Source organism: Ursus arctos, chromosome X, assembly GCF_023065955.2.
Source record: "Ursus arctos isolate Adak ecotype North America chromosome X, UrsArc2.0, whole genome shotgun sequence".
NCBI classification, from domain to species: Eukaryota; Metazoa; Chordata; class Mammalia; order Carnivora; family Ursidae; genus Ursus; species Ursus arctos.
Genome location: NC_079873.1, coordinates 94,551,421 through 94,622,691, shown reverse-complemented (window position 1 = coordinate 94,622,691; position 71,271 = coordinate 94,551,421). Strand labels below are relative to the sequence as shown.

At 47.2% G+C, this 71,271-nt stretch overlaps 1 protein-coding gene across 2 annotated transcripts; it reads left to right on the top strand.

The window, feature by feature from the left end:
* The first annotated feature begins 21,403 nt into the window (after positions 1–21,403).
* TMEM255A (transmembrane protein 255A) lies at positions 21,404–71,063 on the top strand. 2 transcript variants are annotated; one of them, XM_057314073.1, is made up of 10 exons: positions 21,404–21,667; positions 28,261–28,403; positions 37,326–37,388; positions 39,627–39,716; positions 45,478–45,546; positions 46,763–46,834; positions 47,268–47,356; positions 55,638–55,800; positions 61,348–61,491; positions 68,656–71,063. In XM_057314073.1, exons 1-10 carry the CDS (start codon positions 21,610–21,612, stop codon positions 68,812–68,814), a joined length of 1,050 nt encoding a protein of 349 aa, XP_057170056.1. In that variant the 5' UTR covers positions 21,404–21,609; the 3' UTR covers positions 68,815–71,063. The 2 variants fall into 2 exon arrangements, with proteins under 2 accessions (XP_057170056.1, XP_026376290.1); XM_026520505.4 differs by lacking the exon at positions 46,763–46,834.
* Positions 71,064–71,271: the final 208 nt, after the last annotated feature.

Sequence of the window (71,271 nt, the reverse complement as noted above, 5' to 3'; positions counted from 1 at the left end):
ATTTTTCTGAAACATTAAAAACATAGTTGCAGACTTCATGTTCCTTTACCTCTAAATAGGTATTTCTTATAAATGGAACTTCTCCTATATTCCTGTCATTCCAGAACAATGACCAAAATAAAAAGTTAACACTGATATCATACTCTTATCAAATGTACTTAATCTTAAATTTAAATTCCACCCATTGTCAGACTGGTCGTCTTTAAGGCAAAAGGAAAAACATCTGGTCCCGGATATAATCTAGGATCACACACTGCATTTAATTGTCTTTTTAGACTCCTTTTAATCTTGCTTAGTTCCTCATTCTTTGTCTGGACCTTGACTTTTTAGAGAGTACAGGCCAGTTATCTTATAGACTATCCCCCAGTTTGGATTTTTCTGATGATCCCTCATTATTCGATTTAGGTCACGCATCTGTGGCAGGAGTACGGGAGAGTGGTGCGTGCGTTCTGTAGTGCACCGCATTACAGACACATGATACTGCTTTGTGCTTTTGCTCGTAATGTTTATTAACTGCAACCATTTGGTTAAGGTGGTCCCTGACAGGCTTCTCCATTGTAAAGTTACATTTTACTCTCGATAATTAATACATCTCTTATGGAAAGCTGCGTCAATACTATGTAGATAACCTTTTTCTGATTATATTCTCATCCACTGGTTTAACATCCATTGGTGATTCTTGCCTGAAACCAATATTATTATGGTGGTTGCCGAATGGTGATTTTCTAGTTCCATCATTCCTTCTACATTTATTAATTGGAATTCTACTGTAGGAAAGCACTTCCCCTTTCTGTTTGCTTCTATCAGTATAGACTCATCAATGTTTGTTTTATTCTATGGTGGGTTTTATTGTGGGTTTGTTTTTGTTTGTTTCTGTTTTGTTTTGATTGGTTGGGTTGTTTTTTTGTTTTGTTTTGTTTTTGTTTTTGTTTTTCCAGAACCTAGACAAACTACCATAGTAGCGAATCTGTTTATAGTTGTAGCTTGGGGTGGTTATTGTGGTTTCTTTGGTAAAATCTACATTTCCTTTTTTTTTTTTTACCATCTTATTTAAATCTTGATTATCTGCTCTCTCTATATATATATACCTACACACACACTTATAATGTTTATAGTAGTGTGATAGCAGAATGTATCTTTTTTTAAGGTTTCCCTACTTTCCAATTTATTTTAAAATGGTAGTTTTGAATGTATGCATTTAGAATAAGTGACTAGTAGTTTATATCTCACAGGTAGTTTAAATCTGATTGGGGCAATCTGCAGACATTAGAGGTAGTTTAGTATTCTAGAAAGGGCTGTTGTCACAGATAGTGTCTAGGGGAGGACCGTATGCTCTCTGGGCACACAGTATTGTCTGATGAATTTGAAAGAAGCAAACAAGATATGACTTTATTTTCCCCTTGACACTCCCTTGGACTAATTTTGAGCCTCGATGGGAAATCATTCAGTAGGTTCATAATGTACATGACGGAAGGAAGCTTTACGTGGTGGTTTACCTTCCTTTAGCTTTGGAAATTTACCCTTGCCCAGTTTTGGAAGTAACTTCTAGTCCTTTGGTTCTCATTTGTAACAAACACATTAGAGACTACATTGAAATATTGCCTACAAGACTGTTCTTACTTAAAAAAAGACTTGCTCCTCCAATAAAAAAAATTTAAATGTATTCTGTGGGTTACATTTCACTACTATCATTATTTTGTTCATGAAATTATCCCATATTGGGCTATTAGAAGTCATTTCAAGCTAACTTCATTCTCTGAGTACCTCCTTATTTTCTGGCACAAGATATTTCTGCTGTCCCAGCTTTGGAATCAGCCATTTCTCCAAGTAACCCTGGTTCTTTTTACTAAGGAAGAGTTTTTAGATACCAGGCTCTGGGCATTAGATGTGCTCATTGTCATTAGAGCATTATTACTACTTGGCCTTATCAGTTGACAGAGCCAGAAAATATGCAAGTGAAATATATTATGAACCATGAGTTCATACTGATAGCTCTGATTGAAATCCAACACCACAGAGTTCATTTTAGCTTTCTTCCTTTCCATGTAGTAGCTTGAGAATTTTTAACCCATACAACTGAAAAAAATTCATATTAACTACAGTATACTATTTGTTTACAATTATTTTGTTTGAGTGTATATAGTCAAAAAATTGTGTTCAAAAGTTTCTTGTATTAGTTCTCCCTCCACCCCAACCCCTAAAGTGGTGATGTTATTTATTTGAAATATGTTATATTCATTTGTTTCTGTTTATATTCCATTTGGGGTTTCTGCCCTGCACAGAGACATGAAAAGAAAGATTAACTCATACACAGAGGAAATAAGGCAGTCAATAGGAACTGTCCCTGAGAAAGCCCTGACATTGGAATTACTAGACAAACACTTATTTTTTTTTTAAGTAGGCTCCATGCCCAACGTGGGGCTTGAACTAATGACCTTGAGATTGAGAATTGTGTGCTCCACTGGCTGAGCCAGCCAGACACCCCAGATAAACACTTTATTTTTTTTTTATTAATAATGATTTTTTATTATATTATGTTAGTCACCACAGATAAACACTTTAAACGAGATGTTTTAAATATGCTAAAATAAGGGAACTGAAGTCTACATAACTAAAGCAAAGTATGAAAATGATGTCTCATGAAATAGTGATTATCAATAAAGAGATAGAAATTATAACATGAATGAAATAGAAAGTACAAAGGTAAAAAGTACAGTAAGAAAATGCAAAATTCAACAAAAGGACTTGTCAACAGAGTAGAGCAGGGAGAAGAAAGAATCCATGAATCTGAAAATAGGTCAATTGAGATTTTTGAATCTGAGGGGCAAAAAAGAAAATGAACAGGGTCTCAGAGACCTGTTGGCCACAACCAAGCATGCACAGGGTGGGACACCCAGAGGAGAGGAGAGAGAGAATGGAGCAAAAAGTATATTTGAAAGAATAATGTCAGAAAACTTCCCAAATTTCATTTAAAAAAGAAAACATGAATGTACACAGCCAAGAAACGAAACAAAGTAGATTTTTCCAAGCAGGCAAAACTCAAAAAGATCCACACCTTAGACACATCATATCAAACTGTCAAGAGACAAAGAAAAAGAGATCATCTTGAAAGCAGCGAGAAAGAAGTGACTCATTAGACACAAGGGTTACTCAACAAGATTAACAGCTAATTTCTCATCAGAAACCATGGGTGTCAGAAGGCAATAAGATGACTCATTAAAAGTGCTGAAAGAAAAAGACTGTTAACTAAGAATTCTATATCCAGCAAAAGTTTTCTCGAAAAATAAGGGAGAAACCAAGACATTCCCAGATAAACAAAAACTAATGGAATTTATTGCTGGCAGCCCTGACCCACAAGAAATACTAAAGGGCGATTCTCAGGCTTGAGTGAAAGAACTCTAGATAGTAACTTGAATCCACATTTTAAAAACTGATAAACTTCATTACGTAGGTAAATATAAAAGACAATATAAGTGTTTTTTTTATAACTCCTTGTTTTTATCACCTCTTCTTCACCCCATTGCTGAAGAATGGATTACCCGATGTAGAATTATGGGAATGGCCAAACACATGACACGAAACAGTAGGTAAGACTGACAGTAGTTTATGAGTCACATATACTCACAGTCCAGGGCAAGAGGACACCACCTGCCATGCAGGGACGCACGGGGTTTGGCCTTGAGAACAGTGTGAACAAACAGGATGGGTAGGAGGCAGACTTTCTAATATCAAGAAGGAGAGGTGACCCTTGGTTCCCACAAAAGATGTGATCGGCTTGTTCGAATAATTCCATGGGCCGGCAGGGAACTGAGGCCTGCTACTCAGGGATAAGCAAGAACTGTGCCAGGTCCCCATGATAAGAAGTTGTTTTGTTTTGTTTTGTTTTCTTGGCTAGGAGACCTTGTCCATGGGAGTAGAGTGGGGAGGTGAACTTGTGGTTGGTCTATTGGAGGCTCTCCTGATTTTACCAGCTGCCAGGGCAGCACAGAATACTAATTTTGGGACTGACATCACACCTGACCCCTTGAATGTCTTATCAATTTCAATCTTGGCTATGGCTGAGATTTTTAGGGAGTAGAAGGGCCTCCCTAGGATGTGAAGTAAGTACTTGACCAGGAGGAAGAGGGCCATGTGGTGAAATGATGGTCAAAAAACGTGAACTTTAGAGGTGTCCCCCTTTATGTCCCAAAAAGGCATTTGAGGGACCCGTGCGGCATTGGTGCAGGGAGTGCATGTCCCCCAAGGCCATGAATTTAGACTAATCAATGCCTGTGGCAATAGTGACACCCAGTGGGGGGGGGGGTCCATTTGCCATTCTGTAACTTAAATAAAAGTTATCTGAGGAGCCATTATGCCTTTCAATTAAAGCAACTTCGAGGGTCTCCTATAGGTTAAATTCCAGCGAATGCCTTCTTTAAGAACCAGCATTATATATTCTGAGAAATGAAATGAGTGTCCTTGTCACTAACAGTAATGTAAGTCCAAAGGTGATAAGGTATATCCTGGTAGAGCCTTGTATTGTGTGTGGCTTTAGCATACGTAGAGACATGTGACCTTCATTTATATTTTGGATATCTGTGAGGGAAGAGATTCCCAGAGTTCTTTACTCCAAAAGGGTCAATTCTTAGGCAGTGGCCCAAGGGTTTGAAAAAATGTGCAAATGAGGGGCGCCTGGGTGGCTCAGTCGCTTAAGCTTCTGCCTTTGGCTCAGGTCATGATCCCAGGGTCCTGGGATTCAGCCCCCACAGGGTCCTGGGATCCAACCCACATCAGGCTCCCTGCTCAGCGGGGAGCCTGCTTCTCCCTCTCCCTCTGCCCCCCTCCCCCGCTTATGCTCTCGCTCTCTCTCAAATAAATAAATAAATAAAATCTTCTTTTAAATGTGCAAATGATACTATTTGTTGGCCAGGCATCCAATGTTAAAATGACTACTTGAGGGGCGCCTGGGTGCCTCAGTCATTAAGCATTTGCCTTTGGCTCAGGGCGTGATCCCAGAGTCCTGGGATCGAGTCCCACATCAGGCTCCTCTGCTGGGAGCCTGCTTCTTCCTCTCCCACTCCCCCTGCCTGTGTTCCCTCTCTCACTGGCTGTCTCTCTCTCTGTCAAATAAATAAATACAATCTTAAAAAAAAAATGACTACTTGAAGTGTGGCCAGTTGTGCGGACTCTTGGGTGCCATCCTTTTCAGGGACTCTGGTTAAGGGATGAAAACCGTCAACATTCTATTGAACTCCGTCATGTATGTTGGTGCAATGCCAACCATAAAGTGTATGAATGCCCATTATTGGTCGCTCAGTTGATCCTAAAAGGGTCCCTAGATAGCCAAGGGTCTGGGAGAGGTTTGACCTCCTCTAGCATCATGGCATCTGGCAAGTGACTGAGGACAGAGAAGGCCAGCCTCTTGTAGGTGGAATCTACTGGAGGGTCCACGTTTGGTTCCATCTAGTAGCAAGGAGGTCTCAGTAGCCATGACATGCTTGTGGAGTGCAGCTACCATGACCCAAAGCATAATGGGCAGCTGGGTGTAGAAGGTCACAGGCTGAGGGACTGTGAGAGCTTTGATTTTCAGGAGATCTCTGTATGTGGCCAGCAAATTGCTGCCCTAATAGTATAGTGCAGGGCTAGGAAGGGCAATTTCTTATATTAGAAGCCTATGGACCACTTATGGTCATCATAGGTTGTCTAGAGATCCCAGGAGGCATGAAAGGAGGCATGAAGGAGTGTCTGAGGACACTAACAGGCGTGCTTGTTGATTTCAATTTGGACAGATTCTGGAGCTTTTTGTTGGAGACCCATTCAAGGTGGGCCAATTTGCAAGTAACAACATTAATAAGATTGAGTAAAATTTGTAAATTAAGAATATGGTATCTCCAGAACCAAAAAAAAAAAAAAATCCTAGAAGATATTGGACTTGTATTAACATCATGGGTGCTGAAAGGGTCAACAGGTATTTTCTTAACTGTCAGAGATGGAACAACCCTCAGTTTACCAAAGAATTTTCAGGAATGCAAAAGAGACGGTGGGACCTTGCACTATGTGCAATGGTCTGTCCCCTTTTTGTGAGGTCCTTTATGAGTATTTGCAACGTGTCAAATGAATCTCCCTGGAGGAGGATGTCATCAATGTAACATTGTGTCTGTGTTTCTAGAGAAAGGTGGATGCAGTTAGGATCTTGCTAAAAAAGATTGTGTGTAATGGCAAGGCTGCTGAGGTGCCCCATGGGTAGCCTGGTAAAGGTGTATTGTGTCCTTTCAGTGGTGAAGGCAAACAGCAGTTGAGAGACTGTTGAAATAGACACTGAACAGAATATATTATTCAAATCTACAATAGCAAAATATTTCCCAGTGGATGGAGTCGGTAATTCCAATAGTCAGTACTGGCTATGGGGGTCTTAATGGATGGGGCCAGAGCATTGATGTGCAGTTACTTACTGTGAGGCACCATTCATTCTTTCCAGGTTTAAGAACAGGCCAAACTGAGATGTTAAATGAAGAAGCAGTGGGGGTAATCACCCCTTCACTAATTAGATCTTCTATAATAACTTTTAATCCTTCAGGGCCCTGTTTTAAGTTACATTGCGCCATCTTAACTTTTTAAACTGGCGAATCCATGGCATCTCATTTAACCAAGCCAATTGATAAGGGCCAGAGACTTTATATAATTTTAACTTATTACTCAACTGGGTCAGAATGTCTGTGTCCACCAGAGGATATTTTAGCATAACAGGTGCTATGACCATGGGAATTTAGGTAAAATAATAACTCTGATCGTTAAGGTGAGGCATACCTATTTGTCCTTTCTTTTATACTCAGTAACTCCCTGAAGATTATAGAGAGTATCTTGTTGAAATTTAATGGGTCCCCAGGTATAACTGTAATTTGAGTCCCAGTATTGATTAAGTCCATGTAGGTTTGCCAATTGGTACATTTCAGCAAACGTTGATGTTCATTCAGAGCCTATGCTGTAGAGGTGCAAAAGACAATCAGTGCCCCTTTGTCTTTCTGTTATATAATTCTTCTAGTAAATTTTGGATTTCCAATAGTGTCAAATTATGTACCTTCGTTTCAGTTTCATTTTTTTTTTCTTGCAGCCCTGAGGAATGAGCTCTTGGTTGCCGTCGGGGCATAAGCAGCAGAATGGCATAGCAGAAGAGAACTGGATCCACAGTTCTGCTATGGCCCTACTCTTTTCCCCACGAGGACTTCTCTTTGTTCCCCTATTTTTCTTTCTCTAAAAATTACCCCATAAGAATTTAGATTTCTAGCCAAGTAAAGCCTCAACTTTTAGTTTCTGTTTCTGCCCAACCACCTGTGATGTGGACCTTCCTGGCAGTTATGGGGAAAGGTTCAGGGGCCCTGGGACCTGCCTTAGAGTCAGCTGTCTCTTCCTCCAGGGAATGCCAGCCAATCTTCCCCGGGTTGAGGTCCACATCCAGTAAAATTATTTTGTCTGTGACCTGAATGGGATCCAACAAGTCCTATGATCCCAAGATTAGCCCTTCGGCGTGCCGGTGAGCAGCAGTGCTAGGCAAAGCCCAGGCACACTGGGGGGATTATGCATTGGGGAAGCATTAAGTACAAAATACTCCTTCCCATTTTTAGAAATCAGTACCTGGGCCATGCATTACCATGGATGTGCACCTCATTATCTCTGGGGGGGTCAGGAGATCATACATGGTCCATAGCAAGGGAAGGAGCAGCACATGAGAGAAGCAAAGATGCTACCTTTGTCTGAATAATAATGACGATTAGGCAACTGAGGTGCCGTGCCTCATTCTCCCCAGGATGGTGGTCTCCTTCTTTCCCAGAAACCTCACCAAGAGGTGTCCCCAGGCCCATCCGGGCAGCGCACAATCAAAGACAAGTTTTACATGGCTGCCCAAGCAGCCAGTGACAATAACCAGGCTAGACACAGTAACTTGGTAGTTGGGACTCAAGTGCCAAGTGCTTATGCTGCCTTCACCGTCAGAGGCCTCAGAGACCACCTGCCAAAGCCAGGCCAAACCCAACGACCTGTCATGCTAGGGTAAAGTCAATTAGCAACAACGCTTGTCATGAGGATTAGAGCATTTAGAGTAAGCAGAGACACCGATACCTGGCAAAGAGCACAGAGTGCCCCGCAAGCCAAAGCGCAAGTCCATCAGCAACTGGCAGCTCTGCCCCAGACAGCATTTGCCATATCATGGAAGCAGGTAATTAGCCATGAGCACTTAATTAAAACTAACCAGGTGTCCTTGGTCATGGTTGGTCTAGCCTCTTTATGATGCCAATTGTTTTGATCGCCTCTTCTTCACCTCATTGATGAGGAAGGGATTCTTCCCTAGAATTATGGGGATGACTGAACACACAACACCCAACACTGGCCACATGAGACTGATGGCAGTTTATTAGTCACATATACTTACAGCCTGAGGGAGGAGGGCACTGCATGTCACATAGAGCCACACGGGGTTTGCACGTGGGATCAGAGTGGACAAACCAAGCTTTGTGGGAAGCAGGCTTGGTAGTATCAAGAGGATGAGGTGACTCCTGGTTCCCATGGGAAGATGTGATGGGCTTGTTGAAATAATTCTGTGGGCTGGCAGGGAACGAAAGCCCACTACTCAGGGATAAGTAGGCACCGACCCTGGTCTCCATGATAAGGAGGGTTGTTTGGCCAGAGGACCTTATCTGTGGAAGCAGAGTGGGGAAGGAAATTTGCAGTTAGGCCATTGGAGGCATTCCCAATCTTCCCAGGTGTCAAAGCAACATGTAATATTAATTTTAGACTGTGTACAACATTCTTTTTTTTTCTTTCTCTGATTTAAAAGACAACTACACAAAACAATCATGATAAACCTGTGCTGATGGACGTATAGTGTATAAAGATGTAACTGGTATGACAATCAGCCCAAACGAGGGAGGAGGGAATGGAGCTCTCTTGGAGCAAAGTTCTTGAATAATATTGGTATTAATTTTGACTCAATTTTTATAGGTTAATATGTTCATTGCAGTCCCCAGGGAGGCAACTAAGAAAATAACTGAAAATATACTAAAAGAAACAATAAGGTAATCAAAATGGTAGGCCAGAAAATAATCCATTTAACACAAAATTAGGCAGTAATGGAGGGACTGATGAACACAAAAGACATGAAATAGAAAAAACAAATAGCAAAAGAGCAGACATGAATTTCACCTTTTTGATAATTACATTAAATCCAAATAGATTAAACACTACTATCAAAGGGCAGAGATTGGAAGAATGGATAAAAAAGCATGATCCAATTATGTGCTGTCTACAGGAGACGTGCTTTGGATTCACAGACACAATTAAGTTCAGAATAAAAGGCTGGAAAAGATGTATCGTGAAAACAGCAACCAAAAGAGAATTAGAGTGGAGATCCTAATGTCAGGCAAAATAGACTTGAAGACAAAAGTTGTTAGTAGAGGCAAGGAAGAAGATTTTATAATAATAATAAAGTCAATAATTCACAGAGATACAACAATTATAAATATATACACATCTAAAAACAGCCCACCTCCATATGCGTGAAGCAAACACTATCAGAATTGCAAGGAGAAATAGACAACTCAATAATAATAGCTGGGGACATTACCGCAAACTTACAGAAATTTTTTATAAAAGAAATGCTATAAACAATTGTATGCCAACAAATTAGATAACTAGATGAAATGGAGAAATTTACAGAAAGACACAAGTTACCAAAGCTGACTTACAGAGAAATAGAAAGTCTGAGTAGACCTGTGCAAGTAAAGACATCAAACCAGTGGTCAAAACTCCCACCAAAACAAAGCCCAGGACCAGAAAGCATCATTGGTGAATTCTACCAAAAGTTTAAAGAGGACTTAACACAATCCTTCTGCTCAAGCCAGAAACCTAGAAATCTTCCTTGATTCTCCCCTTTCCATCACCCCTTCTCCAAGTCTCCCAAGCACTTAGCACAGCGCTTGGCACATAGTAGGCATGTATTCATTTATTCAATGAATATTGAGCTCCTACCATATTCCAGGTATGGTTCTAGGCATTAGACTTAAAACAGTGAACAAAACAAATCCCTCACCTCATGGAAAATGAATGAATGAGTCAATCTTTTAAAACTTAAATCAGGCACCACTTCCCCCATCTCTCCTGCCTGGGTTAGAAACACCTTCTCAGTCATTTCTCGGTATCCAGCTTACACTTTTACCACTGCATTTAGTTTTCTGTGCCGAAATTATCTTTTTTTTTTTTTCTATACAAATCTCTCTCCCCTACTTAATTGTGAACTCCTTGAGGGCAGGATCTGAATCTTGTTTATTTCTAGCATCTGGCACATAGCAAGTATTCAACGATGGTTTATTGTGTTCTAGTCAAAGTGTCTTCTAACTTTGGAGACCATCTCTGCCCCTTCCTGTCCAACTTCACCTCTAGACATCCCCAAACACATATACTGGGGAATGTGGCTGGGAACACTCGTCAGTTTTTTCTTTTTCCTGGATTCCAGATCCCTTTCATATATAGGGCCCCAGGGTGGGGCCTCAGGCAAAGCCTAGGAGTTTCTCTTTCTTTTTCTTTTTCTCTTTCTTTCTTTCTGGGGAAATTCTTGTTTTATTCTTTGGTCTCCCCCTATTTTCTTCAAGATAAGTGTTTCTTTGTTCCTCTCTCCTTTAATCACCAGCACAGTGGGAATTTCCACTCTCCACCCTGCACATCGTCCCACCGGGGAAATCCTTCTCCAGGGCCAAGAGAAACAGGAGGCAAGATGGCAGCTGCACCCACCTCCAGAGAGGACAGCTTTTTCTCCCCTACACAATGGCAGGGACGTGGCACTGATGGTGGCTGTATTTTTCCTGCTGCTTCTCCCTTGACCTCTTCCATTTCTTGCTTCTCCATCAAGGCCTGGGAGTCATGAAGTACTCTCAACTACACATGGAGAAGAGACTGCTCAACCTTTCTTCGAGTTTAGAGAGGGTTTTGGGAGATGGTACCCATTTTAATCCTCTTGGTCCTGAAAGAGTACCCTTTCCAATGTGAACTGGGGTCTTAATAATTTCAAACACTACCCCCATCCTGGGTCAGATCCCCATGGTTATTCCCGATTACACTCTGGAGGGGTTGTGTGGACATTTTTCAAACTAGGGAACAAAGATCAGCAAGAAATTGTGTCTAACTCATTCAACCTCTCTCTACTACTGGGGAAACACCTCACACCACAGATCCTGTTGAGGGAGGACCATCAGAGTCAGCTTGGATGTAAAACACACTGTGTCATTTGAATGGTGGGACATGGCAGTCCCGTGGGTCCCTGCTGCATTTCCTACCTGTTAGAGAATGTAATACTGACGACAGAATTTCCGCGAGTCAGTATAATAACCTCTGTGCTTCTGATGGAAAAGTAGGCCAAGAAGGGTTAATTAGACCAGGGGACTCTGGCCATTTTGTGAGGAGAGGCCATTTTTCATTCCACTTAAGCCTTGAGAACACCTCTGGGGAGGAGGGGAGGGAGGGATGCCTGTGCCTATGTGCCAGCGTGTTGGAGGAGGCTGTCAGGGAAGGCCTTGAAGCTGGGGAGACGAATGATGGATCTGAGGGACTCGGGGAATGGGTAATAATGATAGGAAGGGGTTAAAGGGGCAGACAGGAAAGACCCTGGGGGTGAGAGGGAAGCTGACAGCAAAGGTTCTCGGAGTGGGCAGGAACTGACAATCTGACAGTGACGACCCTACACAGGAGCCAGAGAGGGGCTGCTGGTGTTTGCTGCATTTCCTTACTAGTTGATTCAGTGTCCTAGTTGGGGCCCCCTGGGCTGGACTAATAATGTACGTGCCCCACTACAATGCCAACACATCAAACAAGCCCCCATTAGAACAGGATCATTTTCCTCCAGGCAGCTGCTTGCTGCAATCATTCTGCTGATTAAATTTCATTCTGGAAAGTACTGCACAGACATTAATCAGGTGTCACAGCCACTCCATCCTATAGAGCCAAAGCCTCTCTGACCTTTAAAAATACACCAAACAGTTGCTAGAACACATCTCCCTAGGGAGGACAGGTCCTCGGGCCAGCTCTCAGAAATCCACGCTGTCCTCACCCCCCTTCCAACCCATCTTCCTCTCCCCTGGAGACAGAAAAGGGTAACAGAGACCTTTTTGACATTTTCTGCCTGGGGGACTCTGGTCAGTCTTCTGTCTTGGCGGTGCCAGCAACCCCCTGCCTATGTGGATTTGAAGTCTGGAAGGGTTTCCCCATCTCAAAATAGCTTCCTCACTGGCCTGCTCCACGGCCTGACATTTTCACTGTAATAAGCACTCCTCCCAGTTAAAGCACTGTAGTCTCCAGAAATCCCCTGTTTAAACAAAAACAAAATAAAACTGGCTTAGCTGCAGGAAGAATCCATAAATAATAATGGCACCTTATACTACCACGGAGCACTGTTCCTTGCTTTCAGCGTGCTTTGCCATATGCTGTCTCGTATCATCGCACATCAACGCTGTGAAGAAGATACTCGTATTATCCCCATTTTGCAGACGTCAAAATGGAGGCTCTGAGAGATCGATGTGGTCCAAGGCCAAGGGCTAGAAAATGGTCTCCTGACGCTGAGCCTTCGGCGCTGTCACGCTAACACAAACGAATCCTGGCAACTGAGAATTCTAAAAAGAGATGGGCTTTGATGGGGGTGCAGGCCACGACTGAGATCACCCCCAAATAGGGCAGCAAGGAAAGAGCCTTTCACACAGCCAGAGGCCCTGGCGGAGACCATGAGCACCTGGGTAAGAGGAGGCAGATGGGGGGCGGGGGTGAGAGGGGCGCAAGCAGTCTGATCTCTTTCGGTTTGGAGGTTGGTATTTGCGCTCCCCTAGTTCTTTCCCTCAAGCCGGTAGGTGGGAAATAAGGTGCCTCACTCTCTCGTGGGGCCTTCCTGCCAGAAGTGGGGGAGAGAGGCTGGAAGCGTAATGGAGGAGGGAAGGTCACCTAGTTTGGTCCCTGGGTTGGGCTGCCCTGGGTGGTGGTGCGGGTACCGGCAGCCTCTGGCAGCGCACTCACTCCAGGTGGTGCCCATTCCGGGGCAGGGCATCCGTATTAAGATAGAGCCTTATAATGCTGGATCAGTAGTGCAAGACAGTGCCCTGTCCTTAACGCAGAACGTCGTTTAAAATGCAGAGGGTAGCAGACTGCAACTTAATTGGAAAGGATGCCTTGGACCATTCGGGATGCTACAGAACATTTGGCATAGCCATTAAAAACTGTTCTCCAGAGCCCAGGAAACTAATTGCAAATGGTTAGGTAATGCACAGCTGATGGAAAGAAGATTTCCCCGTAAATTGATTCCATGGTAGATGTACAGGGATGTTTACTGCAGCACTGCTTCTAACTAGGAAAAACTGCAACTAAATTAAATGTCCAACCACGGGGGGTTGGTTAAATAAGTCTGAGCCTCACACGATGGAATGTTAGGCAGCTGCTGGGGGGAAAAAATGAGGTAAATCTATATATACTGATGTGGAGATCTGCCCATGAAATAGAATTGGGTTTTTTAAAAAGTAAGTCGCAGAGTAAGAGTTATGGTTTGGCTCCATTTTTGTTCACTACCTATGTGCGTAAATGGGTGTGTGTATAACCACGTGTATACTTCTACAGGCATCGGAAAAATGGAAAAGTCTGGGGAAATACACACCAGACTGTGAGTAGAGGTTACCTCTTCAAAGTGAGATTGGGAAGGGAAAGACTTTCCCTTTGCAGGAAATGGAGGTGCCTGTTGTAACTGCCAGCTGTTTGCTGGAGGAAAGCAGGCTGTCTTGGACAACCCCTCCTGGGTACAGCAGGGTTCTGGGCTCCCGGGCCGAGCTGAGAGGCAGGTCTGGAGTGAGGTGCATTTCATCCTCAACAGAACTTCTTACGACGGCTCCAACCGAACTGCACAGCTGGGTTTCTTCTGAACAGTTGGACACTAAAATGCAACCTTACCAAAGGAGTCCTCGCTAATAAACAAAGGGGCTCATTTTCTCCCTCTCTCTGCTCTGTCTTCCCCTCAAATTCCACCCGCCCACCCCCACCCCGGCGGAGTTCCTTTTATCTTCCCAGACAGGTCAGTCTCTCAGAAAAGCTGTTCCTTTCAGGCAATCCACAGAGTAGACAGCCCCCTACCGGCGTTATTTCAGGGGCATAGAAAGAGCTGGACCGGAAAAAGTACTTGCCCACCTGCCAGCACCGACAAGCTTTAATAATCACACAATGAAAGGGAAGTACAAATTTCCTTGAAAGAGGTGACGCATTGCCTGAAACTTGCACTCAGGCAAGGACGATGGAAAGCAGAGCCGTGTGTGTGTGTGTGTGTGTGTGTGTGTGTGTGTGTGTGTGTGTGTGTGTGTCTGCGTGAGAGACAGAGAGACAGAGAGAGACAGAGAGAGAGGGCACCAAAGCAGACAGGTCCTGAACAGCCTCAAGCCCATATTGCAGGGAGGACGGAGTGCAATTTACGAAACATTCACAGGTTTATTTAATTTGCTCGTAAACCAGAATTCGGAGGGTTTGGGGGGCTCATTTTAATAATGCACGCTCACTGAACATATTTGGAAGACACGGAAAAGTATAAAAAAGAAGGTAGTCATCTGTAATTCCACTCCCCAGAGTTAACTACAGTAAATATCTTTATGGTTTTCCCTCTGGTCATTTTTCTCTACATATATATGTATTTTAAACAAAATTGAGATCAAACGATACAGCCTACTTTTTCACTCATTAGTATGGATATTTCTATGCCCTGAATATTTGAAAACACAATTTTAATAGCTATATAACATATGCACCATATGGTCGTGTTATCATCTAGTTAATCATATCCCTAATTTGGGGCATTTCAGGTTTTTTTCCAATTTTTTTCCTTATTATAAAGAACATTGCCATGGACATCCTTGCACATAAATCTTAGTCCAGATTTCTCTTTCCTTAGTACAGATTCCCAGAAGTGGAATTACTGGGTCACAGAGTGTAAACATTTTTAAAGGCTCTGTGGAGCAGTTTGAACTGGGAGCAGATCTACTGATTCCCAGAAACGACTGAACACAGAAATCCTCTCCAGTTCAAACCTGAACCAAGCGGTTGGACGCAGCCCCCGCCCCCGCCTGTGACAATGCCACATCTAATTAGGTGTTTAATGAATGTTTTTTGATGGGGATACAGGGAAAGGATGCACTCAGCTCTGTAATTAATTAGAGGAAGGAAACAGGGCAGTTACAGCTTAACTGAGTGCTATTCGGCCGTCGCCACCAATCGCCATTTCTGGCAGGTAAACCAGAACATTCGAACTGTGAGACCCACCAAATGATCCTCCAGCCCAGTCCTGGGGCCTCAAGGCCACGCACTCTCATCTCCTGCCCTTTTCCCCCTGATTAAAAAGTAATATGTGTGGCGAATTTTTCTGTATGGATTTTCCTTCAATAAATAGTTTACTGTATAAAATATGTTAATGATGTTTACCCATTGACCAGTCTCACTCTAACCTTAATATTTGGTGACTATTAACCTCTGTTAAATGTATTCTAAAATTCACAAAAGCATTATTTCGCCTTTTTGACTATCAAGATTTCCCTAGAGTATTCATTGATGCATGCATTATTGTTCTCTGTTGCTGGTTTATGCCTTCAAATTAGGAAAGTGTGAAATTCTGTGAAAAAATAGACTTTGATCTTAAAAAGAAACCCTCCCTTATGTAGTAAGAAACAGATGTTTTTCTGAACTTTCCTATCAAGAATTTACTGGAAGCACGTATACCTCTAGCCTTTGGATGTTTTTGTTAATGTTTCCAAGCAATGTGCTTGGAAATCAGAATCATTTCTTTATATTTATCGTCATAGAATTCTCCTGATGCTCTTCATCACACATCAGTGATCAGAAAGGAGTTGTAATTGCCATTTCTTGCCCATAAGAGCTAAGTAGGTATTGTAACATAAGTTGAAGGGAGGTTTACTGTGCAAGAATGAACTACTGTTGGGTTTGATTGAAGACCGACTTCGACGTGGTGTATTTGAAAGCTATTAAATGCAACTGACAACACTTAACAAAAAATATTTTATTATTGAAAAAGTTTACCTTTTTTAAGTATTTTATTTATTTGACAGAGAGAGAGACAGCCAGCGAGAGAGGGAACACAAGCAGGGGGAGTGGGAGAGGAAGAAGCAGGTTCCCAGCGGAGAAGCCTGATGCGAGACTCAATCCCAGGATGCTGGGATCACGCCCTGAGCCAAAGGCAGACGCTTAACAACTGAGCCACCCAGGTGTCCCTGAAAAAGTTCACTTTTAAAAGGGAGTATTTCCTTCTCAAAACAAACAAACCGAGGAAAGTACGCGTGGAGAAAAAAATCAGGAAAAATGCATTTCAACCCCTCAGTTGTTCTCTCTGGAGAGTAGAATTGCGGGGGGTGGGGGGAGAGCGTAATTTGCTCCATCAGGTGCCTCCGCATGTTGGGGAATTTTTACAGTGTCATGTTTTATTCCAGGAAGCAGGAAAAAGCAGTCGATTAAAAGTGCCATATATTCAACAGGTATTTCACAAGTCCCTATTACGGACCAGGCATGACTAAGTGATCAGTATAGAATTTTTTTTTAAAGATTTTATTTATTTATTTGACAGAGATAGAGACAGCCAGCGAGAGAGGGAACACAAGCAGGGGGAGTGGGAGAGGAAGAAGCAGGCTCATAGCTGAAGAGCCTGATGTGGGGCTCGATCCCACAACGCCGGGACCACGCCCTGAGCCGAAGGCAGACGCTCAACCGCTGTGCCACCCAGGCGCCCCAGTATAGAAAATTTTGAAAGCCACTTGTAAAAAGACGACTTTGGGAGTGTGCGACAGAGCACAGTGATGGACACAGCAACGAACACAACTAAGCAGCTGGAGGTTTCTAAGGTTCTTGCGGACGGTGACACCGTGTTTTCCTCCTACTGGGACTGCTCTCAGCCTCGGCCTCCTAGACCTGCGGTTCCCAGCAGACGCCTGGTGCCCGGCTGAACTCCCATCCGGCTTCCCGGCTGCCCCCTGCCGTCGCTGGCGGTAACCAGGTGTGTCTTAGGTACTCAAGCATCTGCTTTGCAAGGCAGAGCCAAGAGACCGCGAGGACCCACACACACGCTGGACATGCTGATGGTGGGAAGCCCCTTTGCTGCAAATACTTTGGAGGACGATTTGGCAATATGTATTAAAAGCCTTAAAAATATTCAGACTTGGCAGGGGGCCTGGTGGCTCAGTCGGTTGGGTGTCTGTCTTTGGCTCAGGTCATGATCTCAGGGTCCTGGGATCGAGTCTCTGCTTCTCCCTTTGCCCTTCCTGCTCCCCTTGCTCATGCTCTCTCTCAAATAAATAAATAAATAAATAAATAAATAAATAGTGTTATCAAAATTTTCTTACTGGTATTGAAAAACACCTACAGCATTTGGTAACTATAGTGTTTGGTCAGTAGGATAGGAAGAAAACAGTGACAAAGTAAAGACATGTACCAGCGTTGTTCCCTGGTGCTGTGGTGTTTTTTCTTGGTACCCAAAGAAAATGACCAGCTGACAACGGGCTCCAGTCAAGCTTCGAGGGTGAAACCGCACCATCAAACATGGTTCTCCTCAGGGACCGTTCAGCTGTTTGTGGCACAGGCGCTGGGTACTAGGCATTGACCTAAGGTACAACCCCAACCTCAATTAGGGATGTTTGGACTCCGAGGTTCTCCATAATGCCGAAGCTCCTTTCTATTCTTACTCAGCTCAAGCCTGGGAGCTGAGAGGTGCGTGGGGGTAACCAGGGTGGACAGAGCGTGGCTGGGATGTATCCATGCACGTGTTTGCGTGATTTTGCGACTGCTTGTGTGGCTGCCATCCCAAGTATGCACGAATGCCTTTACGTGTACGTATCCACGTGGACATGACTCCTCCAGCCCACATTTCTCAAATTTGGAATCAGGAAGGCTCTACCGTCATTTGCTCAAATTGATCATCAAAATAAAGAGGAGATGGAGTGCTATGGCTATTCCCTGGGTGAATGTGTTGGAGACAGAGAACCATCTGGCCAAAGGCTTCTGGGGAGTGCTCTCATGGTTGGTTTGAAGAAGATGGAGAGAAGCGGGCTGCAGCCCCATTGACAAACTTTTCCTCGTGTTATAGAACAGTTTGCAACCTAGGACAACATTGTATGCTTGATTTATTTTAAGCCATTTTAATAATTTCTTCTTTATCAGAAGCGAACCAAGCAGTTTACACAGGCTGGAAAAGACAGCTTTCCACATTCTTTAGAGATTTTGGCTCCCCTCTAGCAACCAGAGAGCTAGAGATCCCTAAAGGAGCCAAAGAGAAACTTGTTCCTGTGCTTTCGATGGACAGAGGCCCTTTCCACTTTAGCACGTCGCCCATTAATTGACACCAAGGGCCTATGTCATTTGACCTTTATAATCAAAGCCATAAACGAGTGAGGTACCCTTGGGGGGGGGGCTTGCTTTATGCAACATCTGTATTCCCAAATCCTGCGTGAAAATTAAAAGCTATTTTAAAAAGTCTGAGAGGAGCTGGCTATTTAGAAGAACTGCTTATTGTAGATTTCCTTCCCACTGTCTCTTGGGTACCTTATGGGACTTGGGACGCAGCAGGCTCTCAGTCAAGTTAGAAAGACCCGTTTCTTCATCTAGGTGGCTTTCCCATTGGTAAATTTTACTATGAGCCTATTACTGTGTAAAATCTACATGCGTTTTGACATAAAAAAAAATCAGGATGGAGCCCATGAAAAAATGGCCTCTTGTTTTTAAATTGTCCAGCTCACTCGGAGTAAAAAAACCTTTTTTTTGGGGGGAAAGGGGGTCTTGTGACAGGCTTGGTTGAAATGTGGGTTGCTTTTTTTTTTTTTTTTTCTTTTCCAAGCTCCCATTCTAGTCCCTCCCCTTATCCCAGATCCTCTGTCCAAATAAGCACACCATCTCTGGGGACAGGACTGCTACTACTCACTGAGCTGCTGCGGCTGCTGCTGTGGTCTCAAAGTCACTTCTAACTTGACTGAGAGCCTGCTGCGTCCCAAGTCCCATAAGGTACCCAAGAGACAGTGGGAAGGAAATCTACAATAAGCGGTTCTTCTAAATAGCCAGCTCCTCTCAGACTTTTTAAAATAGCTTTTAATTTTCACGCAGGATTTGGGAATACAGATGTTGCATAAAGCAAGCCCCCCCCCAAGGGTACCTCACTCGTTTATGGCTTTGATTATAAAGGTCAAATGACATAGGCCCTCGGTGTCAATTAATGGGCGACGTGCTAAAGTGGAAAGGGCCTCTGTCCATCGAAAGCACAGGAACAAGTTTCTCTTTGGCTCCTTTAGGGATCTCTAGCTCTCTGGTTGCTAGAGGGGAGCCAAAATCTCTAAAGAATGTGGAAAGCTGTCTTTTCCAGCCTGTGTAAACCCTGCTTTCTTCAAGGCTCCTTTCACAGAAACAAAATCAGTTTGTTCCGAAGTACTCCTGAGAAATCAACGCTGTTGCAGGAGCTCTTCCCATTAAATATGCGAGTGAAGGGGGTGGGGAGTGAAGGGGGTGGGGAGAGAGAAGTCAACAGAACTAAAGACAAACACTGCAAAAATATAAGTTACAAGACTGCTGTCTGCCTGAGATTGACACACGAGCCAAGCATGCTTAAGACACACTCCTCTACACCAGTGGGCATCTTGTCTCTATCTAGGACATATATCACAGATTTCCAAACCACATCTATAGTGTAAGGCTGCTAATAATACCCTGACACGGCATTCAGCCGGGCCCCTGGGGTGCCCAAGTTCTTTACAAAGGGCTTCCTTTTTAACCTTCAGGAAGCATCTTTTCTTCCTTTGGAAGATGGGAAGGGGCAAGGGCCCTTGGTCCCATTTCGTAGATAAGGAAACAAAGCCTCGCAGTAGATTAACGGAGCTGGAAAGCCAGAGCTGGAAAGAACCAAGTTCTCTTCTTGATCCCATCAACTCTCAGGGGAGTTTTATACTTGATTTCTTTTTTTTCCGGGAGGACACCAAAAGAGGGTTGCCCCAATCATCAGGAGAGGTGGTTGGAAGGAGACGCGGCAGTGAGGACCTTGGCGCTCTCACTGGGACAGAATGGATGCCTTCAAACAGGGAAATTCCGTGGGATGAGGGGCCCACAGGGCTGAGCTGCCAGAGAGAACTGCCAGCCCATTGGTATCCTCTTCCTCACCTCCCGCCTCATTCTGTTCTGCTGCTGTTTTGAGGACTCAAAACCACCCTGTGGGCTGACAATGTAGTGATTCCAGCCCAATAGCCTAATGGGGTCTGGTAGGATCGGTTGGGAGGGACTTTGCTGTCCTCCAAGATCAAGGACATTTCCCCTTCACCCTCAGTTTCCCCTAGCAATTCACAGTGGATTCTGGTGGCCAGGGCGATTTCATTCTTTCCAAAGTTACCTGTGTTTTCATCCTTTTGTACCTCTTGGGGCTAACGAATTCCTTAGGTTTTCAATATGCCATATAGAGTGATATCTCTTTTCAGTTGCCATAGCAGCAAGAGCACTGACCTGGGAGTCCAACAGATCTAGGTTCAAATCCCACCTCTGTCATTTACTGGCTGAGCAGCTACAGGAAATTTCCGTGCCTTCACTTAGATTCAGTTTCTTCATCTGTAAAATGGGATGATGGTACTTCCTCTTCCTGCCTTGCATGGCTGTTGTGATGAGAAAATGAGATCCTTGACGTAAAAGCATCTTGACCAAAGCACAAACTGGGGTGGTGCTGATGCATAGTCGCATTTGCTTTAGCTGAATCTCCTAGCTCTTAGGGGGCTGTTGGTTCTAGAATTCTCAGATCTGGTGAATAAGGCTGTGTTCCCTCTCTCCCTCTCTGCATAATTTTATACACTCTGGTCACATCCCTTCCCAGCCTTCATCTTTCTAGACTAAAGAGTCTGCGTTTGTTTAATCTATCTTCATATGGCAGCCCCCTCTACCCTCCCCCACCCCTTGATTATAGAGTGGCCCTTCTCTGGATCATCTCCAGCTCCATTATGTCATTCTGGAAGCACTAAGACCAAACCTGCACAAATGTGTGTGTGTGTGTGTGTGTGTGTCCCCGAGTGCGCGTTCGTGTGTGTGTGTGTGTGTGTGTGTGTGTGTGTGTATTCATCAGCTCTGAACCTCTGACTCTGTCCCCTCCCCAATTATAAATCCTAGAACAGGATGCTTGCCCAAGACCCTCTCTCCAAACTACAGAGAAGGCTGATTGGCCCCAGGCTGTAGCTTCCCCCCTCTTTCTCTGCGCAGCCCTGGCCCCAAGGGGCTAAAACGGCTCCCTGTCTGGCTTGGGAGGCTGGGAGGTGGATAACTAGGATGGGGGGGCCGAGGGGGAGGGAGGGGGGGTCTTGCGCAAGCGCACGCCGCTGCTCGGACCGCCAATGCTGCTGCCTCCCCGAGCAGAGGGAGGCAGAAGAGGAGGGAGGGAGAAGAGGGGAAGGGAGGGGGAGGCGGCACTTGGGCTGCAGCTCGCAACCAGAGGCAGTCTCTCTCAGCTCTCGGAGGGACGGGGAGCGGCAGCCGCGGAGTAGGATGCCCTGCGGGGCGCCCTGAGCCGGGGGTGCGTGAAGCTGCTTCGGGGGCCGGGGCCACAGGGCAGCTTTCACTATGCATCAGTCCCTGACTCAGCAGCGGTCCAGCGACATGTCCCTGCCCGATTCCATGGGTAAGTCCAGCCGCCCTTCCTAGGGGCGGCGGCGGCTAGGGGTGAGTGCGCTGCCCTCTGGACTACGAGCGCCCCGGCAGACCCGGGAGCCGGGAAGCGGGAAGCGGGGCTAGGTAGGGGGGGTCCGCGCGCCCCAGCGTCTGGGTCGCCGACCAGAGCCCCAGGGGAGCGGCCCGGCGGGGGCGGGGGCGACGCGCGGGGATGGGAGAGCCAAGCTTGCGTCGGAGTGTCCCTGCCCCGGAGTGCGGGTGTGTGCGTGTTTGTGTGCGTGTGCAGACAGACTTGCAGCCGGTGGTAAATTCCAGCTGTCTGGGAATCAAAACACTTCCCTGCAACCTGCGCCTTCGCTTTCCATTCGACGCTCCCTCTTTGCAAAGTCCCCGTCACTTCTAAGAGCTCACGACTAACGACAATTAGGAGAAGCAGAGTCCTCGTCCTCTCCCAACTCTGTCGAAGGTGCCCAGAAATTCAGAGCTGCAGTGGGGGGGGCAGACTTGCACCTCGCTGATGGGGGGGTTTGCGCAACCCTGGGGGATGGGCAGGGGGGGAGAAGAAAGGAGGGGGGTTGGCGGGAGGGGAATTCCTAAGGAATCACTCAAGACAGCCCAGCCCTGCCGTCTGCAGCAGCAGGATCAACATTCCTTGAATTTGATTCCTACTCTGCTCCAAATGCACGGAATGTGCGTGAGTGTGAAAAAAAAAAGGTGTATGGGGGGGGGACGAGTGAGAGCGCGAGAAAGAAAGAGCGAGCGCGAGCCCCCGCATCTTCTGAAGTCGCGCTTTCTCTCTCGGGGTGGAATGGGGGGGAGACCCACTAGCCTGATTTGGTTCAACACTTTTCCTCATCACATCTGGGGGACAGCTACCTCTAGGCACCAACTTGGCTGCCCCTCGAAGCTGCGTTTTGGTAGTTAGAAACAAAACACAAACCCAGTCCCCCTCAGCTGTTAGGCACCTTCCCAAGCCCTATGATTTCACTGGGCGGAGAAATTAATTTGGAGCCCAGGAGAGCGGGAGGGGATTGGCAAACCATGATCCCACCTAATCTTAAAATTCGCCTCGGATACACTCTAACCAAATCGAATTATCTCTTGCCAGCATACTTTACATTCTGCAAATTTCCTCCGTCCCGAATTCCTGCCATCCAATCTGCTTAGGTCTCCGATGAATTTGCGGGAACATCTCAAGAGGAGGGGGCGGGGAGAGGGTTGAACCCCCTATGTGAGCTCCCTACAGCCTGCATAAGACTGGGTTTCAACAGAATTCGTTCACCGGAGGGGCCTTTCTCCAGAAAGTGTCATCTCCTAGATGGTGGGAAGATCCGTATTTTCAATGGTTTTGCCTATTCAGTATAAGAATTTGCTCTTTTTTATTTCTAAGGCTGTAGTTATTTGCAACGTGGTCCAAATGAGGCCAAGGACTTGGGTCCGAATCCAGAACCCAGCAGTACCAGACTCCCCCCAGTTGTCTAATACAAGCGCGCGCACCCCCCCCCACACACAAACACACACGCACGCACGCGCGCGCACCATGAACACAGATGCACTCCTCACCTTGGCCAGCTGTGGCGCCAGCGCAGCCCCTGGCTCCCCGACGCCAGACTGTTGCGCCAGGGAGGGCTGGGTGGAAGAGTGCGAGGGCCCGCAGCGCGCATTCCCGCAGCGGGCCACAACCACCTGCAAAGCCGGCCTCCCGCGCCGGCCCGTCTGCCTGTGGCGGAGTGGGCGGGTTAGGGGGCCAGGGCTTTAAATGTTGCTACTTGGCACATGGCTCTGTGGGTTGGGGAACAAGATGAAGAGAGTTGTTTCTTGGGCTCCCAGGGGCCCTCGGCCAATCTTGCGTTTCTCGAAAGATCTGCGCAACAAGAAGCTGAGTGGGCTTCGCCCAGCCCAGACTCGACACTGCGGGAAAAGAATCATAGAGCCCTTACAGATGCGCGAGCCTGCTCCACGCGTCCCGCTTTGTAAAGTCCGCAGACCGAGGGCACTAGCAAATTCCTGAGTCGAGCGGTAACCCTGGGTTTCCACAGTTTGGACAGGGGAGTCTCCCCGGAGTTCCCTGGCTCGGGTCCCGCACAACCCAGGCCTGAATCAGCGTCTAGGCTATTTAGGAGCTACTCCCACTTAACTCAGCGCTGGCAACGCCACCTTGCGTGGCGGGGGAGGGGAGGGGAGGTAGTGTTTCAGCCCCCAAGGGGCAGCATTTCTGAGGGGATTCCCCCTACAGGCAAGACACAACCGCAACCCAAACAATACAACGTAAAACACACAGACACACACTGCACCAAGGTGCCTGCACGCTACGTTTGCCGGCTGCCTGGGGATGAACGGTTAGAACAAGGGTCGGGGCGGAGCGGGCGCTTGGCAATATGAGGGTGGTCATTTGACCAGCGCCCCTACGTCCCCCTCCCAGCAACCCCCTTCTCCCTTTTGGCAACACCGCCCCCAGGCGCTGAGGCACCTCTACTACAGCGGGGCTCTCCTTCCCTCCCAAATAACCTATTTGTAATTCACCAGTGGCCTTGGACGTGTCTGGATAAAGAACTGCGAAAAGGAGGAGGGGCGGGGGGGCGGCGGGATAGTAGCACCTTTAAGGAAATGTTTGGGAGATTGGCAGAGCCTCGAGGCTCTTATGTGGGCAGCCACCTGTTTCCACCGATTTGCAAAGCTGGGACTTCCCGGGAACCCTCCCTGAGTGGCAAAGCTGACTCAGGTAAGCAAACCCTAATTGGTTCAGAAGATGACCCCCCCCCCCCAATTAGCCAGTCATCTACAACTTAGTGTACAGGACAGGCTACTGGGCCTCTGTCCTGGCTGCGCTCTGATAGTGATTACACACCCTGTAATCAAGGGGGTAATCAAGAACATGCACGAGGTAAAACATGAGTAAGCAGAGACAATCTTCCCACCTTCTGGCAACCCACACCTTCGTTCCTGTCAGCTACATCATCTTGGAACTGGATTTATCATATGGCTTGTGTACCAGATCCACAATTACAACGGTAATCGTAGCAGTTACAATGAATATGTGTATCGAGTAAGATGTATAGGAACTCTGAGACATGAAATACCGAGCGATTCGAGTACAGTAGGCTTGGTAAGAAAAACTTTTGGAGGAAGTGAGTTTTGAGCAGGTTTTAGAGGAAGGGAGGGACTCAGAAGACCGCAGTGCAGGTGGGGGCTCTGACGGGGGCGGGGACCAGGCTGTATCTAGAAGGGTGCAGACAGCAAATACTTGGGCACTTCTAGAGCTGAGCAGCCGGGTCGTCAGGAATCTGGGGTGGAGGTGGGGCACTGCAGAGAGGGAGGGCTGCGGTAGCTCTGCAGGGAGGCTGCTGGGGGTGGAAGGGGGGCAGGCGATGCCAATGACGGGATTTCAGACTCTCCCACTGCTGTTGGTTGCAGGGGTGGTGGTGGTTGTTTCAACAGAAATATACTGGGCGCCAAGTAGACAGGCCAGTGAGAGACGCTGGGGTTGTGTGGTAGCAGTTGACCAGAAGGCTTTTAGTTCTGGGGACCCCTCAGGTGTGCCCTATTTTAAAAAATCAGTTCTACCAACACAGCTTATATTTATTCATACGATTCCCCCCACCCCTTTTTGATTAGAAGGGAAGCAATTCTGATATGTTGCCTCTTGTTTATTCAACAAGTATTGACTGCTCTCTGGGTATCAAACACCGTGATAGGCACTGTTTTCAAGTACCTCCTGCTTTATTTCGGCGCCTCACGGTATCGGACGGAGGTTTTCGAAAGGTTGACTAAACAAAATCGGAGTCAGATGTTCCTGCGTTCGTGGGAACATCTAAGGCAGGCCCCAAATTGTGCCGTAAGAAGCATAGGGCTTCCTTCTAAAATGAAACAAGCACGGGAAAATGTCCTAAACAGACACCATGAGCTACCTCTTAGTAGCCCGGACCACACATTCAGAGAACGGGTGTGTCTCGCTCCAAGTAGATGTGACTTGTAAGTCCAATTGACACTAAAGGTAAATGGAGAGGTGATTCTGCACATTTTAAAAGCATTTGCCCCAGGGTTCCTTATGATGGTCAACTTCCCAGGTGCAACTAGAAATAATCTCATCTTACACAATTACAGTCCTTATAGTGTAAAGTAGGGGGTGACTTGGGGGAGGGTGTGAAGGGGACAGAGAATAGATATTCAACTTGTGATGAGAGAGTTTTCTTAGGAATTTTCAAAGTAAATCCTATCTAGAGGCAAGGCCCCTGTAAATCTGTGGGATCTTTGCCCAGGTTTCTCAACTGACTGGATTTTCAACTCCGGTTCTAAAGCAGGGGGAAAAAAAATAGATTTTCAAATGACACCATGTGGTTTGCTGAGTCACTTCTCTGACCTGGCTCCTGTGCTTGTAAGAGCTTAGAGTGATATTTGCAAAGGAGACCCAAGAGCTGTGAATAGGATTTAAAGCCACTTGGCAGGGAAAGAGCAGGCGAGTGATACCGAAAAAAATTAAAAAGACCATACACACACTCCCCCGATTTAGTCTCTAAAGTTGATATGTTTTCTGGGTGAGGTGTTGAGCCACTTTCGGTGTCACAAAGATACCCTTGGTGTCTCCAGATGTTCCCTCACTGTCTTTTGCTAGTTCGAGGCAGGGGAGGGCTAAGATGGGGTGAGTGACAGAGGAGAAGGCAGGTGGAATGGGAGGCGATGCTGGTAGGTTTAGGTTAGAGCCCCTCTGTGGAAACAACTCGCAGGTTCACTGAGAAGCATCCGTCATCCAATAGACTCAGGGACCCTGGTTTAGACACTCACGTAGGGCCCACTAACCTTCAGGTGAACAGGAAATAAATCCTGGCCCCCCTCTCCCCACCCCCACTCCTCCAGGCCCCCTCTCTCAGCCCTGCTCCGGGTGTTTCCACTAGTCAGCCTGCCATCTGCATCCCAAATAGCCATCTCTCTCGAAGGGCCCTGATGTCACAGGTGTCGCTAGTGGTCCTTTATGCTCTTCCCCGTGGAGGCTGGACTCAGGCCCCACTGGAGAGGAGACTCATCTCCCAACTTTCCCTACCTCTGCTCCCAGGGCGAGGTCTGGCGCTTTAGTCTGTGGGTGCCTATAAACGCTCCAGCCACTGTACATTTCAATGTGAAGTAGTCTCAGAACGGGATCGCATTAGAAATGACCCTGATGAGTCATGTCCCTCACTTTCCAGGCTGACGTCAGGGGAGACCGCCAGCCCCTCCCACCTCCCTTGGAGCCCTCGGCAGGGCCCGCACTGGGGAAGACGAGATGGGTGGTGGAGCGAACCCAGGGTGGGACTCCTGGCCCTTTGCGTCCACACCAGGAGGGCAGATCGGCTGGGGGCTGCACGGCCCGCCACAGCCCTTCTCTCCCCCCACCTGGCCTCTGGCTCTCGCTGGCTGTCTCGCCTCCCTCCCCCTTCCTTCATCCCCTCTCCCCTCCCTCCCAGTGGTGCAGTCTGGGCGGCTTCAAAGGCGGCTGCTGCCTTGAGGCTGCAGTGAGGCCTCTCAGAATGATGGGGTCCTGGGAGCAGATTCTAGTGGCCTCTTTAGGCCCATAAATGCCACTCAAGCCGTCTGGGTGGGAGACCCCATCATAAGGCTCCCCGCTGCTTCATCCTTCTCACTAGAGAATGGACTCTCCTACCACGCCCCCCGTTTGCTTCTGTTTACAGAACTCCTAGGTGGGAACTCATGCCTGGTATTTCCTGCTGAGAGCCCCTTCCCCAGGCCAGAGAAACGCAGGCGGAGTGTGGAGCGGTGCTGGATTTCTTTGAAAAAAAAAGATTAAATTCAAAAGCGAGTCTAGATACCATTTTTCTATCTGACTTAATAAGCCTGTTTTCGAAAAAAATATTGGTTTGCGCTATCATGTCTGATAAGCACTGAGTAGGAGAGCGGGTTTCTTGTCGTTTATATTTATGTCACCCTCACATAAGCCTAAATGTGTGTAAGTTATAATCTTCCCCATCTACCTCCCCCGATACATATCTTTGTGGACTAATGGCCTCCAAACACTTACTTTATTACACACATTTGTTATGTGACAGATCTTGCCAACACACCATTTTAAAGTTTATATATGAGGTGGCAAATGTCAGAAATAAATGAAAAAAAAAATCCCAGTACCTGGCTTGGTTGTGATATTTACACTGAAAATGAAATTTCCTATCTCCAGCTTATGAAAAAAACCCTCTCGGTCGCATATTGGCTTTAAAATATTTTCATTTAATGCCTCCACAGGCACACTTCCCATTTATCATATGCCTTATAATTTGGCCTAAAAAAAAAAACCACTCTACTAAGTGGGTATGACACATCTTTTCTAGAATGCCGAAAGCACAAAAATTTGCTTTTGTTTTGTTTTTATGCAACTGGTAAGATTTCTTCTGTTGTTCATTTTCAAACTGGAAATATGGTTTTTTTAATTGTAAACGTGGCACCTGATGACGGCAAAAAAATGAAGCCCCACCCCTTCTCTGTAATTCCACTCCCCAGAGATAACCCCAACTACCAGTTGGAGTAGGAAAGGAAGACCTTCCTAATGATTTTTCCTTTAAGTACATTCCTTCTCCGGCCGAAATGAGCAATTTCAGTTTCTCTGTGTGCTTTCAGGAGCCTTCAATCGAAGGAAACGAAACTCCATCTATGTCACGGTGACTTTGCTCATTGTGTCCGTGTTGATTCTCACGGTGGGCCTTGCCGCCACCACCAGGACCCAGAATGTGACTGTCGGAGGTTATTACCCCGGAGTTATTGTAAGTATAAAAGGCATAGGTAGGTCTCGGTGGCTTTCTGGCTACGTCTTTCAGGTTCTACTCTGATGGTTTCCAGTTCTGCTCGAGTTTCTAGTGTTTGCTCACTTTTCCTCCTTGATGTTTCCCTATATGTATTTAGAGAGTCAACTCTGGGCCCATTAAGAAGAGCACTGGACTGAGAATCAGAAGAATCCGGGCTCTGTCCCTAATTAGCAGTGTGATCCTGAGCTTGTCACCTCCTTCTTCAGGACTTTGGTTTTCTGGTCTAGGAGACGTTACTAACTAGCAGTGTTAGCCTTAGGCTGAAGTCCTTTTCTCTGGGGGCATCTGCTTTCCTATATATAATAGGGGTCACCTGGTCTTCCCTGAAATCTGAGGACAGCCTGACGCTCTGTGACCAACAGCACTGATCTCCAAAGTGATCCTGTCAGGAAAGATATGTGGGATATTTACTTTCAGAATGTGTGTATTCATTTTTAAGTTTTATGCATGTTCATAAAACAGACAAAAATGGAAGTTCGAAGATTAGATTAAAAACAATAATTTTTAATACTTTCATACTAACACTAAAATTTCAAAGAATGAAAGGCGCTTCACACGAAGTCTGTCATGAAAGCTAGTGGCTATAAATCCTTGTTTGAAATAGCCCACTAGATAATTTTGAATGTTTTGGGCTGACTTATCAGATATGATTAAATTATCATTGGCATCATTGAAAGATTTTTTTAAAATCTGAGTATAGTTGACAGTGTTACTTTCAGGTGCACAACATAGTGATTCAACGTCTCTACATTGTGCTGCGCTCACCACAAGCGTAGCTGCCATCTGTCACCATGCAAGGTGGCATCATTGTTTTTGAGTGTTGATCCCACAGTGTAGCCAACAAAAAGCTCATCCTGGGAGACACGTCAACTCTGCCATTTTCTTGTGGCTCGCTTCTGCTTACATGATTCGGGTAATCTTCAATTTGCAGTTTCTCGCCAGGAGGCTTTCCAAAGCCCTTGCCCATTTTGTAGGGACTGGTGTAGTTTAACTAGATCACACATGAAATGCCCCGCCATCAACATCAACCGGTTGCGGCTTGGGTCTTGCTTTCGTCTCCGCTAGACAGCCCACCTTGTCATCTCACACGGAGGGAGGGCGCTAGTGACAGTCTGTTTATTGAATATTTGCAATGCTTAATTTCTTTCCTACTATTTTAGATAAACAATAAATAGGAAACAAGAGTTCGGATAGTTTCTTTCCTAGATCAGTGGTTTGTTTTAGCCATTCATCCCCAGGGCGCATGCAATCCACTCTGGAAACCACCGAACTCTTAACATACAAAACCTCACTTTATATCCAATCGTAGTGTTGTATACTTTAAACACATACCATTTTATTTGCCATTTATACCTCAATAAATCTGGGAAAAAGAAAAACAAAAACAAACATGAACCTCGCTCGAATCTACACACACTGCTGTTGAACCCAAAAGCCTAACTCGAGAGATTGGATCATCTTTCACTATCAATCGTATGATTTCCCAATTATACTTTGTAAGTCACGGTAGGGAGCAGGAAGGAAGTTTAGGACGATTCTTTTTTTTTTTTTTTTTTTTGATATAGCAAAGAGGTCAGATGTATTTGTGTTGTTGGTTTGTTTGTTCGTTTGTTTTTTTGGAGACGTGGGGTTGGAGAGAGAAGTCAAGGGAGAGGAAAGGATTAAAGATGGTTGCGTTTGACAAGCCGGCCTGTGAGTGACCAAGCCTGACGCGGGTTGCCTAGGCCCGGGCTCCACAGTCAGCCTCCTCAACAGCCCTGGCTAGCCAGACTCCCACCTCCCAGGAGCTGCAGGCTGCCCAGGAAGTTCTTGCCTGGCTCCCCGGCGGGGCTCCCTCCAGCCAACAGCAGGTGTCCCACAGACAGCGTTAGTGGCCCTCAGTTAAGCATGTGACGCAAGAACTCACCCAGTCCACTTCCTGTGGTGAGGCAAGAAAACCAGTTGTCAGCAGAATTGGGTTTTATTTTTAAACACAAGCAAGGGGGGGTTGGTGAGGAGGAAAGGGGAGGTAAGATTGCACTTTGGTGGCTTGGAAAGGCAATTTATAGGGTCTGTCTGACTGCGTGCTTCAGGTAGCTGCAGTTGGTAAAGTATTTCTGACGAAGGAGCAAGGGCTCAAGCCAAGATTCAGACTCTCCATGGGTGAGGAAAAGGTATTTTCCATGTCGTTTAAGACGAGGAACTCCTCTTCTAGAATGGTGGCTGTGGACCTTCTCTGCAGAATAGGGGCCCCGTGGGTGACTAGGTTGGAATACATTAACAAAGGATGGGGGGCATGTGATTGTTATTCGGGTACCTGATGTTCAGCTGGCCAGGAAGTTGAAGCAGTGGGGGCATGTGTCTGTGTGTGTCTCACTAAACGCTAAGATGAAAATGTGAAGATGAGAGCCATCTCTGAAGGACAGTGTGCCCCATGGTTTAACCTTCAAAAACGTGCTCTTGGAGTTCCTGTAGATTGCTTCTTTAAAATGGGTTTTAACTATCTAAAGCGAATGGGGATGATTGCAGATTGAAAAGCGGAAAAATGCATTTGGGTTTAGAGATCAGATCGCGTTGTAACAAATACAGTAACGCGCCAGACCTGAGAAATCCAGATTTATCCGGGAATGGGGTGCTTTCGCTAATTGAATCGTTCGGTCATTAGAGAGGTAGATACTCTATAAACTCTAAGCCAACGGCTTCCCCACCTTGGTGTGAATAAGAATGACCTGGTGAAGCTGGGGAAATGCAGACCTCAGCTCCCTACCCGCCCAGAGATTCTGATCCAGCAAGTTCAGGGAGGGCCCAGGAACCTGAGTTTCCTTGTGATGAGCTAACTTCCGATTGAAAAAGTAATACGAATTGAATCTGCATTTTAATAAATAACCCCAGGAGAACCTAATTCAAGTCAACCAGCAACCACCTGGAGAACTAAAACCCAAGAAGTAAAATATGCTCGGCGATAAAACCAGAAGTGAACAGAGTGTGGCATTTTAAGATTCCACACTGGCAGACTGGTCACTTGGAATAGAAAGGATCTTTGTATAGAAATGTGAAAATTTTCAGGCTACTTGGAACTCTGCTGTTTTGGGGTTAACTCCAAAACAAACAAACAAACAAACAAACAAACAAACCAGAATCATCCTAAACTTCCTTCCTGTTCTCTCCAACTTATTTGCTGGTTAAATGTATTAACAGTATGTGAGAATTTAAAATTTCAAAACAGACAAATTAGGGAACAGTTATTAGACTAAAAGAAGAATTACCATACATACAATCCATTTAAATATTGAGATTTCAGGCATTTTAAAATATAATTATATTTGCACAGCTCAAATTCATGTGGAAGTTTTCTGGGGCATATTTATTTTGCCAAGCGAGATGCCCTTGTACAGCGAGGTGCACGATAATTGAGCATAAGCTACCCTCTCCGAGCTAGAACGTGGTACCATCATCGTAAGACACACGTACATACGTGCATCTTTAAAGATGTGCTAATCCGTACACGCTGAACTGTGCAATTTTTTAAAAATGAAAACCGATAAAGAAAGACAAACTGGCTTAGGATTTTTACCATCCTCGAATGTTCGAGACGTATTCCATTCCAGAAGAGTTGTTGGTGAGCTTTCTGCACCGGAGGCCTAAGAAAACAAGAGGCTCGGTTGTGGTTATATAAAGCTGAAAAGGCCAGGAGAGAGAGCCGGCTCCTTCTCTCTAACACTCTACCCTTAGATCCAGGAGAATGAGGCCTTTAAATGTGTTTCCCCAGCAACCCACAAGATGGGGTTGGCCACCTGATCAGCGTGGAAATCCTTTCATTCTTGCACCCTCGCCCCAGCTGTTGTACTGCTAAGGCCCATACCAGCCTGGGTTTTCTTCCAGGAAAAAAAAATAAAAAATAAGAGTTTCAGTCCCTTCTCCAAGGTGGGGGTGTGTGTCTGAGCTAATTGAAAAATTGTATCAGAGATACCGTGTGATAGTAGGAGACTGAGACAACAGGGATTGTTCGAGGCAATAGTCCAGAAACTTCCTTTAGGCCAAGTGTGGCTTCGGCGCCACATGTGAAGAGTCTTGATAAATCCAACCAAGTTGAGATTAAAGAATCGACTGCCAAGGAAACATACGGAGTTCTGGATAGTGGGATTTTGTGGTTTATTGTGAATTGGGCAGAAATTTTGTCCACCTCTTGTTGAAAATATTTCTAAAATATAAGCTCATTCTAAAATAAATTTCCTCCCTTAGGAAGTACATGTCAAAGATGATCAGACTGGAATCCGGATTTGCTAAATCAGACGTCTACTGCCATGAAGTTCTAACTTTCATTGGCTCCCTGTTGCCCCCTTAGCTTTGTCATTCAGGGCTCACTGAAGATGCCCTTGGCCTGGTCTCCCATTCTCCCTCTTTTGCCAAAATTGTCAGTTCCTGGCCCTGAACACGACTTGGGTTTTTCTGCCTTGCTGCTGTGATTTTCATTGCTCACCCCGGTCTGAAATGTCCTCCTTGCGTTCTCTCTCTCTGTTGGTCCAAATGCTCTGCTCTATCCCAACTTAGAGACGCGGCTGGGACGTTTCCAACTGCGGGGTCCACAGTGGTATCTGCCATCTTTGAACTCCCTCCCATAGATTTCTCCTACTCGTGGTTCCTGGAAAACACTTCCATCCTGCTTTGCAGTATCTGTTGGGCCATATTCTTTGGCTTTGTTTATCCAGGTCCACCATCCCTTATCTGAATCCTTGGGCCAGATGTGTTTGAGAATTTAGACTTCTTTTTTTTTTAAATTATTTTAGAAAGATAATACGGCGCATATGTTACATTATCTAACATCCCAGTGGGGTCTTGAGAAAAACCCCATAATCAGCTCCTTCGTATTTCTCTAATAAACTGTGAATTTTTAAACTAAAGTGGATAAAGATTATAAAATATTCTCACATCAGTTCAAGATTTTGCCACCCAGTTAGTTACCAAAAAAATAAATAAATAAAAAGCCTTTTGGTTTTAACAGCTTTGTGGATTTCAGGATTATGAAGGCATTGTGGACCAGTTTACTTAATTATAGCTTCTTGAGGCTGAGTCTCATTGGTCGTGGTATCATATCCCCCCACCCCCACCCCGTACTTCTGGCCTCCACATCACAGATCTAGCACAGGGCCTGCTGTAGAGTAGATGTCCAATTACCATCCTTCTGAGCGTCGGTCCTGGGTGTCTGCAGCCGTGAATGAGAATCAGCAGAAGTTACAGGGCCCAGTCCAAAAAGAGCCCTTAAATCTGACTTTGGTTTCTAATGATCTGACTTTTTCTTCAACGAGTGGAAGGCAGCCAAAACAAAGCAAATCGGTTATTTATTCAGGTAATGGGGAATCAAGATGGAGGTCCAAAGGTCTGCACTTCCCATGATTCCATGCAGTTCTCGAGGGGTGACCACAGAGCTTACCTTTCTGAGGCCTCAGGAGAGGAAACAGTTGATTAGAAGCAACTGCCCACTTTCAGGAAATTCTGTTGATTTGTCCTTTTTTATTTTCAACCTTGCAGCTCTTCCTCAAATAGGACTTTTCACTCCATCCTTGCAGGGACATTCTTTCCTGGAGAGGGCGGGGCAGTGATGAAGGTCACTATTCTACTGACATACCACAAATGCAGCACAGTGTGGCTGAAGGAACACCAGTTGTTGGTCAGGGGACCTTTGGACTAGTCCTGGCCCTGTCAATAACTTGCCATAAGTGGGGATAAGTCCATACAGTTCTCTAGGCCACCATTTTCCTGTCTATCAAACGGGCATGGTATCAGCTCCATTAAACTGCATAGCATTACTGTGACTGAAACAGAGCGCGCATGCTTCTTTAAATTAAAATGCTCTTCAAATGTACGGTAGTTTTAGCAACACTGGTGAGTTCATCAACCTGTCGTCCAGGTGAGTGAATTCTTCCAGCCATGACTCAAAAGATACTAGTTCCCTACCTGGTGAACTCGACCTATCTTTGACTCCGTGTTAAAGCGTCTCCCCCTCTGTGAAATCTTAGAACTACCATTTATTGAGCACCCTACCTTATGCAAATCACACTACACGCTTTATTTTTTTATTTTTATTTATTGGAAAGAGAGAGAGACAGAGATAGCGAGAGAGCAGGAGCAGGGAGGAGAGGGAGAAGCAGACGCTTAACCGCCTGAGCCACCCAGGCGGCCCCCATACACTTCATTTTTTCAAGATTTTATTTGTTTATTTATTTATTTATGTATTTGACAGAGAGAGAGCACGCGCAAGCAGGGAGAGTGGCAGGCAGAGGGAGAAGCAGGTCCATCCACGTTGCCACAAATGGCCAGAGCTCATCCTTTTGTGGCTTAGTATTCCATTGCGTACTATATACACCACATCTTCCTTATCTTTTCGTCTATCAGTGGACGCCTAGGTTGCTTCCATATATTGGCTATTCTAAATCATGCTGCAATAAATGTAGGGGTGCATAAATCTTTTTGAATTAGTGTTTTTGTTTTTGGGGGGTCAATACCCAGTAGAAGTCACACTATGTCCTTTATCTCATTTCATCCTCACGGCAGCCCTGTGTGGTAATTCCCGTTGTGATTCCTATTGTATAGATGGGGAAACTGACGCACAGAGTGGGTAAGGGACTAGCCCAAGGTCACACAGTTTACAGGTAGCAGGGCCAGGGATGTAATACAAAATGAATTATTCTCTTCTCCTGTAGCGCTATGTTTATCCCTTTCCTGTAGTCCTTAACCCACAGTCTGTCTCTCCTTCACCGGACTATGAGCTGCTGGAGGGCAGAGGTCATGTTTTATTATCGGACACAAGTACTTAGTGAATATTAGAAAACCGAATGAACCAGAGTGGATTCAAATGGAATGGAGAGAAAGGGAGGGAACTGGATGAAGTAACTGGCTAACCTGGGACTTCTAGTCCTGAGTGCCTTGTCTTTCCAGTCAATTCCACGAGGCTTCAGCCCACCTCTTCTGGCCATGACCATCAGGGAGTTATTTGAGAGTGCCAGGAATGACGAGTGTTTTCGCTTCCCGTCTGAAGGCCAAGACTGCTCTTGGAATATCTGTGAATATCTTGTGAATATCTGTGGAAACCGATAAGCTGCTCGGTCAGAGGATTTATGTTCCATGTAAGAAGATGCCTCTGACTTTCTCTCAATCTCCCCGAGTGGTCCAGAATGCCATAAGCACAGACTAGTCATGGAATTCTTCCTGAAAAATAGAAGCTGTGGAATATATTGGAGGCAGGGGAAAGAGAAAACATGAAGCTCTCTTATGAAATCGAGCAAACAATGATAGGATTTTCCAGCTCAAATTAAGTTAGAGCTGCTCAAAAGTTAAATGTCTTCAAAAATAGTAATAACCACGAGAATAATATTTACTGAGTACTTATTGTGTACCAGGCACTGTGCTAAGTTCTTTGAATGTATCATCCTGGTTTATGCTCACAAAAGCCCGATGAGCTAGCCACTGCTGGAGTCCCCATTTCCCAGATCAGAAAACTGAGGTTGAGAGAGGCCAACGTGTCTGTTCAAGGTCCTACAGACAAAGGCGGAAGAGCTGGGGGAGGAAGCCAGGCTGATGTGAGCACCAGGTTTTAATCAGTATACTTTACGGACAGCACATTTCGGTTACATTTAAAACCAGAGCAAGCGGGAGATGGGCAGAGTTCAACTGTTGAGTGAGGCTGTTCTCAGTAGAATCCTGGGTGCTGCGGGGTATACCCTTGTGCACGTCAGCTTCTATTCCCCAAGAGGCGTTGCGGGCTGACCGGCCCTGCAGAGTGAGTCCATGGAAATTGGTATTCATTCCTTCCCTTTGTGCCCTTTCATTCTTGGGTTTCTGAGGCAAGTACCCAGTGCCCCTACGCTGCCCCACCACATTCCTGCCCGGCCCTCAGGTCCATTCGATTTCCAAGTTCAGCTGTAAGGCTTGGGAGCCTCAGATGGAAATAGGTGGCCCTGTTAGCCAAGGTAAGGCTGCAGATGGAAACCCGGACCATTAGTGAGGCTAGAGAGACCTGTAACTTCATCACCGAGCTTGTGTTAAGATTTATGGGTCCGTGCTAACCACTTTTTACTTATTCCATTTTTATCCCCACCAACAGCCGTCGGTTGGTGATCGTGTGCAGCTGAGCCTGGCCGACTCAGTCCACTAATGGCAGAAGTTAGACGAAAGTGGGACTTGCTATAGCGAGCCATCATCCCAGCCACTTAGGGAGATTGTTTTTTCAGGGTTTTACACGGCCATTTCTATTCACCCTCTAATGAATGCTTTCTGTCCATAAATGAAGCAGAGATGGAAGGAGAGGTGAATAAGTGCTAACATAAATTGCAGTGGGTCAGCCACAAATACAGGCTTTCAAAAAATAGGGTTTTTTTTTTTTCAAGTCTAGGTTAAGGTGCTTGCTGATTTCTCAAGTACTTCCTGGGTTTGATTAGTGCGCCGGATGCATTAAAAATTGCTATTTCAAATCTTTACTTTGTAATCCATGCACCAGAGTAGACAGTCTCCTTTCCAAAGGAAAAAAAAAGAAAAGAAAAGAAAAGATAAAGATCAGACTCAAACGCGTGCTTTTCACCGTTACATGTCTCTTACTGACTCATCAGTCACGCGCTAGGTAATAGATATTGACATTGAAACAGGCAGGCTCTGAAAAGCTCTAGTTGACCTTTACTTTTAGTTTTGGGGTGCACGAGTTTCTTTTTAGGTCTGATTCCTTTCTACAAGGAGAAATTGACAAACAGTGGGAGAAATACTTTCACTGACCAGGTCGTATGTGCATTACAGCCGCATGTGTCATAGCAGGCTTAATTGGGTGCCCTGAATCATATGCAGGAGCTGGAATGATGGCGTGGGCAGGCTGGTCACCTTCCCACACGCTGTGTTTGCCATGTTGCTTTGCAGCTCGGCTTTGGATCATTCCTTGGAATCATCGGATCAAACCTTGTTGAGAACAAACGGCAGATGGTAAGTTTGCATCGCTATAGAATCGCACTTTTCATCTGAAAAAGCTCAATATTTATATGGATAAGTAACACACTTCTTAAGGTTTCCCAGGTCGGGCCACAAAAGCAACTGCCCCTTTGCCTTTTCTCCTCAGCCTCCAGGGGACTTGTTCTAAAGTGACCCTGTGGTATGGGACTTGTTCCCATCTTGCCTGATGCTCCCTCAGGGCCCTAGTTCATCTCCTTAAGTCAAAGAGATAGAACATTCTGGATCTTTTTTTTTTTTTAAAGATTTTATTTATTTATTCGACAGAGATAGAGACAGCCAGCGAGAGAGGGAACACAAGCAGGGGGAGTGGGAGAGGAAGAAGCAGGCTCATAGCGGAGGAGCCTGATGTGGGGTTCGATCCCGGAACGCCGGGATCACGCCCTGAGCCGAAGGCAGACGCTTAACCGCTGTGCCACCCAGGCGCCCCAGAACATTCTGGATCTTGCCCTTTGCTTTCCTCCTCCCTCTCTGAGGCGTAACCTTTGGGGGAAGTTTTTGCAGAGGGTTTCTGCCTTTTAAGGTATTACACTCTAGGAGACTTCGATGAAGAGACCAAATGCACTTGGGGCCCACCGAAGACAAAATAAAAGGATGAAGCCAACCTAAAGTATTTCCATTACCCAGACCTCAAAGCTAAGTGCCTTGTAAGGTTCGAAGGAAGAATGAGCAGGTAACAGGAGGTAAAACTTAGAAAGTTCCACGTCTAATGGGGAATTTCCTGCTACCTCCCAAACTGCAAACATATTAGGGTTTTAGACGTTTGTAAATCAAGATGCCTGGGGAGTGGTCCCATGGCAGACTGATTAGCTTCCCCCAGTACAAGCCTCTGCGGCATCTAGACTTTGATAATGGGGTCTATTTAACAGCAAGTTTTATCAGATAACGTAAGAGCTCCAGGGGCAGAGAACTCTAACCGTGTGTTCTCCCCCAGCAATGTGCTCCCTCAGGGGAGCACTCAGAGTGCTCTTCTTCCATTTCACCTGGACTCCCCCCGCCAGTCGTGTTTGCACTTGGCTTACATTATTCAAAATGACGGGCGAGTTTTAATTGTAGAGCTGATCATCGCATAGCTAATAATGCCAATTTCACGACATCGTTCATCCATTATTTACCAATTCTCTGTAGTGCTGTGAAGTGAGATTGATGGGGAGAGGCTTCTGAACCACTCCTGAAGGAGAGAAGTGTTTCCTCCTAGCCTGCTGAGGAGGGAGAACCTTAGCGTAGCCTTGACTTTGATGTGATTTTGCCCTGGAGAGCAGTTTATTGCGGTGCTATTTCTCCCTCTTTACCCCAAACATCTCAAGGAAGAAACGGACTGATTCCATCTCCTTCTGAGGGTCGACTGGGCAGATGGTGGGTTTAGATGGCACCTGCCCCCGCCTCTGCCCCTGGAAGCACCTTCCCCCACATCAGCCTGTAGTATCTCCCTTGTAACAGAAGACAAATTATTAGGAAAATTTGTTATCTAACATGATCCGAGTATAGGGCAGTCTGGTTCAAGTAAACATTTTTCTTAAAAATTTTTGTATGTACTATACACAGAATTGATCAGTTCCAGAGAATTCCACCCTTGGGAGATGTCTTTGATATTTAAATCTTACTAAGTTGAATGTTCCTTCTTCAACCATGCAGAAGGCTAGGTGGCGTTGTGTGGGGCCTCAGAATCGTCCCTGTCTTCATCACTGCCCACGGTGAGGGGTTGAGAAGAGCCCTGAACGGGAGCTGGTGGGCACCAGGCTCTTCTGTAGACTGGATGGGGAGCCCGGGTGCACCACTTCCCCTCTTTGAGCCTCCAACCCCACAATAAATAAAACGGGGTTGGGCTACGCGACGTCAAAGGTCCAACATCTTTCTGAGTCTGAGGATGGAAGAGCCGGCCACACAGCCCAATTCCTCCACAGGGATAGAATATTCCTCCACAGACATATGCTCAATACCAGCAAAGCCTCCTCTTGATCTGGTACTCACAGACTCACCGAGTGATTTTCTTAGCTTGCCCTGAGAATGTAAAAAACATCTTTGGTGGCCCCTAACCCTGCCTCCCCCCACCCCAGCTCCCACTCATCCTGAGTGATTGATAAAAAGTGCCGCCATGGGGCGGCAGGCCAGAGTTGGGCTTTGGCTGGCATTCTCTTGGGGATCCTCTAGTCTCCAGGAGCAGCCAGAGGGGAAGGCTAACAGACACTTGTGTTTTGTGTCCCCCCCTCACAGCTGGTGGCTTCTATCGTCTTTATCAGCTTCGGTGTGATTGCGGCCTTTTGTTGTGCCATCGTCGATGGGGTCTTTGCTGCCAGACACATTGTGAGTACTTTTAGTCCCGGGTTAGAGGAAGCGTGCAATAGAGCAAGGTTTCCTGGAGTGTGTGCGGGATGTGTGTGCTAAGGGCTGTGACGGGTACAGAGGAGGGAGAAAACAGGATCCCTGTCTCAAGTCGCTGAGCGTCAAGATGAGGACACAGCTGGACGGGGTCATCTAGACAACCCGGGTTAAGCTGGGGGTATAAACGCTAAGTGCCGGAGCCGTTTCTCTTGGACTCCAGTGGCCAAGACAGGCTTCCCGGAATCACCTTTGACATGTGAGTGAGATTTGGAAAGGCAGAGGCAAGGACACTGGGGCCAGGGGAACGGCTTGGAGGTGACGCTGGGGGCGAGGAGGTAGGGAGAAGCGGGAAGGCTGAGAGTGCTGAGAGCCTTGGAGGTTTCAACAGCGACAAGAGCAGACCATGAGGACAGAGTCTCCTCTTCTCAGATTCCTGAACTTTGCTGTTCCGACAACAAGGCTTGGCGTTTTAGTAATGTAATTGGGGGCCAGAGAAAACCCCAGTGCTAGAAGCTTCCACTCAGAGCCCAGTCCTGGAGTTTAGGGGCCAAATCCTCAAAGCTGCGCCTGGAGAAAGGCCATTTTACTCCTGAAACCCAGACTTGGGCTCTTCTTTGAGGAAGCCTGGGATTCAGGGCATTCCCATGCAGCTCTGCACGGGAGCCCTCACCCTTCTTTTAGTACTTTCCATCACGCTATTCCAGACAATTCTGCCAGGGCTGACTTCTCCATTAGGCACAACAGGCACAGTGCCTATGACCCATAGTACTTTCAGGGGTTTCATAAAAATATTATCATTTCTTTTCAAATCAGTAGAAAAGCGATGAGCTTTTAGGTCAAGGAGAAGATTTCACATATAAATAGATTTGCCTTGATACCAATGCAGTCATTAGATATAATTAAAATAAAGAAAATATCATTTTCAATATCTTTTAATGGAGAGAAGGGCCCACAAAAGCAAAAGCGGTTAGGTCCCAGGGAGGTCCTAACACAGCCCTGATCTGACCCACAAACCAAAATCAAAAGCGAGCCACCACAACTTACTGGGTCCCCACAACAGGCACAAATACTCCTTTTATTCCTACTGAATCAGCATGGAAAATGAAAACATCTCATGAGCTAGTCGGAAATGTTTTGTTTTCCAAAACAGCCGATTTAGAGCAGAATTGTATTACCAGAATCTTCTGTGGATCAATGACATTGGCTAATAGAACTGGTCGCCCTGTGACCAGGCAGTGGCATGAGTATGGTTGGATCTGGGGAAGGATGATCTGACATTAGTATTTCAATTCCAACTTGCTCTTGGAACACCCCCCCACACCCCCGACGGCGTAAGAGTCAGTCCGTCAATTTGCCGAGATTAGAACTCATGCTCTCAGTGCTGCCCCACGAACAGTCTCCGAACTGGTGTCTCAGGAGATAATTTCTGGGCAGGGGGCAGAAGCAGGGGTGGGAGAGGGAGGCTCGTGGCCCAATTTTTCTTTTTCAGGGCCAAGATTTTAAATGTAGGCCCGACATCAGACCCATCCCTTCCGATATTAGCTGAGGGCAGCCATGTTCTCCATGGTTTTCCTCCTAAAAAGGCCAGTGACACATGGGAGCCTGTGATATCCACAAGCCCACCACCCTCACACAGCAAGTGTTAGCGTTTCTGCGTGTCACCCTCTGAGAACACACCTATTTGTGTACTGTTCCAGGCAATTACAGCATGTGTGCTCTTCTGTATTCAACAGGAGCCATCTTAATAACAATAATGCCTTGTTTTTGTGAAGCGCATTTAGCTTTTCAATGTGCCTTTCCATCTATTATCTCATTGGAGGCCCACAGCAATCCTGTGAGATATGTAGGGCAGGCATTATTATCTCCATTTGACAAGGAGTATTCACTCTGAAGTGGTCTCCATGGTAACAGAGGCCTAGTGGCCAAGAAGCCTGCGGTAGATTTTGATGGCATCATGAGCCAAAATGGCTTCCTCCTTTTCCCTCCTCCTCCCAACCCTGATGTGTATTTTTTTTTAAACAGCTTTATTGAGATGTAGTTCACATCCTATATAATTCGCCCACTTAAAGTGTACAATTCAGCGGGTTTTAGTATCTTCACTGTTACGGGCAAACCATCACCACATCAATTTTAGAGGATTTTCATCATCCCCCAAAAGGAACCCCATATTCTGGGCTCTCACCTCCCTATGCCCCATTCCCCTCAGCTCTAGGCGACCACTAGGCTACTGTTTTTTCTCTACAGATTTCCCTATATCAATTAACCTTTCATACTCATAGAATCGTATAATATTATGGTCTTTTGCGATCTGACTTCTTTTCACGTAGTATGATTTTCTCGGGGCTCATCCATATGCTGTAGCATGTTTTTCATTTCCTTTTATGGCCTGATCATATTCCATCGTATGGATATACCACGTTTTCTTTGTGCATTCACCGGTGGACATTTAGGTTGTTGCCAACTTGTGGTTTTTATTAATAACGCTGCTGTAGGCATTCATGTACCGTGTGACCGTGTTCCTCTCTCTCGTCTCCTCTCATTTTCCTTGGGTATCTACTTGGGAGTGGAATTGCTGGCTCATATGATAACTATGTTTACCCTTTTGAGGACCTACCAGACAGTTTTCCAAAAGAGCCACACCATTTTGCAGTCCCGCCAGAAGTGTATGTATGAGAGCTCCAATTTCTGCCCATCCTTGCCAACTCTTACTACCTGACTTCTTAATTCTAGCCATCCTGGTGAAAATGAGGTGGTACCTCGCTGTGGTTTTGATTTGCATTTCCTTGATCACTGGCCTCCGTCAGAGGCAATGGGGGGAAATCCAGTTATGTTTACTGGAAGTTTCCTCTAATGACCACCTACCTGTCTCTGACTCCAGGCCCTCGGTACTTCCTACAGTTAGTGGCCTACAGTAGAGCATTTGACTCAGGGATTTGGGGTAAGGCTGGATGAATCTCTAAGAAAACCTTTCTGCTTACACTGTGCCTAGCCTATGATATCTGCCAGTCTTCACTGACACCCAGAGAGTTTTGAGGAGGAAGGCTTTATTGATGTATGGTGATATCTGTTGGCCAGTTTAATGAAAGGCACTTTTGGACCCTAGCACCTCTTGGGTGGGCTAAAGCCAGCCTTTTCTTTTTCTTTTTTTTAATAAATAATGTATTTTTTAAAAGATTTTACTTTCAAGTAATCTCCACACCCAACATGGGGCTCGAACTCACAACCCCGACATCCAGAGTTACATGCTCTACCTGCTGAGCCAGTCAAGGCGCCCCTAAAACCAGCTTTTTCTTCTTTTTTTTTTAATAATATTTTTTATTATATTATGTTAGTCACCATACAGTACATCCCCGGTTTCCGATGTAAGGCTCGATGATTCATTAGTTGTGTATAACACCCAGTGCACCATGCAATACGTGCCCTCCTTACTACCCATCACCAGTCTATCCCATTCCCCCACCCCCTCCCCTCTGAGGCCCTCAGTTTGTTTCTCATAGTCCATAGTCTCTCATGTTTCATTCCCCCTTCTGATTACCCCCCCTTTCTTTATCCCGTTCTTCCCCTACCGATCATCCTAGTTCTTATGTTCCATAGATGAGAGAAATCATATGATAGTTGTCTTTCTCTGCTTGACTTATTTCACTTAGCATTATCTCCTCCAGTGCCGTCCATGTTGCAGCAAATGTTGAGAACTCGTTCTTTCTGATAGCTGAGTAATATTCCATTGTATATATGGACCACAACTTCTTAATCCAGTCATCTGTTGAAGGGCATCTCGGCTCCTTACACGATTTAGCTACTGTGGACAATGCTGCTATGAACATTGGGGTGCATATGGCCCTTCTCTTCACTACGTCTGTATCTTTGGGGTAAATACCCAGTAGTGCAATGGCTGGGTCATAGGGTAGCTCTATTCTTAACTTTTTAAGGGACTTCCACACTGTTTTCCAGAGTAAAGCCAGCCTTTTCTGTTCTTGGAGTCCTTCAGCACCCTCTCGCCCTGTCCTTTGGCTTGGGGGCGTGTGAGCTTCCTCTCAAGACCTACCCTTCTTACACACCCCTCTAAATATGTCTTGTTCCTTCTCTCTCGTCTCCTATTTCCTTCCCTTCCGCTCCCCCTAACACGGCCATTAGCCAGCCAGGAAAGTCGCTTTACCTTCGTGGGTCCCAGTTTCTTCCCCTTCAGCTGGATGGCACAGAAACCTCCCTGTCCGGCTTCGTCTGAGTGCCATATGAAAGGACAGGTGGGAACCGCCCCAAGGGAGCCTGGCACAGAGTAACCGCTCACCATGAAGCAATTTTCATTTCCATGTCTTCACTCTGGAATCAGTAGCCCTTCAGATTGAAAAGGCTGCCGAGCCCGAGCTGAGTGACTTCTTCCTACCTCCCGACTGGGGTCTCAATGCAGATGAGCTGCCAGAGGCAGCCGTGGGCAACCATCACGTGTAAACGTGTCTGTCTTCACTTAGGGCAGTGGGTGGCTGACCGCTTTTGGCAGAACCGGGAGGTCAGGAGGGCTGTGGCCAGCACATCAAGCCTCCCCTTCCCCAGGATAATAAGGGCCGCTGCTGTCCCCCAGACACGGAAGATAAACCCTGCTGTGTACCAGCTCAAGAACCCTCATTCCTTTCCAGCCCGACTCCTGCCCGAGCCAACATTGCACAGACAGGAAGTTCACGCAGAAGCAGCTGAGGGAAAGTCCTAGGTCCTCGATGGGGCCGCAGGCTGGGGGCTGGAGGCCCTGGGGTGTCAGGAACAGGGCTGGCAAATCATGGGTGGGTAAAGCAGGCACCGGGGTTACTGAAAATGGTGAGAAAAGTGGGGGCAGGAGGGAGGGGGCTTTGGCCAAACCCTGCGGGTTGCTTTGCATAAACTGCTTGTCCCATCCTAGCCCGCGTTTGGCCAAAGCCCCCTGCCCCTTGGGGGATGTTTATCATCACCCCAAAAGTGAACAGCACCCCCTGCCTGCAAGTCCCTGGGCAGTGCTGGATTGTGTCTGTTCTACCCCAACCCCCAGGCCTGAGAGCTCCCTCGCCAGGAAGCGGGCCAAGCCAGGAGGGTAAGTCAACTGTCCTTGAGCCCCATGTTAGTCTTTTGGGCTTTCGCAGTATTTTTGGAGGTCACGGTCTTTAATCTGTGTAGTTGAGTGAAAATGGCTCATAGTTCAGCTGAGTTAAAACCTACAGCAGTCCCAGTAGCTGCTCATCCCCCTGGGGCTTGCTTCCTGAGCTCTTCCTTCTGGAAAAGCCGTGGCAATGACAGCAGGGAGCACATGTCCGCCAGCCCGAGTCCTGTCCTCAGGTGATAATGAGATCTCATGTCGGAGCTGGGCTCCCTCCTTTTGGGAGTACGATGTTGCAAGAGTCCTGCATCTTGTTCCCCAGGGACTCTTGGGAAGAAGATGAAGACTAGAAATACAAGAAAATCAGAGAGGACATTTCAAGGAACCGAATTCTCAATTAATTCCCCAATTTCTCATTAACCAAGTGCCCCAGTGGAAAGCAGTTATGAGAACATTTGTATCTAACCCTCAGGTTCTCGGGCTTCATTGATGGGCCGCTTTCAGAAACTAACCCAACGAACTGCCTGCTCATGTGCGCGTGCGTGTATGTGTGTGTGTGTGTGTGTGCGCGCGTGCGCGCGTGTGCGCACATGCACGTTTTCAAATTTTTTATTACCAGTCAGAGCACTTGCTGCTTTGTTTTCCAAAACAGACTCTTTGGTTTGCTGTTTCCCTTTTCAGGATCTGAAACCACTCTATGCTAACCGGTGCCACTATGTCCCCAAGACGTCCCAGAAGGAAGCTGAGGAGGTGAGCCAGAATGAGGCTGCATGCCTTACCTTTTGGGAAAGTCTTCTGTTCTGCCTGAAACCCCCTTTCTTTTCCTCCTTTTCACGGGCCTAAGGCTTGCCACTAGGTGTCTGTAGTTGATTTGTTCAGCCGGTCAGCGCACACGTGCTAATGAGGCCATGGTCATAGGTTGGAGCCTCATGAGACCTAATCAGATTTACTTTGCTCTGTGGCCACAGGCTGCCCCTGTGACCCCAGCAGGCAGCCTCTCAGTGTGTGGCTTCGATCCCAAGAGGGACAGATGAGTGCAGAGGCCACAGGGCAGGCCCCTCCCCCAGCTCTGCAGATGATGGTTTTGTTGCGTAGATTTGGTGCCCAGCTGGAAGAAAAGCAAGAGCCCCACCAGAGCCCTGGGTCTGGACGAGGGAGGCAGAGCCTGAGTCCCACATGCAAGACAAGTCAGGAAGCCAAATGAGGGTCACTGAGAAGCCTGGGTCACTTTGCACGGCAACTTCTCTCTCTTGCCCCACACAGCAATCCTTGCGTTCTATGCGGCCTCACGCAGGACCACAGGCAGTGGGCAGTGAGGTGAAGTTCGGCTCCGGGGCATTTTCAGAAAGTGACCCAACCCCCTGCCTGCTCGGCGCTCACACAATAATCACCCCCAGCCCAGAGAGCCCTTGAATACGAAACTATTTGATGTAAAATACAATGAATGGTGCCCTTGGAGTTCGGGGAAGCGATGGCCCTGCTCCCAAGGCACCAGGGCCAATACTTCCATTATGGCTCTGCCTTTCACCTGCCCCCCTACGTTCCCCCTCAATCACAAATTTACCGTTTTTCTAACTATCCTTGGGTTCGAAGGGACGAGGAGAAATGTGCGTGTGACGACAGCTTATCAGAAAGGCAGTGAGCATTTGCATGAAGGACCCGATATAAAAAAAAGTGCCCGTTTACTACGAATATTCTCTATAACACAGTAAAACACATTCACAAGCACTTCATTGCATCCGTATGGGGAAGGGAGTCTGGAAAAGTTCTTGGAAGACAGTAAATGGAAAAATCTATGTTTTAAATTTTTTGCAAACTCGAGATGTGTGAAAACACCATTGCTCTTCTCTTGCTTTCGTGGTGATCGCTTTCTTGCATTAACTTGGTGACTGTGAAAATATTAATAATGACTTCCATAGGTTCACTCGTAACCCTGGTCCCCCTAACCCTATTTTTCCTATATAAGGTCATAAGTTCCTCAACCAAAAATTCTCCTTCCGCGAGGGTTATGAGGAACCTTACCCAGGCAGCTCGAGAGGTACTATCGTACTTCAGAGTGCATGTGATGGCCCTCTGTCTTCCTCCCGCTCTGCTCCCCCTTCCCCCCCCCCCCCGCCCCCTGGCTCCCCTTCCCCACCTGTCCTCATTTCCTGCTGTCATTTGTTCTTCCGTCTGTCCTTCCATCCGTCCTTCCTTCCTCTGCATCTCTGCCCTTCAGGGATGGGGCGCTGAGGTCTGTGGCCGGGGCTGGATGCACCCCGGCTCCTCGGTGGCTTGTCTCAGGCACGAGTTCAGCCAGCCCAGGGCCCGGCCCCATCCCTCTCCAGCGTGGGGGTGTTCATCTGACAGCCATCCATACGTCCTTAACGTCCTTAACGTCTCCATCAGTCACTAACTCACATTTCCAGTCCCAGAGGGTCCTGCCCCCGTCCGTTGCCAGCCCACCTGCTCACTGTTGTGTGTGCCCTCAGGTGAACTGCCCTCACCTCAGCCGAGGATTCTGCACACCTCGCATCCGGGGAAACACCTGCTTCTGCTGCGACCTCTACAACTGTGGCAAGTACGTGCTGAGTGCCCAGGCTGGGGGGAAGAACGCTCTGACCCCAGGGGGGACCAGAAGGGGCGGGGGCGGGAAGACAGAGCACAAGGCACAAGGACGGATCAGAGAAATGGAAGGTGTTGGTCTGTCAACAGATTTCAGCTACTAAGTGTTACTTGCCTTCTCTGTGCTACAAAGCCGTGCCGAATTGGAGTGTGTGATCTCATTTAGTCCTCACCTCTGATGTACGTAGGGTGATTATCTCCATTTTACAGATGTTGAGAGGAGGCTCAGAGGAAGCAGACACCTGGCCCAACGTCACACAGAACTTGAAATGGTAGAGACAGGGTCAAACCCAGGTCTGTCTTAAGTCCAAGTTCAGCAACACTCAACAAATAGTTATTGAGCACTTTCTCTGGGCCTCCCCTGTTCTAGATGCTGCTGATTGAGCAGCAAACAATAAAAGTCCTTGCCCTGATAAAGCTTATATTTCGTTAGGGAAGACAGTTGATAGCGCATGAATATATAATATGCCAAGTGTTGATCAGAGGTCTGAGAAAAAAATGAGGCAGGGGTGGCAGGCAGATAGTGACAAGGTGAGGAGCACGTGTACTGTGTGAGACAGAGTGGTCACGGAAGGTCTCTTTGAGGAGGGGACATTTGTGCAGAGACCTGAATGAAGCCAGAGGGCAACCCAAGTGGATACCTGGGGAAAGAGTGTTTCAAGCAGCGGGAACAGCAAGTGCAAAGGCCCTGAGGCAGGAGCAGACTTGGTGCTAGTCCTGTCACAACCACTCTGGCTCTCTGCCCTCTGATTGCAAAAACATCACTTACTCTTTCTTTCAAAACATATTTAGGTGGTAGGAATACAGAGTCTACCGCTGAGGAGCTCACAGTCTAGTAGGGAAGAGAGACGTGTGACGACAGAGTGTGATAAGTAGAGTGGGGATCAGTGGGCATACTTGCGACCCTGGCAACCCAAATGACTGATGTCAGAGTTACTGGGGGACAGTGTCAAGGAGGAGGTGATGTGGGAGCTGAAATTTGAAGGGTCACTAGGGAGTTAGGAAACAAACCAAAAGAGGGTAGAGGTGGGGAGGGTATTCCCAGCAGTTGTGGGGCAGGGGCAGTTCGACAGGGGGTAGAAGGTGAGGGCCGAGCTATCATCAGAGGCCCGATCATGGCAGGTTCACTGGCCACAGGAATAACTTTGGACTTGACCCTGTAAGCAACTTGGACTCGACCCCAGACCCCGTAAGCCGTTGAACGCTATAGCGTGGAAGATGAGGCGCCAAGGGCCTGGAGAGGGAGAGAGGAAGGGAGGAGTTGGCAGAGGGGGCCTGGATGGAGCTAAATCCAGAGAGGTCAGATGGATGCAGCCCCCTCCTCGCTCCCACCCCTCCTCTTGGTACTGGGGGCCGTCTCTCTGGTTTGAGGATCAAGACCCGCCAGACTGGAGGCAGGGAGGAGACGTGGGGGGAACTCACACCAGCCTCCTTCCCTAGCACTAGCGTCATTTCGTTAAAAGGTTTGGCGGGCGGAGGAAGAGAAACTTAAAGACTCAAGTGAGGTTTGGGGATTATCTGGGAGGTTCAATTATTCATGTCGTAATAAGAACTAACACTTGTACAGGACTCCCCTCCTTCACAGCGGTGACGGAGAGCTGGCTATAATTGTACTTCCTGAGCTCATCCTTCCGAAAATGAGCAAAGGAATGTAAAATCGGTCCTAGGGGAACTGGGCTTATTTTGCTATCTTTCCTTTTACCTCCCCTTCCCTCCCCTTCCCTGCTGCTGTCCTTCTCTCTCCTCCCCCCCCCCCACCCGGCTCGCTGCTTTCCCCCTCCCCTGGCCTGCTCCCCCTCTTTTCCCACTTCCTGGCCTCCCAGGGGGTGGGGTCTGGGAGCTGGCCAGCACTGCCGGACTGAGATGGAAAAGAGGGCCCTCGCGAAGTGATTCCTTGCAGACACACCTTTCTCTCTGCAATTAGGTGTGTTGCTGGAAAAGGTTTGAATAAACTAAATCCTACTTTAAATTCCATTTAGCTGAGTCCTTCGGTGAATTTTTCCGAAAGTGGAGACTCGAGGGGCGCTTGGGTAGCGCAGTCGTTAAGCGTCTGCCTTCGGCTCAGGGCGTGATCCCGGAGTTCTGGGATCGAGCTCCACATCGGGCTCCTCCGCTGGGAGCCTGCTTCTTCCTCTCCCACTCCCCCTGCTCGCGTTCCCTCTCTCGCTGGCTGTCTCTCTGTCAAATAAATAAAATCTTAAAAAAAAAAAAAAAGGAAAGAAAGTGGAGACTCGAGCCCAGTGCATCTTCCTGTCAATCTGAACTTGATAATAACTGACTTTCTTACTTTCCTAAAGCAAGTTATGCCAGTATGGTCTTCAAGGCTCTAAAGGAATTTTGTGAGGAGTGGTGCTAAACTCTGGGCTCTCTAGAGGCAAGGAACATGACTTCATCTTGTCTATATCCCCAGGCCCCGGCACAGGATCAGGCATGAGTAAAGACCTAATGAAACAGGGGTGACATTTGTTGAAAAGTACCAAAAAGAAGAATACCCTTTTCACCAGGAGGATAAAATATTGGACTAGGCAACTAAGAGGGGTCATGGGGACCTTGTCCCTAAAGATCTTCAAGCTGGGAAATGGTTTTCACCTGCCTGATGCCCAGAGCATCAGTCAAGGCCCTGTCTGCAGTGCTAAGTTTCCAAAGGCAAAGCCACTAGGAAAAGACTTCCTGAACTTTCCATCAGGAAACAGTCCCAGTTGGGGTCAGAAACCAAGGCCACGAGACTTTAAGAGGCAATGATCTTACAATAGAGGGAAAAGTTTCTCCTTGACCTGAGGCTTTTTCCAGCCAGTGCCAAAGAGACCTGAACTCCAGGCCTAAATATAGCTAGCAGCAAGCATTCTTACAGACGCGGGGACTTTAATTTTGCCGAGCGTGTATTTGTTTTCCTCACACACGAAACCTATTTTTAATCAATTGCCAGCTCCTCCAGTCCATTTCCTGGAAAGGAGGCCAAGAAAAAAAAGTGGGAACAAAAACATCAGGCAGTCATTTGTACAGCGCTATGGAAACAGAGTTTCTACTGTCCCCTCAAACCCACAGACCTTCTTTGACGTCAAGGCTGTGAGGTTTTAATACCAAACATAGATTATTCCATTTAGCCTTGTGCCAGAAGGTGGCTTTCTCTAGGACACGGCTCCTCAGCCACTGCTTCTCAGAGTACTTCACCAGGCTTCGGAGAGGTCAAGTCAGTATCGCTGGTTTCCAGGGTGTCACCTGAAGGAAATGGGAGGCTATGGGGTGGCTGGTGAACCGCTTCAGCTGGTAATAGAACGAAAGCACATAGCTTACTTTCATTCGTTCCTCCCTTCAACAAACTTTTATGGAGCTCCTGAAGTACGTGCCAGGGACTGTTCGAGAAGAATAGGTAGGGAGAAAGCATAATTTTACCCTTACGGAGTTCAGTCTACCAGGGGGGTTTGTGGGGAGGGCAGCTGAGACCCACACACAGATTCCCATGGTTCCAGGCCCCTGTGGAAGAGCAGAAGGATGCCCTGCTGCGTTATCCAAGTTCTGTTGCCTCCTCCCTTGTTAAACGGCGAGTGAAACACAGAGAGGTTATCTGTTTCTCTGGGCACACCCAGCAAGGTGAGAGCAAGAGGGTGAAAGCCCGTATTGGGTAATCAAGTTCATGATCAATGCCACACTCAGTCTTTGAACTCAGTTACTCATTCACTGGTTATTTATTGATGACTTACAATGTTTCTACCACTGTGCTGGGCAGTGAGGGAGACACAGCAGAAGTGTAAGAGGTTCCAATTTAGAAGGAGACGTTACGTCCACCTTGGCTGTAGCCTCAGCGCCCAGCACAGTCCTCAGCCCTGAGTGGGCTCTCAATAAACATCGGATTAAATGGCTAACTGAATCATTGACATTTGCAAAGTGCCAAGCTAAGAGGAATAGACTGAGGCTGTGGGAGTCCGGAGTGGGGGGGGAGAAGCCAATGAATGGGGCACTGGAGTCCTTGAAGAAGACACTAGAGAGATGGTATGGAAGCTTCGAGCAGTGGGAAAGGTTAGGACAGGCAGAGAACAAAAGGCAGTCCCTTCTATGCAGGGAGAGAAATCTGAGCTTAGGTTTGGAATAAGTAGCCAGCACGGCCAGGCTGGGGCTCCTGGGGGCTCCAGGCTAGCTGGAGTGTGGACTCCATTTTGAAGTCGGATTATGGCAGGCTGAGGAATTTGGACCCTTTGCCTGGAAGGTGATGAATGGGGAGCCATGGGAGGATTTTGATTAAATGAATGATTTAGTTTTAAAAACTTTTGAGGACGCTTAATCGGGCAGTGGTAGGGTCTGGTAGGAGGGCTTGCGGTCCTAGAGACCCAACCAAGTGGAATCATGAATCTCACACAGAAACAAACCGCATTCATTTGCTAAACCCTGAACTAGATCTAAGTATGAATGTTCTTTTGCTTCATGCGTAAGTCAAAAATACTTCGGTGGCTGCTGAACCCACTCAAACTAGAACAGACATAATACATAAGATTATTGAATATTTTTAAACAAACCAGTAACCTATCACGGTGGTGTGGTCTGCACCTTTCAAGAGTCAGTGACTTTAAGAAGAAGATTCTAAGGTTCGCGTTGCCAGAGGCTGGCTCTTATCGTGTGCTGGACTGGAGCTCTCGCGGGCATTCTCTCATTAAAGCCCCCGGGCTTGGAGAAGTTAAGGAAGTTGCGCAGGGCCAGACAGTCTTCTGTGCTGTACCGCCCGTCTGAGGGTGCTCCCGCCCGCCCTCTGCGTGTTGGGACGTAAACAAAGATAATTTGGGGGAAGTCAGAAGGTGACTCTCCAGCCTCTCCTGTGTCCCAACAACCCCACACTCACCCTTACCCACGGGCCTGCCTTTCGGCAGTCCTGTCTGGACCCCTTCGTGGCAGTAAGCTATCTTTCTTTTCACTGCATCAATCTCTTTATTAATAAATGATACTCTCGAGAGCAATGCCTTAAAATCCCAATAAACAGGGGGTCTGTTCATATTTTATATCAGAAGCAAGAATTTTTTGAAAGGATGATGAGATAATGTCTTCTCTCTCGATCCCTCTTTACTGGATCATTTCTCCATCCAGTGTCTAATATCCTAGGTGCTATGGAGCCAATGTTATGGCTCACGGTTTTCTACTAGGTTTGGTGAGAAAATAAAAGATATGTGCAAGTAATATGAAAACATGTAGCAGGAAATAGAGATTAGATTTGTTTGGTTATAATTAATAATGGTAGAGTAACAATTTGACAGTGATTTATGCCCGTGGTGCTCGGTTTTGATTTCGAGAGGCAGCAAAATGTCATGGTTAAGTATAAACTCAAGGCCAGAGTGTCTGAGTTCAAATCTCACCTTGGCTACTTAATTAATTTCTGTCTCTGCCTTGATTTTCTCATCTGTATGTAACAGGGATAAAAATAGCCGCTACTATATAGGGTTACTATAGAGATTAAGTGAGTTAGTGTTTGCTAACTGCCTAGAATAGTACCAGGTAATAGTACGATAGCACTTTTTGCTATTATAATTATATTATTTTTCCAAATCATAGATTTGATCAACATCTATGATGATAACTAGATATACATATTCTTATTTGATATTATCAAACAGAAAATATTCTACCTGCCATGAGTAATAATTACTTCGGAGTTCCGTGTTCACGGATGTATGCAGAGAGCCACTGGTCTTTAAGCTTTAGGCAATAAGCTTTCTGTGTATCCCTTCCTGCTTATGGGTGGTCTCCAGCTATGGCCCGAACATGCTGAAATCCAGTTCAAATTCTGATGAATGAAGACACCTTTAAAATTTCACTGTGAAAGTATTCTCTTTAAAACACTGGCTTCCAGGGCACCTGGCGGGCTCTGTCGGGTGGAGTGTGCGACTCTTGATCTCAGGGTCAAGAGTTTGAGCCCCACATTGGGGGCAGAGTTTCCTTTAAAAATAAAAAATAAACAAATAAAACAGTAGGTTTCAAACATCAGTGAGCTCGTTAACACAGATCCCTGAGCCTCACCCTAAGAGATTCTGCCAGATTCTGTGGGCCTGGGGCTGGGCCTGGGAATCTGCATGTTTAAGCATCTCTTTCTCAAAGAAATACGCACCCACACACAAATAACGCAGTGACACACACGGGCAGGCACACAGACACACAAACACAGATGGTTCTGATGCAGTCTGTCCCGTAACCACACTGATGGCAATTCCTCAGGAAAAAAAACAACAACAACACTGAAAACACGGATTTTAAAGAATCCTAAGATAAAATAAAATCATCTGTGAAGTTTGAAAGTCTTTTCTTGTGTGAACAAGCCCTCCCTGATTCGCTTTGGAGGTTAACCTTTAATTTTTTTTCCCTTTTTCACTTCCAGGGTTCTTATAAGAGGGGAGTCCCGTGTAATAACCATCCCGACACCAGGGCGTTTGGTGGTGACTTTCATTTTAAGAACCACAGTGTTGGAGATTGATTAGCGATCCATTGGCCAAGTTGTAAACTAGTTCGCAACACCCTAGAAGACAGGAACTTTCACTGAGTCAGCTCAACAAGTGTGTATGTAGCACCAGCTAGGTGTCAGGGACAGCATGAACAAAACGAACCGAGTCCCTGCCGTAGAGCTTACATTCGGGTGGGCGAGACAGACAGTCACGCGTGAGTGCGAGAGAGCCGTTCAAGGAGGGTAATGCACCAGGCAGCTCGGGCCGCCATGCTAAAATACCCTAGACTGGGTGGCCTCAACAAGAGACACTCATCGCCCAGAGTTCCGGAGGCTGGAAGTCTGAGATCAGGTGCCAGCATGGCGGGGATCAGGGGAAAGCTCTCTTCCTGGCTTGCAGACACCCACCTTCTCCCTGTGTCCTCACCTGGCCTTTCCTCGGTACGTGCAGATGGAGATCTCTCTCTCTCTCTCTCTCTCTCTCTCTCTCTCTCTCTCTCTCTCGTCTTTTTATAAAGCCATCAATCCTATAGGATTAGGGCTCCCCCCTTCTGACCTCATTTAACCTCAATTACTTCCTAAAAGCCCTGTTTGTGTTGGAATGCAATCCCATCGGGAGTTAGGGCTTCAATTTACGAATGTTGGAGGGGGACACAATTCCGTCCATGGCAAGTAGCGTGGGAGACAGTGACCGGGTGGGGAGGGGTGGGGGTGCCTTTGGACTGAGTGGCCAGGGAAGGCCTCTCCGAGGAGGTGAGGTTTTGGGCAGCAGCTTGGCTTCAGTTCTTTTCTGGGACCTTGTTTTTGTGTTTGTCGCTGTTTTGCTTTGAAAGAGGAAACGGTGAAATCTTTGAAGCCTGAAGTCAGATCGCAGCTTTACCACTCACGACTTGGCCAAGTTCCTAACCTCTCTGCGCTTCAGTTTCTTCATCTGGAAAATGGGAATGGTGGTAGTACCTACCTCATAGAGTAGCGTAAGGACTTGCAGTGCCGTCTACTAGAACTTCCTGCAGTGATGGGAATGCAGTGTGCTCCGGCCAGGGCAGTAGCCAGCCACGAGCGTGGCTCTTAGAAGTGTGGCTATTGAGCACTTGAAATGTGGTTGGTGAGCCCGAAGAACTGAATTTTTTGTTTTACTTTATTTTATTTAATTTTTTTAAAAGATTTTATTTATTTGAGAGAGAGAGAGAGAGCACAAGCAGGGGGAGCAGCAGAGGGAGAGGGAGAAGCAGGCTCCTGGCTGAGCAGGAAGGCTGACGTGGGACTCGATCCCAGGACCCCAGGATCATGACCTGAGCCAAAGGCAGATGCTTTAACAACTGAGCCACCCAGGCGCCCCTGTTTTACTTCATAATAATTAATTTAAATTTAAGCATGACTAGTAGCTACCATATTCAACAGCACAGATTCAACGACGTCACGTGTGTAAAATGCTTTGCGCTGTGCCTGGCAGGGAGCGTCGATATACACTAATACTAAGCACCATAGCACTTTTTGCTGTTATAATTGTATTGTTTCTCAAAATCGTAGATTCAATCAGCATCTATGATGATAGATAGATAGGCGTACATATTCTGTTAGTGATGGTGACAAGTGTCTCTCTGGTAGGCAGGAGGTGGTCTTTTTAATTTGTTTTTTGGATGAACAGCAAACCACACTTTATCCTAGTGCCTCGCTCCCCCGGTGCCCTTGTGGCTATGCTGTCCCTCAGCATAGCTCCCCCGCTCACCTGTCTTTTCTCTGAGCTGCATGGTAGCCGAAGCCCTCGGGGACAGCCTGCTCCGTGGGGACTGACTGATGTGTGCTTCTCCCTGTCCAGCCGCGTGGAGATCACCGGTGGGTACTACGAATACATCGACGTCAGCAGCTGCCAGGACATCATTCATCTCTATCACCTGCTCTGGTCTGCCACCATCCTCAACATCGTCGGCCTGTTCCTGGGCATCATCACTGCCGCTGTCCTTGGAGGCTTTAAGGACATGGTAAGGAAGGAAGCACCTTCCCGTTCCAGAGGCCCCTGTCAGGGGCCAGGGTGGAGGCTAGGAGGTCGGAGGCAAGGGGCACCCTTGTTGGAAGGGTGGAGTCAGAAGCGATCGCTTTAAGAAGGTGGCCGCCGTCACACATCTCAAGGTGAAGGAGCCGGGCAATGCCGTTAGTGTGCAAAACTTGCTTGTTAACGTGGGTTGCCTGTGTTCTTGAGGCACATTCTGGGGGCGGGGGTGAGGAGACACGGTTGTCCACCTGGCTTCCTATTAAAAGAGAATCACCTGAGGTGCTTAAAAGAGCCCCGATGCCTGGACCCCTCCTCCAGAGATTCTAATTTAATCGGTGTAAAGTGAAGCCCGGGCATCCATATTCTTAAAAGTTCCCCAGGTGGTCCTGCTCCACAGCCAGGATTGAGAGGTGCTTTAGAGGTGTCCCACATGTGTTTAGGGAATTATTTTGTGCCTAAAAGGGGTTTTCCTTTGACCCCAGAAACGAGGCAGGTAGCCGCTAAGCCCCGGGCTGTTTCTGTCCCGTTTTGGGCTCCCTGAGGAACAGGAACCTGAAAGGCAGTTTGTAATTTGAACTTGGAGTGTCAAAAGGCTAAGCAATGGAAAGTGAAAGGGGGGGTAAGACAAGGGAAAAGAACACACTCCAGAGCAGGGCCTGGCTGACAGGAAGTTACTGAGCGTTCCTGCTGGTGACTCCAGGTCGAGAGAATTCCTTCCCTTCTCACGTCCAGTCTGTCTGCCTCTCTCTTTTTTCTCTTCCTCTCTCATACAAGCATTTCTTTCTCTTTTTTTACTTTCTTTTTTTTCTTTTTAGAGAGTGCGCAAAAGTGGGGGTGGAGGGAGGAGGGAGAGGGAGAGAGAAAATCTCAGGCAGGCTCCACACCCAGCGCAGAGCCCGACACGGGGCTTGATCTCACAACCCTGAGATCACGACCTGAGCCGAAACCCAGAGTTGGGCGTTCAACCGACTGAGCCACCCAGGCGCCCCTCGTGCACACATTTCTCACTCCTGCGCCCCTCCCCGCAACAGGGCAAGCCGGAGCACTAAGGAGTGGGGGGCACATCAGCATAGGCGGGACCCCCGGAGGGAGGAGGTCCTGAGGGAACTTTGGGGTGAGAGAGCTTCAGAAAAGCTGTTTCTGGGTTGAACAAAGAATGCCCTGTGTTCTTGGAGACTTTCCCCAGGGGGCAGGCGACGCTGTGTAGAATGTGAGCCCCTCCGGCTGCAAGAGAAGCTCTGGGGTTGGCGAGTTGAGGAGCTGAGACAGCAGGATGGGTGTTAAGGGTTCTCTGGAGTGTTACTAGTGCTTTCAGACCTGGGCGGCCGAACTACCCTGAGGCCCAAATGCAGTGGATGGTGGCCGCTCCGTGAGCTCCATGGGGTTCCTTCAAGGCGTCAGCTGACCATCGATGTACAGGTTTATTTCTGGAATCTTCACTTCACTGCGGCCTTTGATCTTTAGGGGGGAAGGGGGTTTGTTGAGGGTCTGTCCTGAGAGGCGGCAGTGATGGTCCTTTATACAAAGGGCTTTTGCACAATTACTTTCTTCACTCCCCACTGTTACTACCTGATGAGGTAAATATCACTGCCACCATTTAACAGATGAGGAAACAGGCCAGCAGAGGTCAAGTGACTTGCCCAGAACTAAACAGCAGAGCTGGGACTGGAGCCCAGTTTTGTCTGACGCCAGAGCCTTCGCTCTTTCTACGGCACCCCAGCTGCCCGGACCAACGTTTGGATAGCCCTTTCCGGTTCTACAAGTGTTTTAACACACATTACCTCCTTTGTTTAGCTGCTTTAATTTAGAACAGTTAAAAGCGAGTTGTTCCCAGCTGTCCAGAGCTTCCTTAGGAGGAAAGGAGGAGGAGGGCCAGGGAAATACAAACACTGGGCCTGGGAATTCGGTCAAGGACCAGTAGGGAAGACGAAAGACGAGAGCAAAGATCAGGGGCAAGGCATCCGATTCGTGAGGTGGCAGAGCGAGTGGGAATGGAAGGTGGGGGACCAAGAGGGAGCCCTTACTTTGATGGTTTTACTAAAATGAGATATGGTGTAGGCCATCCTGGAACATCAATCAGGTGAGCCTAAATACAATCCTTGGCCTGGGTCGAAACTAAGTTGGTCACCTGTGGTGTGCCTCCCCTCGGAGCAGAATGCCCTGGGGTCTGCAGGGAGGCCCACGGGGGGCTGGCTGGTGAAAGCCATTCCTAGGGAGTGAGGACAGGAGCCAAGGGCTGGGAGCTGGCAGCTGTCAACAGGATCAGCTAAGAGCCGCCACTTCCAGAATGTGGCCTCCTGAGAGGAACGAGGATGTCCTCATTCTCTGACCAGAGGAGGCTTGGGGCAAAGGATGTTTGAGAAATGTTTGATGAAGTGTCTGCTGACCCAAGATAGAAGAAGTTGAGATGGGTCTTTAGAAGGTGACTGTATCTTGCCGTTTTCTCCTCATCGGTGTCTCTGTTTGGAGGAAAGTGGGGAGGTATAAAAGTGGCACTCTTTCCAAAGTCCACAGTCATCGCCTCAGAATAGACTCGGTCTCGGCCAGGCAAGACTGCGTTCACCATTTCCTGGGCCGCCTCGTCCCCTGTTGTTTCCCTGGAGCTCAGAATGCGACTAATTGGTAATGGGGGGGGTATCATAACTTCAGAGCCCCAGAGTTTGGGTTTTTTAAAAAATATTTTATTTATTTATTTGAGAGAGAGAAAGTGAAAGAGAGAGAGCACGAGAGGGGGGAGGGGCAGAGGGAGACGGAGACACCCCGCCGAGTGGAAAGCCTGATATGGGGCTTGATCTTGGGGACCCCAGGATCATGACCTGAGCCGAAAGCAGACGCTTCACGGACTGAGCCACCCAGGCGCCCCCAGAGCCGCAGAGTGTCAACAGAAATACACATATCGCTGTATGTGCATACAAAGAGACACAGAGCCCACATGGGTTGTACGATCAGAGTTAGCCATGTGAGGCCTCAGCAGGCATTTACTTGGGGCCATCTCTTTGGCTCCTTCCCTGCCCAACCGTTTACCTCCCTGTGCTCCCCCCCTCCCCGGCCTCTCTTGCCCTGTCCTTTCTGTCTACACCTCTACCCTTGACACTCCTCTCTTCTGTGCCTCTCCTGTGCTCATTCCATCTTCCTCTTGTGTTGCTTTCTCTGTCATAGTCAACTTCCTTTCAAAGATTATCCCAGCCCCCCCCCCCGGCCCCGCTGAACACACAAAAGTTTTTATAGATAGAGTTTACATTGCACGATTGTTTCTCCCTGGCGAGGCTTCGTTTATTTGCATAGAAGAACTGGTTTTATTTTGCGAGAGCTGGAGGCCATGCTTTTAATTGACGGAAGGCCAAGGGAACGTGCTTTCTGGGACTTCCTCGGGGATGAAATGTCTTCTTAGCATTCTGGTGGAGAGGTAAGGGCATTTCTGAGCACTCTTTCTCTCTAAAGGGAGCCAGCCCTTGGAATGGTCGAGAATCTCAGCCCTCTCCCATGCGTGGGAGGAGTTGACAAACATTTCTCTGCTTGTCTGGGAGCTGCATTGTAAGGCCTGAGGTTTGTAGCTCTTCAAACCTCCCAGAGATGTAAACAGTAACCCACTCCAAGGAAGAGAGCGGCAGAACTGTGTTGAAACTTTGCTGTAAGGAAGATTCCTCTGCCAACACCCCCACCGTGGCTGCCTGTAGCCACTGCCAGAGCCCGCCCACACGTGTTCACCACTCGAGAGGAAGCTTCTGTTCTCCGTCAATGTGGAGTAGATACGAACCAAGAATCAAGACCCATTGATTTTGCGGACAGTTCTTGGTTATCCACACAAATGGCAGCAGTGTCAATGACACGGAAAACAGGAAAAACATTTACCCTGCACCTTGACCCATGTGGCACTCATAAGGTCCTGCTTGGGACAGCGCTGTCTGGGAGCTAATGAACAGTGGCGCCTCCCTTCAGCAGCGCTTCGGCCCTGTTGAGAGCAGGCCTCCGAATCCCGGACAAGATTAGCTTCGGTCCTTGGAGGGCTACGCACACCTGAGCCGTGTTATAAAGAGGGTACACTCTGCCTGGCCTTTCATGGTTTCTGGGCACAGTGGGGTTTTGCCCCTGGCCTGCAGGGCCGGTGAGAAATAAACGCCCTTCGTGTCCGCACGAGAGCGCCTTAACAAGGCTGGAATCCGCAAGAACCCCTATGACTTTTATAAGCCCTTTGTGATTCATCGCGTTTCTGTCACGGCAAGAGCAGTCCTGTGCAGCCTCGTCTCTATGACATTTCGTATTCGGGGTCTTATTCTTTTCTTTGCCTTTTTTTTTTTTTTAAACCACATAAATAAGTGATTTCAACTTTTCTGTAGGTTTGCATTTTTCAAAATAATAAACTGGGGGACAATGACACAAGTAATACCTATTATATTAAAAAAATAGAAGGGCATCTGTGTGGCTCAGTCAGTTAAGGGTAGAACTCTTTTTTTTTTAAAGATTTTATTTATTTATGTGATAGAGAGACAGCCAGTGAGAGAGGGAACACAGCAGGGGAGAGGGAGAGGAAGAAGCAGGCTCCCAGTGGAGGAGCCCGATGTGGGACTCGATCCCGGAACGCCGGGATCACGCCCTGAGCCGAAGGCAGACGCTTAACGACTGCGCTACCCAGGCGCCCCAAGGGTTGAACTCTTGATCTCAGCTCAGGTCTGTATCTCAGGGTCATGAGTTCAAGCCCCGCGTTGGGCTCCACGCCCATTGTGGAGCCTGCTTAAAGAAAAAGTAAAAAAAAAAAGAAGAAGAAGAAGAAGAAAGTGAAGGGTCCCCATTTACCTCCTGATGCTGCTCGCCTCCCCAGAGATAACCACAGTTGACAGTCTTCTGTTGTGAGTCTTTCCAGGTTAACTTCTTTTCCTTTACAAACGTACATACATATATAGTTGTTCGAGTCTTTGTTTTTACGTAAGCCAGGAACCATGCTATATAACACTGTGGGTTTTATTAAGACTTTTTTTTTTTAGAGGAGTTTTAGGTTCACAACACAATTAAGAGGAAGATACAGAGATTTCCCATGTCCTCCCTGCTCCCACCGCACACACAGTCTCCCCGATTAACTACACCCCCAGCAGAGTGGTACATTTACTATCGAGGGTGAACCTACATGGACGAGTCATTATCACCCAAAGTCCATAGTTTACCTTAGGGCTCACTCTTGGTGCTGTAATTCTGCGGGTTTGGACAAATGTCTAATGACACGTATCCATCATTATACTATCACACAGAGTAGCTTCACTGCGCGAAAAACCCTCTAGGCCCTGCCTGTTCCTCCCTCCCCCCAACCACAACCCTTGGCAACCACCGATCTCTTTATTGTCTCCTTAGTTTTGCCGGTGGCTTTCTGTTCTTATTCGTACGTACCGATGTCCGCTGGACAACTTTCTCTGGCACTGAGCATAGGTCCACATCACCGTGGCCCGACAACTGCACGGTATTCCACAGTATGGGGGCGCCGGCTTATCGAACATTCTCCTGGTGATGAACGCTTATGTTGTTTCTCATTTGTGTTCTTCTACAGAACCCAACTCTGCCAGCACTGAACTGCTCTGTCGAAAATGCCCATCCGACGGTGTCTTACTATGCTCGCCCTCAAGTGGCCTCGTACAATACCTACTACCACAGCCCTCCCCACCTGCCGCCATATTCTGCGTATGACTTTCAGGTATGTTTTAGAGAAAAAGAACTCTCCGTGACTCTTGCTGCCGTTCGTGCTGCCTTGTTCTCTCCCTAATTACGCAACCACCTAGGATGTACAAGGCGGCCAGGCCCTCAGCCTGATGGCCTTCGGCAGCCTGCGGGTACCACTGACTAGCCTAGAGACTACAGCAAGGCAAGATGGGGGAGATGGGGAGGGTGGGAAAGACACAGGAAGCAGAGAGATGGAAGAGACGGGAGAGAAGGAGCAAGGATCCAGGTGTCCCAAACCGCCTTGACCGGCACCCAGGAGAGGACGTGCTCATTAGTACGTCAGCACAGACGCCTGTCCAACTGTGGCTTCGCCCATTCTTCTGCCACGAGAGAGGCCTAGTCCTGCTCTTTAGCACAAGAGGCTCTGGCCACACAAGGGATTGAATGAAATCTGTAATGAGGAACAAGTCCCTTGTTTTTCTCCAGACTTCTTTAACTAGGACTATACAGAGAAAGGGGTTTCTTTTAATAACACCCCCCTCCTCTTTTTTGCCTTGTTATCACATGGGTCTGAAATAGAGTTACCAAATTTGCACTCTCCCCTTTTCCTTTTGAGCTGAGATGGAGCACAGAAAAATAGAGCCAAGAAAGGCGCTTAATTAAAAGGGCTTCATTGTGTGCAGAGCACTGGGCTAGGCACTTCAGGGAAACAAGCAAAATGGTCTTTTCAACATTTACAGTGGTCGTCAACCCTTGACCATAGAAGAGTGGGATTACACGGAAATCTGGTTAATTGAAAATTTGAGGACCAAAGGAAATACCTTTGAAAAGAGAGGAGCCCATAATGAATTTGCTTCTCCTAAGGGCCCCTGGATGCTCCAAGGGGACATAAAGACACGACTGTTTGGGGGTGCTTCCAATTAGCCAGCCAGTTTACAAACACAAAGCCCTTGGGCAACCTAATTTCAGCTTTAGATTAACAAAATAATTGAATGTGGAAAGCCTCATTTTGTTGAAGACCGTGTACTTTTGTTCGGTTTAGATGCGGTGCGTGGAGGTCTAGGCCTGTACATTGCAACAGTAATGTATAGTGTGTGATCACGGACTTGTTCACTCTCATAAAATGCAGAACCAGAACAAGGAGGTGTCCGTCAAAGCTTGGGAAAAAACAATGCTGGAACTTGTTCTAAAGCCTACAGTGTTTACAGGTAGACCACAGAGGGAACTCGGTACCTAAATAGCTCCTACAGACGGGGAGACACAGATTTGTTCAAAAAGGGCATAATTTCAGCAGTGACAGAGGCAAAAGGAGTCCTTTAAGAAACTGCAGGGATGGGGGTGCCCGGGGGGGGCTCAGTCGGCAAAGCGTCTGCCTTTGGCTCAGGTCAGGATCCTGGGGTCCTGGGGTTGGGCCCCCCCGCTCAGCAGGGAGGCTGCTTCTCCCTCTCCCTCTGTACCCCACTCATGCTCTCTCGCGCACGTGCTCTCTCTCTCTCCCTCAAATAAATAAACAAAATCTTTTAAAAAAGAGAAAGAAAGAGAATGCAGGGATGTTGAAAGTAACACAGGAATAAAAAGTCATAAAAAAGTCATCCTGGGGGGTGTCCGGCTGGCTCAGTCGGTGGAGCATGCAACTCTTGATCTCGGGGTCTGAGTTCAAGCCCTACGTTGGGCATAGAGCTTACTTTAAAAAAAAAAAGTCATCCTGGGATAGAGGAGTCACAGACACATAGGTCCAGCCCGAGAGGCTGCCTCCGTTTATTTTTTATTGAAGCAAATTATGTTGATTGTATTGATTTTAGGAATTTTCACTTTATAATGAACCCCTGAAGTGGGAACAATCATCTCCCTGGTGATGGTCCCCATACACTCTAAGATAGGAAGCCTCTCTGTAGGGTACGGAGACATTCCTCTGCCCATCGTTCTGCATTCAGACACTACCCCAGGGATGAAAACAAGATTGACAATGCCAGTGGTCACTCGGGCTGTTGGCTTCAGCTCAGCCAGGGTTTACTCTGTGTTCCCATGTGCCAGGCACTGTGCTAGTAGCCGTGCATGTAAAGATTGACTGCATTAAGAGATCAGGGACCTGCAGGGCGCGCGGGTGGCTCAGTTTGTTAAGCCTCTGCCTTCGGCTCCGGTCATGATCTCAGGGTCCTGGGATCAAGCTCCGCCTCGGGCTCCCTGCTCAGTGGGGAGCCTGCTTCTCCCTCTGCCCCTCATCCTGCTCGTGCTCTCTCACAAAAGTAAATAAATAAAATCTTAAAAAAGAAATCAGGGACTTGAGTGGGGGTGGTGGTCAGGGGACAGCAGTGGAGACAAAAAAGTAAATAGACTATTACCCAGAGTGCTGTGGAAACCCAGAGACAGGGTCCCTAACCCAACCCTACACTGCGGGTTTACAGCACGGACGTCAGGGATTTGTGGAAGCCTCTACTTTTTAATAACAGCTCCCATTCATTGAGCTCTTATTCGGCACCAAGCACGGTGCTAAGTGTTCACATATATCATCCAGTTTAATCCTTTGAGGGAAATAGTCTTGTCATTGCCGGTCCCTTGTCATTGGAGTCTGTCTGACTCTAGAATTGGCTTGAAGAATTCTTTGGAGAAGCTTTAAATCTGAGCACAGCATAGATCTTCTCCCCCAGTTAATTTTAGGATATTTATATTTCTTACTGATTCAAATTATGGGCTTCCTAATCATGACTCAGAAGGGGTCTCTGGAGAGTAAACTCTCTCTGATTAATTATTAAATTGCTCCCCACTCCAGCACACTTCTCATACTTCTCCCGGTTCTTTTTCTAGGTTTGAGCTGTCTTTGTGTTGCCTTTCTGGAGACTTTAGAGTTGTGTGGTGTGGGTTTTGAGTGATGTGAGTTTTTCAATTTTTTAAAAAGACTATTTATTTTAGCGAGAGAGAGCACATGAGCAGGGGAGGAGCAGAAGGGGAGGGACAGAGATCATCTCCAGCAGACTCCACACTGAGAGCAGAGTCTGACGTGGGGCTCAGTCCCTCAATCCCGAGATCATGACCTGAGCCAAAACGAAGAGTCAGACACTCAACCAACTGAGCCACTCAGGCACCCCAAGTGATGTGTTTTTAAGTGATTTGTTTCTTTCTAGAACTTAAGTTGTGTGTTTGAATTGAGCTTTCTTTTGTTCACCAACTTTCATTCCCTTATAGTTTCATAGGAGGAAGTACCAGTCTTTACCCAGGAAAGCCAAGAGGATGGGGGAACACCTTGCTTGCATTCCCAGATAAATAGAAAGCAATCAGCAAAACGCATACCAGCTCTGATGATAAAACTTCCAGAAGCACAGACCCCCCCCCCAAAAAAAAAGCCAGAGCTCCCTTATGATCTTCTCAGATTGGAAAAGGGCCCACATCATAGATGACCTTTCTCGACTTTCTTCCAGATGACTTCCCCATTCGGGTCATTTCCAAATAGGACTATATATGTGACTTTGCGTTTGAAAACTACTGCTCCTTTTTACCCAGAGGCGGAGAGAAGGGAGAGGAAAGAGAGGGATAGGGTTTTGTTTTAACCCCTCCAAGTCGTGCCCTCATTGGGTAGCTGTCCAGTTAGGAAGCTTGGGAAACATTCCTTGTGTTCAGACATGAGCGAGGACTTTGCTCTGGTCAGATGGACCTGAGGATGCTTTGAGTGCTGAGCTGGGAGAAATGCGACTCTTGCAAACACTGGACTCCAGGGTGTCTTCCCTTCATGAGCTCCCCATCCCCCCAGGCAGGAAGGATAGAAACTGAGACTACCTTTGCCTCCTCGCTAACCTCCCCACTCACTTCTTTTGCCCCCACGTTCATTTCCCTCCTGCCTGTACTTTGGTTTCAGCCAAGTCGTCCAAATTCCGCTTCGTATAAAGCATCAGTTTCTACTTCCACTGGGAAATTCAACCCAAGGGGAGCTTTGTGTAAAACCTTAAGGGTTCCAGCCATACTTCCCAGTCTGGCCTACCAGGCCGGTCCTTCTGCTTCACTCTAACCAGGGGCTGGTTCCTTTCCTGTCCACCTGGTGAATTGCCACGTTTAGCTTAAAGCAAAAGTCTCAGCCTATGCAAAATACAAAACGCCTCTGTTTATGCTGTTTATTAAAGCACATGAGGGCACGTGAGGCTTCCTCTTAGCCACCAAAAATGACCCACTAGAAACTGGGCCTGTTGAATGAAAGGACTGCTTCAGGCGGTGCATGGCATGCGTTGCAGCCGAGAGCCTTCGAAGGCTGTGGCTGCCCCCACTCAGCTGTCGCTCGCTGTATTGCCCCTCGCCTACCAAGTCCCTTCGATCTGGCAGAGAAGGGGCAGGCTAGGGTGGCCCTCCTCTGGGAGCACCCTCAGCCTGCGCCTTGCCCCCAGCTCACCCCAGCCTCCGAGCTCAAACTGACTGACCGAGGCCCAGCAGTAGGCTATTTAGATGCTTTTCGCGCTTTGTGCTGTGCGAGGATTCAAAGCTCAGCTCTTCCAGTAAAGTTGACTCTGAGGCAGGAACCAAAATGCACCAGGCCAGCTCCCCAGCTACAACAAAGCCAAATCCTTCCCGAGGTGCCCGCCTGTTGCTAGGAAACTACGTGCTGGTCCTGGGGGCCTGGTCTCCCCCCCTCCCCAGCCCTCCCCCCCACCCGGGGCCCCAAGGGTGTGTGGACTGCAGCCAGTTAGCTCCCTCGCTCTGCCAGGAGCCCTTCAGTTTTATCCTTAAGACTCCCAGCGTCCTCAAAGGGAAGTGAGAATCATCCCACCCCGGCCGCTTGAATACTTCCCAAACATTAAAGCAAGAAGCGAGAACCAAAGGCCATTGTGTCACCCCCCCCCCTTTTTACTATCAAAGTGTGCAACTGTAACCCGCGGCCACCGCTGCCCACAGAACCCGCTCGCTGCACTGTTGGGAACTTGCACTCCCGTCCGTGGCTGGGAGCACCTAAAATCAACCGCCTGGTTCTCACCCTCCTGCAGCAGCATTTAGAAGGGCAAGGGCGTGAACCGCATTGTCCCATCGTCCCCGCAGGGGAGACGCCTGTCCCCACTGGGCTGAGAGGACAGCGCTCTTCATTGACAAAAGCCGCAGGGGAGGAGGGAGGGAGTTCTGTAGTGCAGAATGGAAAACCAGGAAGTCTTCCCGGAGCAGGGAGACAGGTTGGGATTTTAGGAAGGAATTGGGCTTGTCTCACGTCCACTGACTCAAGTTGATTTGTCTTTAAAGGCTCTGCAGGTTCTATGACCCTGTCATTCCTTCACTCAGGGTGAAATAATGGATGGCTCAGGGGAGGCGGAGGGAGTGATGGCAGCTGCACCCCTTGTTAGTCCCAGCATGATGGAGACAGATATTTCAGTGTCTCGGGCAAGACCTAGAAACCTGCACAGCCCTTTCTAAGGCGTGCAGGGGTGAGGACTGGGGAGCCAAGTGGTCTCAGGCTCCAGAAATCTCATGTCGGGGCTGACTCTCGATTGCCCCCGGCCTTTAAAAATGACATGATCGACTCAGACTCCGGCGAGCCAAAGTAAAGGCATGACCTCCCCCAAACAGCACTTGCACTGTTGAGAAATTTTGGTGTAAGTAGGGTTTTTTTTTCTTTTAAAAGCCATATCTTAAAGATTATTTCTTTATCTATTTATTCGAGAGAGAGTGGAGGAGGGGAGCAGAGGGAGCGGAACAAGCAGACTCCCCGCTGAACACAGAGCCCAACCGTGGGCTCGATCCCATAACCCTCGAGATCACAACCTTAGCGGAAATCAAGAGTCAACGCTTAACCGACTGAGCCACCCAGGCGCTCCTTTTTGGTTGTTTTTGTTTTTGTTTTTGTTTTAACATACCGGTTCCTCCTAGAGCTACGACAACCAGGAAATTGCAGTTCTCCAGCCCTGTTCTTTGGCTTATTACGCTCACCCTTCCTGAGAGCCTAAACCTGGCCTCTGGCCTCCTGCCATCCGGGTAGCGCCCTCCGGTCTTCCGGCCTCGGCTACGCTCCACCGCTGGAGCAAGGCAGCGGTGCCCACAAGCTGTGACTGTATTCTTCGAAAATAGATTCTACTTGTAAAAAACATGCCAAGTTGGGGCACCTGGCTGGCTCAGTCGGTTAAGCGTCTGCCCTCGGCCCAGGTCACGATCTCCGAGTCCTGGGATTGAGTCCCGCATCAGGCTCTCTGCTCAGTGGGGAATCTGCATCTTTCTCTCTCTGAAGTTAAGTAAATAAAATCTTTAAAAAAAAAATGCCAAGTTCATCTTATATAGTCCTGAGGTTAGGGTCACCCATTCGACATTTATTGAGCACCTACTACTTACTGTTCTGAGCTCTGGGGGACACAGCAATGAACAAAACAAAAGCAGGCCAACTCTCCTTGAGCAGGAAAATCATTAGGGTCAAGGGTATACATGAGTCAGGGAAAGAGAAGTAGCAAATGACTCCTAATGTGTCACTTCACTGTTTATAAAAATGAAAAAAAAATCCGTATCCTCTCTCTTCTCAAAGACTACCAAAGTTAGACAACACGAAGTAAAATTGCATCCAGTGTCTGTGGAACCTGCCAGATTGTTCCTAGTTCGTACCACTGGTATTCTCGCCTCCAGGCCTGTGTTCCTCTCTGCCCTCCAACCTATCCCGTGCTTGGGGGTGGTGGGCCGCGGATAAGATGGAACAGAAATTGTCAGACTTGGAAGAGCCCAGATCCAAGAAAGCCTACTTAACCTCTCCGACCTTAGTTTTTATTTTGTGTTTTGGTCTGTGAGATGGGCTCTGTGATGTATTCTGGTAGCAAAGACTTTCCCAGGTATTACTGGCTTAACCTCAGAAGTTCTTAAGGCCCAAAGTACTTCTCCGAAGACTAGCTGGCATGCTGTTGCCATAGCTGGAGGGAGAGGTATGGAAGGCTCAGGCTATAAACGTGGACAAGGGAGTGGTGGACTGAAGAGACAACACAGAAGTAGGAGCAACAAGAAGCGGTGACTGGATGCAGGGTTCAAGGGGCTGGGGAGGGGGACCCCATGCTACCTGCGGGGAGCTGTGCAGCCTGAGTGACTGCAAGGGTGGGACCCACCGGCTCATGCCCCTCTTTAACTTTGTGGGGCTTAAGAGCCCTCTGTTGTTCCAAACAGAAGCAAACCTGGTCCACATTCATTTTTTAAGCAACGATGGGCTGTGGAGGAATTGCCACCCGGCTGCCTAAACTGGTGTTTTGTTTTTATTACACAGCATTCTGGTGTCTTTCCATCCTCCCCGCCCTCTGGACTTTCTGATGAGCCCCAGTCCGCCTCGCCTTCGCCCAGCTACATGTGGTCCTCGAGCGCACCACCCCGCTACTCTCCCCCCTACTACCCGCCTTTTGAAAAACCACCACCTTACAGCCCCTAAAGAGGAATGCCTGCTGGCTATTGAGATTATTGTGGCTTTTGTATTTCTGCTTTAGTGGAAGTGTGTAGGGTACAAAATTTAAAGTGTGATTCTTATGCATACAGTTTTACAAAGGCCTGCTAAGCTAGGGAAAGATAGGGATTTATCAGTGCGGAGCAGGGGTGTCTAGGCTCAACCCAGCGCTTCCAAAAAGGGCAGCGTGCACTCTCTAAGCAAGGCTGGGGAGCCATCCCGGCAAGAAGCTTGTCGTGTTTGGACCTGCGTTTCCCTATGGCTCCACCTCTGTACTCAGCGGCAGTGGTGCTCGCCCTGGTTCAGGTTCACTTCGTGTAAATGCAGTGTCGTCCTCAGACCCTGGGCAGACCGCCCCCCTAGCACCTTGGGTGAAGCACCTGGCTTATCTATAGGCCCTATCTTTCCCTACCACTAAAGTCAGTCCCTAAGGAAAATTTCCCAGATGGAGCTACCCAGTGGCTCCAATACAGAGAGTTCTGGCTAAGATTTTGTTTGCTTGTGTCTGGATGTCGAAAAACGCTGCCCGTATCTTGTACTCCTTTCTTCTCTGTGAGTATTGTAAAAATGGCTGTTGTGATCATTCAGCTCAGCTTTCGTTATCAGTACCTCCCAAAGGGAAAAGTGCAATATTCCCTCGAGTAGTGGGGAACAGGACTGACTGTTCAGGACGCACTGAAATACAAAGAGCAACGTGTGACGTGTTTTGAGTTGATCTCAGTTTCACATCCGGTAACTTAGGAGACAGTGGTTCTACTGCACGGTGCGGTATTACAAAAGACATTGGCGACGGGAGATCTTACGGTTAAAATTCAGAGTTAAAAACGCCAGGTTAGGTTCTTGGGTGGTGATACGAATTGTTACTAATCTTCGTGACTATTTAATCTTCAAATATTGTGCTTCAATCCCAGCAAACCGCACGTATCCTGCACCCACCCCAAAAGAATCATCTGTATTTTAATGCCACTACTCTTATTGGTCCCTTTTTCTGTTGAGACCAATCATGACAGTGTTCAAGATTATGAAAGTGTTACAATGCCGCTTTAAGTCTGCAAAACCTCCAAAGTAGCCAACTTGACAAATTCTTAGGTGTTACTGTAGATTTCACATCCATCTAGCACATTGTGGTAGGTGTTTGTACGGTTCTTTTAATTATGCATAGCTTTAAACCATCCACCTGACGAATTTAACACTTTGGCACCCATGCCTTCACTTCAGAACGAACATTTTCACTGCGACCTTGTGTTAACCTGAGAATTGATTGATTTACAGGAAGACGGGATAATCCTACACTTGTATAACGTAAAAATACAGGGGCTACAGGAGGGTACCTAATTAGACAGTTCTGCAAACACAGAACGCATACTGGAAAATTTTCCGGCTAATTCCGCTACCTCCCGACTTGCTGGATTAGAGGTAGCAGGCAAATGCTGGTGCTCCCATCTACCTTGTAGACACCCAGCCATCAAGAATTACCAACGCACAACAAGTGCACTCATTGTTCACAGTAAATGTTTGCAAAGCACTCAGTTTAACTTCCGGCATCGTGAATGATGTCTCATCCAGAATTCAAATCGGGAAAACTAGAATCCTTTTGCGTTATATAAAATTACTATTATTTTCTACAGTTCTGAGCATATTAAATTCTATTGGATTTCAAAAAAGGGACTAATAACCAATTGACTTACTATACAAATGCCAACTTGTAATACTCAGTGAAATGTTTTGCCATTTACACTGTACCTTTTGCTTTAGTGAACGTGTATGAGCATTTAATTTTTTAAAAGGCACCATTACACAGTATATCTACATTTATCACATTTCTTAAAGTGTTAAGACTCTGACTCATTTCTATGTATTTTTCTTACTTTACAAAATAACTTGAAACAGAATAGATTTTGTAACACTTAATTTGAGCAGCTTCTTTTTTAATTACATTGAATTATATAAAGTGCATGTTCCCTTAGAGAAATTAATATTTGCTGCTTTACTCTTTTGCAAAACATTTGCTGTAATGAAGGAATTTGTATTTCCAATATGTACCTTGACTGCGTTTTGTAATATTTACTGCTTTATTCCTAATTCTGCTTTAAAGTATTGAACTGGGCATGAAACATTAAAATATTAATCCAGAACCTGTATAAACTGGATGTTGCTTAAAATCTGTATCACTGCCACGTTGGAAACCCAGACTGCTTTTGTGACGTTTCAAATTAATAAAACTATCCTCCTCCTTATCCACTTACATGCGTCTTCATGGAACCTACAAAAGTATCACAAACACTCCAGAGCAACGGACAACAGCCCACTCACATTTGACTGTCATGGTTCAAGGTACAATGGGGATGCAATGAACCAACATAGCAAACCTGTTAGAAGGTAGAAGAGGGGGAGTAAAGCATCCTCCAGACTGAGAAGGCATTTTGAGACCAAACAACGAAGCAA

Bases quoted from the DNA above. Each gene is read 5' to 3' on its own strand.
- TMEM255A (XM_057314073.1), top strand. From the start codon at position 21,610: ATGCATCAGTCCCTGACTCAGCAGCGGTCCAGCGACATGTCCCTGCCC. The intron at 39,717-45,477 runs GTGAGTACTTTT...TTCCCTTTTCAG, and splicing joins TCTTTGCTGCCAGACACATT to GATCTGAAACCACTCTATGC. The intron at 45,547-46,762 runs GTGAGCCAGAAT...TTCCTATATAAG, and splicing joins CCCAGAAGGAAGCTGAGGAG to GTCATAAGTTCCTCAACCAA.